This window comes from Astatotilapia calliptera, chromosome 18, assembly GCF_964374335.1.
Source record: "Astatotilapia calliptera chromosome 18, fAstCal68.1, whole genome shotgun sequence".
In the NCBI taxonomy this organism is placed as follows: Eukaryota; Metazoa; Chordata; class Actinopteri; order Cichliformes; family Cichlidae; genus Astatotilapia; species Astatotilapia calliptera.
Genome location: NC_137439.1, coordinates 21,479,217 through 21,540,164, shown reverse-complemented (window position 1 = coordinate 21,540,164; position 60,948 = coordinate 21,479,217). Strand labels below are relative to the sequence as shown.

Here is a 60,948-nt window from a genome sequence, read left to right as displayed (position 1 = left end):
TATATGTATTGTGGACACCATCAGCTTCAGGCAGCTCTATAATAAGGCTAATGGTGCAACTTGCACTTGACTTTAGGAGGAAATTACATAAATTCTTGCTTTAGCGCTAAATGTTAATAGTGCTCCAGCCAAATGGTCAGAAACAGTCAACTGTGAGCCCACAAAAATATTACAAATTTGTGTGGGCTCACATTTTCTAAGTGCCACATACTAATGTACTAACCTGCAATCCAGGCTGACTGTGGAAAAGGCACATGTAGTATGCTGCCCACTAAGATGAAGGGTCCTGCATGAGTGGAACAAAACCCACTCTGGTTAAATGTACACCTGCTCCTGCCTACATCATTTCACCATAAAGCCATAGTGGTCCCATATGTATTATATTATATATTATAACATATAATATATTATATTAAACATACTGAACAAGACTGTTAAATACTACAAATTTACCATATTCTAAAATGCAGAAACATTTATTTAAAATATAGTTTTGTAGCTTTAATTTACAAGAGATCCTGTGGGTTTTTGTATGCTTTATGTTAAATAAAAAGTGTGTAAAACACTTAAACTTACAGAAAAGTATACTGTTATTAGTCGGGTTTTATTATGTAATTCTATCTAAAACATTTTGGAAATTTAATCCATATGTAATAAAATGATATATCAACCAAAAAAAGTGCTAATACTATTGCAAAACTAGTAATTGGGTTTATAATTTATAATTTATTATTGTTTTGTGATGATAAAAAAAATACTTTTTACATTTTTAGGTGTAACTTTATAGAAACATTTCTGATATCTTTACTATTATCTTTACCTTAAAAGGATCACTCATTTAAATTTAATGGATTCCCAGAAAATGTTATTGCATTTACAGTGTCCCGTTACAAATGGTATCACCTGAACTTTGATTGTTAGGATATGTTTTCACATAAAATCGTATATTTAATGGATATGAGCCTTTGCAGAGTTATACTTGTTAAAATATGAGTTTTACTTTTAAAAATAATCTTATAGTATTTCTGTAATACAGCATTAACACACTGATACAGTACTTCAATTTGCAACATGTCAGTTAATGAACAAACAAATATGTAAAATTACACAACCTATCACTTTACAGCTTATTTTTACTCATTGTATTAATTTTTAATATGTATTTACAAATTAGAATAAAATGTATTTAATAATATTATATATTAAATAAGTGCTGTATAGTTGTGAATTTTTTCATGTTATTTTACTGGAGACGTGTTAACTCAGTCAATTTATGTCATTTTATTGATTTAATGAACAGGAAAACTTTGTGATCAAAAAATTCTGTTACATGTTTAAATTGTTAGGTTGATTGATTGATTGATTGATTGATTGATTGATTGATTGATTGATTGATTGATTCACAGTGAACTACACCTTGTTCTCCTGCAATTATATATAATTGCCAACAGAGTCATGTCATTATCACTTTAACTTGTGTGTCCCATTTATATGACCCAGTCCAGAATGTACACGCAGGCATTGTTAATGTTACGGAGTCCTTGTGTAGCTGTGAACAGAGGGGTCTCCACAGGACCCTGAAACCTCAACCGTCATTAATATTTTTGTTTTTTACCAGGAACGTGATGTTACTGATGTTACTACTGTCTTCTGTGGCCCGTTTGTCTCCTTTATATTACATTATAATGTCTGCAGGCAGCAAAGAAAAGTAAATGCTGTTTTATGTGCACTTTAAATGCATTTGAAAGTCTTATTTAGTGACTTGATTAGCTCCCCTTCAGTGGTTATGAAGCAGGTTGACGCAACACATGGTTAAACTGAACTTACTGTGAGACATTTTGAGAAACATCTGAAAAAATAGTCCATCCACTCATCCTCACATTTCCCAGCTGGGCTCGTTGGACTTGTGTATGCGTGACTTAAAATAACAACATCAAGAAATCATTGTAAACAGTGTAGTCTCACTGTGGAGCAGCGTACACCGAAGCTGCATCATTATGTAACCTCACGGTGAACAAGGTACGATTATTTTAGTGATTTGTAACGGGAGAAGCCGCAAAACAGCCAATTCTCAAGCTTTTCGCTGGAGAAGTGGAGTCGTGTGAGGAAGTGGAGACAGATAACCATGTCCAGTCCAGTCAGACCCGCGCAAACGCCGGGATCCGTCTTGTGGAGATGCGGAGAATAATTTGCCACAGATTCCTCTGCATAGTGGAGGCACTATCACAGACCACGTGAGAGGAATATTCAATGACGGTCCCCGACAGACCGGTTCATCTCTGTTGGCACTCCTCTGCTGGGTGACATGGACTCCTGGACGCTATACACTCTTAGCTTTACAGAAACGAGCGAAGAGGGAGGGCGACACTCTGAATGTAACCTCTGATCGCTTTTCTCTTCTTTTTCAGGTCTTTTTGTTTCTTTTTCTCCCCCTTTCTTCTTCTGTTCTCCTCTCCGGCAGTTAGAGGGAGTATGGCTTGGCCGTGCATCAGCAGAGTCTGCTGCCTGGCTCGTTTCTGGAATCAGTTCGACAAATCGGACCTCTCCGTCCCGCTCACCATCCAGAACTACTCGGACATCGCCGAGCAGGAGGTGCGGTCCGTCACCAAGCAGGTATCCGCTTCGGAGCGCGCACCCGGCAATAACTACACACCAACTCCGGACACGCGTGCCAAAGGCTCCCCTCATGCGCCCGCGGATGGCACTGGGACCCGAGGATCTTTCAGGTCACGGAAGGAGCCCAGCTACAAGCCCCGGGAAGACTACCACCCCCCGGGAGTACCTTTCCCCAGTGTTACGCAGTACAAGCAGGATTTCAAACCATGGCCCATCCCCAGGAAGGAGAATTTCCCGTGGATTAATAACGAGGGGAGCAGGGCAGACTGTGTGTCGGACAGCCCGGTGAATACTTACCACGTCCAGGGTCAGCCTGGGGAGAGCCGGGGGGGGAGAGAGGAGAGGGGCAAGGGGCAGAGATGGGGGGAGCAGCAGGTGATGGAGGAGAGCAAAACCAGCTCCTACAGGTCTGAGATCCTCTCTCACCTTGTTTCAGCACCGAGCGCTGTTCACAGCGGTGTGCCGCTGATGTGCTCATGCCTGCTTTGATGCTTAATTAGACTTTAATTTATTACTAGTTCAGCGACTTCCAAGGTCGAGCCAACAAGCATGCGTGGAGACGAGGGCTCATTAAATAATTCTCTCACACGTTTCATATTCGTATGTGGTACAGCGCAAGTATGGTGTAGGATTTGTGCTGGCACTGTATCCCCTGTATGTGGAGGTCTGTGTTTTTCAACCTTTTCTAGCTTTTAATCCTTTAAAATGGGATTTTTTAAAAAGGTTGATTCATGTGAATACATTTCAAAGATGAAAAAACAAACATATAACCCCCTCAGATACTTTTCATGACCTCTGGTTCATTTAGACCCCGAGGCAGAGTTAGTATATACACTTTGGGAATTGAATTCATACATTACAGCCAAGATACTGATAAACGCCCACATGTTTCATCAGGACTCTTATTCTGCAGTTTGCTGCATCAGCTGTTAAAGAATGGAATATATTAAGCCCAATTCAAGATTACTAGCACATTATTTTGTCTAATTTCTCCATTAATTTAATCTTTGTTATTACTTCATGCTCCAGACGTCCCCCTCCAGCTTTGTCACTCTACTAATACACTTCTCTACCTCCAGGCAAGAGTACAGGCCTTGGGCGGGGGTGCGACCGGCCAAAAGTGCGAGGAAACCCCCCCCAGCTCAGTACTCCAGCCCTGGGACAGAAGCCACTCACGTCCCACGTGAAACCAGCTACCAGGCTGCCTACAGGGGGGAGGTTGGCAGGTCCATGGGTCTGCATCAAGGAGAACACGTGATCCCATCCGCTGCCTCCAACATCCAACCTGCCGCTGTCCCCCAGCCTGCCCCCACTGCCCTTCAAGCCTACAGATTGCAGAGTCCATCCAGCCTCCAGCAGAGCATCCTGCCTGAGAGGACTGAGCTCAGTGGAACAATCAAAGGAGAGGTAGGCGCATAATCATTGAGTTCAAGGAGCCATGTTTTATGTCTGAAGTTTAAAGAAAACCACACACAGTTCATTGTTAGAGCTGCACGTTTAAATCCAGGCTCGCTCATCCTGAAAGTCATCTTCACTCATCTCCCCGGCGGCCTGTTGCTGTTGGGGCATCACAGAAAAGTGATACAGCATTCTGTCCCCGAGAGGCTCAAAGTGACCCAGCTGTTTAAAACAGGCCATGTACCGTGTTAGGTAACAGTGCTGGTGCTACACTCTCTACTGTGGCCTGAATAAAACTGGGTTGATGAGGACAACAAATTACATGTGTAATTCTCTGAACTGCAGTCCATTTCAGTCAGCTAACTGACTGACATCTGTCTAGAAATCAGTGCTGATCATAGCTGCAATGAAACGTGTGATCCTTTAATCTTTGCTGTTATTAAAAGAGGTTATTTCTCTTTATGACACAGCACAGTGCTTCTTTAGATAGCCAATGGAACTCCAGTGATATCATATACATTATATACATACAAGTATAACCATATGCTCTCAGATTGCAGATTTATAGGGCTTTGCCTGAGCAACAACCATACAGAATAACTCACAGCTAAATAATAAGGTGACGCTCAGCAAGGGTCATATAAGGCCTGCACAATGCAGATTTTTAGGGAGAAAATTTGATATTTATTTGTTGACTGATATTCTATATTGCTATGTATAGAAAGTATGTTTGAGTTACACTGAATATTAAACTTTTTGGGTCATACATAGTATATGAACAAAAGTACTGGGGTTACTACACATTACACATACAGGAGCTGCTTATCCGTGAAAACCAATGCAATGAATTTCCCAGTGTGCAGTTTTTTGTGCCGATGTTAATGCAAGAGAAGGTTTGGAGCTGTGCAGCTGTTGAGTCAGCAGCCCTATATGCACTTCACACGATCTGAAACTTTGTCTCTGGGTTGCTGTGGTTGCTAAATGCGTCCACTTTGCAACAATATCACTCACACCTGATGGTGGAATATCTAGTAGAGAAGTACTGATTTGTTGCAGCGGTGGTGTCCTATTACTCCACCATGCTCAAATTCAGTGCGCTCTTTAGAACGAGACATTCTTTCACAAATGTCTGCGAAGCCCAAATGCGTGCCGAGGTGCACAGGTGCGGCCATGTGACTGAAAACACCTGAATTCTAAGGTTAAGTGGTGTGGTTCAAGACTTATTCTGTGATGCTACTCTACTGCATGTGTTACAGGCAGCACTATGCTTCCATTATATAATTTCTAAAGTATCATACTTCTTCATTAGTTTCTCTAAAAATAATAATAACTATAATAAAACTGGTGCATATCTGACATAAAAGTACTGAGTCTGCTGCCTGCATGCTCTCTCAGGTCAGCTGTCAGCTGATACTTAGGGAGACAGTTTTTGGGGAATCTCCAGAAGTTTAGTGCCATCCTTCTCCTCCGCCCTCAACACTCAGTGCCATCTGCCACTGGAGATCTGGGCAGCTGTGGGCTGGACCCGGTCAGATCTTCATCTGTGTTACAACAGCTGCCCCAGTAACATCTTAAGCCGACTGGTTTTCAGGGAGATCTGGCACACGTGCTCTTCTGGTGAAACGAACACGTGGCTCTCACTTTAGCAACTGTTTGAGAGACTCGGTTAAAAAAAAAAACAATTCGTGCACGAGAGCAGAACGATACGACTTTGCAGTTATTTGCATCACTTTCTGAACAAAGCTTGGTCCGTTAAGCTGCAGCATACCTCGGTTTTGCTGTGTGATGCTAATGGAGGTTGAAGGGATGGGATGTTAATGGCAGGACACAGACTCTAATAATAACACTGGCCCAGTTGGAGTGAGAGTTCAGGGCACATTAAGAAGAGATGTGCTGCTGCCAGTGGGCCAAGCTTCAGAAAGAGTGCAGTAGATATTTCCTGTACATTCTTATTGTGCCGTCTTTCAGCGTTGCATGCACTTTGTCTGGCATACCACAATCTGTCAGTGTGACACAAGCCCAGCCTGGCGGGATTAGATAATCCACCCCGGTTACCGATGGCCCACTCATTGCCGACTCATTTATTGACTCACTAACCCCCTGCAGAGGTGTCTGACCAAGCATTACACATCCCACTCCAGTACACATTATACTGGGTCATAGTATTCAGCTGGTATTTGTCCATATCTGGTGTTTTATGATCAGCATTACCATCAACCATCTTCATTCAGCAGGCAGACCGGCAGCTCATTAAAAGATGTAACGGTTAACTTGATGGTAATCTGCTCCTGATGAAAAAGAAGGTGGGCAGCCATAAAACTCTCATTACTGTTTAAATCAATTTGTGCCCCCTCCCCTCACCTATAACAGATCAAATCCGTCTCAAAAGACAAAAGCTGGCTCAGATTTCATGACGTAAAAAAACAAAACAGCAATGCTTTTTTCTTTTTTTAAAGACGAGAGCGCTGCGTTCATCTTGAACTCACTGAACTTGCAAACCCAATTTAACGCATCCCGGGGAGAGGAGGCATCGAGGTGAGAGAATGAACCTCAGTTAAACCTGACACCCCGTTAGTTTGCAGCAGCGTGTGTATGTGTGTGTGTTTGTGGAAGCAATCATACCTGGCAACTGCATCGCAAGGCAAACAGATTTGTGAGGATGGCTTGTATAATCTGCAGTGTGTGTCAGGGATAAGCAAGACAAAACCACCAGTGCGCAGAGTGAAAACCACGGCAGGAGCGCTTGTGACAAATCCTTGGTTATTTCACATTTAGCTCACAGGCAGCGAGCAGCCTCCTGAGATTTCTCTCCCTTGCAGGTCATTGGCAATCCTTCATAACTTGCGACTACAGTGTATTAAGAGTGCTGCGTTCTTCTATGGCAGGAAGAGAGATGCACAGTCGAGTCAATGGCTTTAAAATGCATGAAGCGGATTAAATGGCCTGCTGGGAAAATCTAACCTAAAATTTCCGGTTACCTCCATTTACTCATTTGGCAGGGGGGATGGCAAATCCCTGCATTGGAATCTGATTTTTCCACCTCCTCTAACAGGCTCGGAAAGCGATCTGAAGTTGTTGTGTGTCGGAGTTGTAGATGGTTTTCTGATCAGTCAGCGTTACCCCATTCATTTCCCTGCTTCGCCCCCATAAGTCAGCCCTAAGTTTCTACAGTTCTACATGTGTTATTTTTCTCTTTCCTCCCTCATTTTTGCCAAGCTGTCTCCCCCTATTCTTTCACTTGGACGTCATCCTCGTTCCCACGCTGCTCAGGACTACAGAGGAAGTGTCTGGTGCCAACTTGGCACTGTTTATATAGAGAAGTGAGGATTGTACTAAAACCAGGGGAAAGGCAAAAAAAGGAATGAGGGGGAAGAGACTCAGACCGGGGGGTGGGGGATGATGCACTGTGTGATAGATAAGTGATGGAGATGTGGGGGGAGGGGAGCAGTGTGTGATGGATTATCTGTTAAAGTGCAATGTTGCATTGGGTTGCAGTCTCGTTTGGCACCAATCTAATTTAGGAGAGAGGCAGACCTGGCTGCTGCACAGAGCAGAGAAGACAGTGTGTGTGTGTGTGTGTGTGTGTGTGTGTAGGTGTGTGTGTGTGTGTGTGTGTGTGTGTGTGTGTGTGTGTGTGTGTGTGTGAGAGAGAGAGAGAGAGATTGTGTTGGGGGTTGAAAACAGTCACACAACAATCCAACTTGCTAAACAAAAAGTGTTGCCTTCCCTGCCACCCACAAGGCTGTATAGTCAGACTCACAGTGGAGCTGGGACCACAGTCTGAAGGACTCTCCAAAGATTTTGTGCTCTGATTGGCCGACAAAAAGCTGCCACACTTCAGCTAGATATGCAAGTAGAAACTGAAGAAGTCTGGGCCCGCTATAACGGGCAGATCTATTAATTGCTAGAGAGAACAGAGTGTGGTCAATGTCTCCATGTTTTATTCACTGAAGCCCAGATTAAAAGTCTGGCCAGATTTTATTTTCTTTTTTTGGGAGGAATGGGGGAAGCTGTCATCAGCAGAACAGATCAGCACTAAAGAGGGGAAAAAGCAACCCAGCCCACACTGCTAGCACTCTGACAGCAAGACCTGATGTTATTTGACAGCTTAGTCCGTCCAGTGTCCTCTCATTTCACGGGTGTGGCGTGAGCATCACAGCTGCTGCACTCGCTCCCATTTCCCTGACCACTTTAGAAGACTGCTGTTACACCTGTCACTCTTTATCTGTCTTGCAGGAACATCTGGTGAGGACCAAACTCCCTCCAAACCCTTCTGCTGTCTTTCAAAGCGGATCTTCGAGGGTCTTCAACATCTGACGCCTGCTGCCATTCTGCTTTGAGGAGTCGACACGGGAAATGTCCTCACTTCATTCCACAACACAAGAATCTATGCAAGGGAATGTATTGTTGGGAAGGCTGTGGAGCCACGGACTCAGCAACCCAAATGGAGATAGTTAGACAGCTCTTTCCTCCCCCCATCCCCCACACTCCTTCCTGCCCCTGTTGCAATGGAAATGAACACGCATGTAATGAAGTTGATTTTTTTTTTTTTTGGATGTTTTTGCATAAACGCACAAGAAACTGGCTGCTCTGTGTGTTGGTGTGTGAATTTGTGTGTGTGTGTGCCTGCTGATTGGTCCTTTCACTGAACATAGAAAAACAAAAAAACAAACAAACAGTGTGCACCAGTGATGAAGTGACCTTTACCCGCGTAGACTACTGTGTTGCCCTTTGGTGTTGCTAGAAATCTGCTTGAAAATAATTTATTTCCTCAGCATCTATTTGGTTTGTCAGTTTGGAAAAAGTATTAGTTGGTCTCAATTTTTTTGTAAATCTGTTGTTAAAGAAAAAGAGCAAATGAGTAATGTAAGATAAATGACAATAAAAGATCATTAGCTAGGTTGTTACTTTCAGATGCCTCCTCAGTTGTATTTCTTCCACCCATTGCCCTGTTAGTCATGTTTACCCTTTTCACTCTTGATTGCAGTTAAGAGCCAGTTAATCTCTCTGGTGAACTGAACCCAACTTCTAATTCACAGCAAGAAAGTGAGCAGTTACACTCACTGGTCACTTTATTAGGTATAGCTTTTCAACTGCTTGTTAGTTCAAATATCTAATCAGCCAATCACTTGGCAGCCACTCATTGCATATTAGTCATGCAGACATGTTCAAGGTGACCTCCTGAGAGCAGCTTCAAATCGAGCATCAGAATAAGGAAGAAAGGTACTTAAAATTAGTGATGCTGCTGGTGCCAGACAGGCTGGCAAGAGTATTTTTAGACACTGCCGATCTGAAATTTTCCCACACAACCATCTCTGGGGTTTATAGAGCCTGGACCAAAAAAGAAAAAACATGCAGTGAGCTGTAGTTCTCTGGATGAGAATACCTTCTTGATGTCAAAGGTCAGAAGAAAAACGCAAGACTGCTTGAAGCAGCCACTACAACTAGGGTATGCAGAAGAGCATCTCCTAATGTACAACTCATCCAACTCTGGAGTAGATGGGCGGCAGCAGCAGAAGACCACACCGAGTGTCACTTGTGTCAGCAAAGAATAGAAAACTGAAGTTACAGATCACGTGGGCTCAACATGGTTTGACACTCAACGAGGAAGTTCACTGTACTCAATGACCTCCACAGTCACCACATCTCAAACCAATAGAGCAGCTCTGACATGTGGTGGAACAGGAGATTCACATCATGGATGTACAGCCGACAAACCTGCAGTAACTATGTGATGTTGTCGTGTCAATATGGCCCAAAATCTCAGAGGAATGTTTCCAGCACCTCGTTGAAAAAGTTGGTAAAACCCAGAATGAACCTAATAAAGTGGCTTTTAAGAGTGTATATAAAAAGAGTCAAATCAGTCCTTTAAAATAATATTATTGTGGACAGTCCAGACAAACACTGAGCATATTTGCATTAGTCTCACTAATAACCATTTAAAAACTTGCACAGGTGTGTAATTTGAGAAACTAGCTGTTTACTTGATAAGTAGCCTGTAACAGGCACCTGTGTCACTAACCTGGGTTCAGCACACTGTTCATGTATGATTGCATTTATCAAAAACATAAAAAAGACAAGAAAAATAAATAAAGACGAGCCAGGTTTGCAAGAATTGTTTTTAAAATTCATTACAAGAATATTGATTATATTTTTGGTTTGCACTGAAATTGAAAATACAATGTTTAGGTGTCTTCTACACTAATACGATTTGGTTTAACAGGCATCAGAGTCACTCAGCCCGACACACATCCACTCATTCTCACACATGAACGTAATACAAAGCAGCACATTAAACAGAAACAACAGCACAACACGCACACAGACACACACATCAACTTCACTGACCTCTGTGGGGACTACAGCAAACACATCCAAACGCACACACTCACTACTGTCGGGGTGTAATTGATCGCAGGTGCTGAGATTTGATAGAAAAATAAACAGTGTCTGAAAACACCATACTTCATATACTGGTCATATACACTATACATTACATGATAAGATACAACACAGCTGTTACACACAATGCTTAAAAACACTTCAGTGTGCTGCCAGGGCTGGTTCGTGAACAGAAGATAAATACTAACAGCGAGTTTCTCTAAATCACAATGATTCTCACACTACACCGTCTCCTGCATCATATTAGTTCATCGGTGTCTCTGTGGCATAATCCACCTTTAATTTCAGACTATAAAAGATGAATCTATTAGCCCATCTGAAGGGCCTTAGAAAACACTTCCTGCGTGCTTGTTTGTCTTGCAAGGCTCGACGTTACCTCTGCCAGGTAACCGTGAAACACATCAAAAGCTGAATGCTGGTTGCCATGCCACTTTCAGCAGAACTGCTGTGTATGCTCTGCCCAAATGATAGAAAAATACTCAGTGTGTTTCCGAACAGCTAAATTTGTGGTTCACCTGAGCTAAAAGACTCAGCCAGTTCCAAAAATTCAGTGATTGTGATGGCGAGATGCAGTACACTGGAGATGGGACAGCTGTCTGATCTTATTATTTAACCCTGCAAGTCACTCAGGCTTCATTTTCCCAGTGACTAGCTAGCTGTCTGGCAGAAAACACTTCATCATTAAAATAATCTTTTCTTGAGGTAAGCAAGAGCATAATCGCTTCTCTAAATCCAATAACACGAGCCCCACGAAGCTTCAATGCACCGGCACTAAGATGTTACAGAGTATTAGAAACATTTGTTACTTTGCTGCTACGCAGCTGCTCGAGCAGCAAACTGAGCCCTTCAATGGTCAACTTAATGAATACAGTACATTATTACTGCTGTGCAACCTGAGCCAACGGGACCGAGTGTGATCACGAACACGGTCGATTTGTCTCATTGTCAGCAACCAGTCGATGTCAAGTAGAGGAGGCCTCAGTTGTCCTTAGCCAGGTAACCCATGTGTGTATTAGTGAGGAAGTCGCAGGTGGGGATGCTGCTGACAGCCTGGTGGATGTTCATGGCTGTGATCTCTCTTGGTGCCCTGCAAACACAAATGCAACCAAGAAATGGCTTCAAGAGGAACAGAAACACCACCCTGAGGTATCTTTCAGTTTGGGACAGCCCTTGGTTTGTGGCGTTTAGTGAGCATGCAGACATGTTTTCATTTTAAAATGTATCGCCCTCTGGTAAAAGGTGACTCACAGTTTTGTTTTTTTACTGAAAAAACAGAGCATCCATCCACTCTAGCACCATCTAACACACAGTTTTAGCTATTTTTGTGATAAAGGGTGAAAAAAAAAGATACAAGCTACCACCAGGCTTTTATATTAACATTTGTTTAGAAAACATCAAAAGAAAAAAAAAGTTGGTTTTTTTTTACTTCACTCTTTGTTTTTTATTTTAACTCAGTTGGCTGCAAAAGGCCCAAATATAAAAAATAAAGTGAAAACTGGAGCTTTAAGGCAGGTCGCATGCTAGAGAGGAAAGAGGAAAAAAAGGCTGACCTGTTTGGAGGGGATTTGGCGTAGGCCCCAGCCAGCGCTTCTCTCAGGATGTCACTTGCAAACTGTTCTGTAGCCTACAGCGCACAGGCACAGGCACAGGCACACACACACACACACACACACACACACACACACACACACACACACACACACACACACACACACACACACACACACACACACACACACACACACACACACACACACACACACACACACAGTGATTAAGTGAAACAAGCATTCAGGATTCATATTCAGACTGTTTGTCAAGTGTTTCTTGACATTTTTCATGAGTTACTGTTTTGTGTACAGTGAACAACCTTTAGAATCATGGCTTCGATTACTGGAGCGAACACATTCTTCTCCACCTCCACCGGCTGGAAGGTTACCCCGATCTGAAAGAGGCAGTGTTCATCTTATAAAAAAAGGGGGAAAGTGGTGTGCCCTCCTGTTAGCTGCTAAAAGCTGGAGAGGAATCAGAAATCACTGATTGAATTTTTTCATTTTTTCCACATTTCTTAGGGGAAAAAACAAAACCAAACCCAGAGACCAACCTGCTGAGCTGCTTCACTGACAAACTGATCGGACAGGCTGGCGCCTAGGAAGAATTTGGGCTCCGGGTCAGCCTCCTGTTCCTCCTCTTTGACCTTTAGCTTGTGGCAGGGAGGAGTCACCGTGATGATGTCGACTATTTCGTCATCCGCCTCCTCTGGCTCAGTCTTGAGCAGAGCTTGCATCTGCTCAAGACGCAGCACCAGCTCCTCGCTGCTACTCAGGGTCGACGGGCACTCTGCGGGAACATTTACACGTACCCTTCATTTAACACATCATTTCACAAGCCGCAGCATCAGCAGAAACGGCGACTGCTTCGGTGCATCTCTCAAGTTACAGATTCTTGATACGCGGCTGTGTGGTGTAAAGCAAAACTTAGACATGTGAAGGAGGGTTTTTGTGAGATCTTTGCTCATTTTAGCAGTTCAACAACGCAACAATTACAAATGAAGACGTTTGCACAGACAGAGACAAGTAGAACACAAACACCGATTATCATGTTGTTTGGCTCAGTGAGCTAAACGGCCTCATCACCCATCCTTTAGAGACAAAAAGATGGAATTAATAAGAGTTCCCAGCAAATTAAACAATGCAACTGAACAAAAGCACTGAGGCTGAACACTGGCCGCCCTCGCACACAACTGGTCTGCAGACGCATTACTGGATCCACTGGTAGGTGCAGAAACAGTACACCCACACATGCAACACTGAGGCGAAAATATTGATCCGCTTGGAGCTTTAACAAGACCGAGTGAAACGATCTTCCTGTAGAAGATGTAGACCAAGTCCACACAGGCACAAACTCACCAGGCTCATTATCGATTTGAGTGAGAATGTCCTCGATGGACTCGTCATCGTTCTTGGGTTGTGGGGGTTCGGGGTCAGGCGGCGTGTAACCCCTCTGTCGACACCACTGAACCACCTCTCTGGTCTTTGGCGGGGTGAGGGCCTGGAGACGGGGCGAGCGATCCAACACGTCCTGGACGACCCGCTTCACCGCTACGGCTCGCTGAAGCTGCACACAGGCCAAAACCAGAGAGATGATGAGAGAGAATAGAAATCAATCAATCACAAGCTGTACAGCCACAAACAGGTCATGTTGCTGCACACACACAGCTGGGGTTACTAAGAGTTTTGACTGTGTGATGGCACACATATACTTTATATTCCTTATCCTAATAAACATACAGGCAAGTGTCCTTTTGGTTCCTTTCAGCCTACTGCATCCAAAAAACGCTTATAAAGCAGTGTGAACAAATGCAATTAGCATGCTTTTTGCTCGATGCTCCGGTGGGATGAGTAATAGACATTGATCGTGCCAGCTCACTGTTCTGACGCCTTAATGAAGCAGCAGGCTAGCGGGAAGTCTAACACGGGGAAGCTTATTAATCCTTAAACTGGGCAAAGAAATGACTTTCTGAGCGTCTTTTGAAATCTGATGTTATTATTTTATTCTATTGAGGTCTTTCCCACATGTGAACGCAAGTGGCATTAACTTGGCTGCCATTCTGGGCATGTGACACTGTAGGATCAAGTGAATAAGGCACGAGTCAACGCTCCATTTGCAGGGAAAGTGACTGCTAAAACCCCGATCAGGCAGGTCTACAGACCCCTGGCAACCACCTGTTGCTAGGATGAAAAGGTATATTCCCAACCAGCTGGTTAAAAACCTCCTTGTGATTGCTTTGGTTGCCAACATATTGTTGAATAGAACATCTACCTTGACGTAGATGTTACTGAGACTCAAACTTGCCAGGGATTTTTAGTAGAGACATCAATGGTATCAATTTGAAACTTCAACATCGCTCTGTTCTCGAGTTATTGCATTCACAACGTAAGCGTCCATGTTGCCTGACTGGCTGGCAGGGTGACGGCAATACCCATCAACCGTTTAAGGGTGATGGGGTAAAAACTACAGGCAACTGTGGCAATCTGCTACCTATGAATACATATTTTCCTAGCAACAGGTGATTAGATCACAACCAATATAGTGGACGAATCTTGAGTAACGTGTGTAGATGCAGTTCGTTTTCCTCCCGTCCTGATGAACACTGAAATTAAAGTTATGGCTCTCGTTCCTTTCATTTTACCAGATGGTTAGTCATGCTGGGCCTGGAAGTCCCTTGAAGTGTTACCAGATTGTTGCTGAGGTGGGATGATGTGCATATAGGATTTTCATTTCATTAGCAAACACACAGATTTGCTGTGCAGAATCAGTTTTTCTCCAGCCCGTAGACACCACTTAATCGTTCCCTGTCCTCATAATGTGTAATGATGTGTGATGAGTCCCCTGTCCTCTGTGTAAATTAGTGACCTGTAGATATAAATAACTATGCCTTGGCTTGTCTGGGATCCTTTTTTATAGCAATAGAAAAAGAGAACAGACTGCTACAATATGGGTTGGCCTGTATGAGCTACTGATGAAGATATGACAGGAGACAAGAGGCAGCGATATATATGTGACCTAACAGAAAGACATGAGGCAAGCAGAAAACTCTCTGAGTCGGGATGCTGCATGAAGAGAGATTACACAGGCACCAAAACTGCAGACACTGCAAATTATCACTCACAGACGCCCTCAAGCTGGAACCTGGAGAGCAAACGCTAGTAAGTGAGTGCTGTCACCCCAGATGGGATTAAATAAAACTTTCATCTGAGGAAATCCATACAGAGAAAAGAAAAAAGCCTGCGTTCTTTATTTGAAAGACAGCTTGAAAGCTTAAAAAAAAGAGAGAGAGAGAAAAACTTTAACACATTTGCATAATTTCAAGAAAAAACCTGAATATACTCCAAGCCTGCACAGCTCCAAAAACAAAACATGTACATCTCTGCTGGTTCATCAGCACTTTGACTCTAATGAGGCTTTCTGATTGAAAGCCCAGATACTGCACTTCTGTGAATTTAAATTTTTATCATCAAAAGCAAACACAAAACAAAAGGTCACCTCTGATGCTCTGCGCTTGCCAATATTCCAGGAATAATACTGTTCTGACGACGAGGCACAAAACGGATGTGAGTCTTCGGCTATAGAAAGAAACAGAAATACACCAGTGTGTCAAATTTTTAGACAGCTTTTCCTTTCTTGATGTAAACTTTTCCTTTACATACATCAAATGAAAGGCGAGCTCACTTACTCTTATCTGGCACAATTAGAGGGAATTTCTTCACCACAGCTGTCAGCAGCTGCATCATGGTTTCTATATGCTCAGTGCTGAGGAGAAGACAATCACAGCTGTCAGGTGCCAAGAAGCTTTCATGTATACACTCACTGTATGTGATTGTAACAGGTCCCTGCCCTTACTTGATGAGGTCGTGCGATGAGTTTTCTGCCCCTTGTTCCTGTTTGACTGTGGTAGCTGCAGAGGCAACGTGGACAGAAGAAGCGGGGGCAGGAGTAGTCACCGGGGGTGATGGACCAGCTGTGACAGCTGTGCCAGCACCTGGCTCCGTCTTCACTGTGGAAGAAAGCAAGTGTTAGAGACGGCTGCTTTATTAGTATGCATACTATATATTTTAAATTGGGAGATAAAAGAAAATGATGAGATGAGACTACAGGGATGGGATCTGAGTTTACTAGTTACAGCCTAATGTGCTTCTAAGCAAAATAAATAAATTTATACGCAAAGAAAGAGGAGTTTGGGAGTACAGTGGAAAAGAAGAGGAGAGCAGGTGGAGTGAGGATGGACCCCTCACCTTGTACCAGAGGCAGGGCAAGGGAGGGGGAGGCCTGGCTGGCAGGACTTGGGGAGGCTCCAGCTCCAGGTGCTCCAGGGGTGGTGGAAGAGGAGGAGGAGGAGGAAGGAGTACTGGAGACTGGGCCCTTTGACACGACTACAAACAGAGTAAAACACACAGGAATGGATTGTGGGCCATTAGGTACACCGGCTTAACGAGTGGATGAAAAAATGAGAGGGTAGGATGACAGGTCTTCCAGAAGCTGCACTTAGGAAAACTGTGAAATAATGAAAATCTGTTTTCCTGCGTGTTGTAAATAAATCATTCTGCCATCTTTAAACGAAGGAACATAAACTCAGTTTAGAGCGTAAAGTAACTGTTCTCACACTGTAAATCATATGAGGAAAAACATATTTTGCATATTTTTTGTATATTTTAAGATTTACCCTCAGAAACTTATTAAAAATAAGTGAGACTCCAACAAAGCAACCTTTGTTTGTGCAGTATCTTGTGTTATCATGGAGGACCCAGTTTATTAATCTAGAATTCACTGTTTTGTTGAGGGTTTATTTCACCTTTCCCCACAGGCATGAAGATGGTCTGCAGTCCGCCGGACCCACTTCCAACTCCCAGCTGCTTGAGCTGGTTGGCAGGAATGGTTAAGACAGTCTGCTGGGAGCTGGAACCTCCAGAATGGATCTTCAGCATACCTTTACAAAACAAAAACATAGGTGCTCTGTTTATTCGAGTAATGCATTAACATTTAACCTGACAGTTAATGCAGAAACAGGCTTATTTCTGCCTACCCGAGAGAGCAGCACCAGTTTTTCCTCCGGCGGCTGCCACTCCACTGACTAACGAAGTTGCAGAAACCAGGGATGTGCCGCTGCTGCTGATTTTGGGCACACCCACAACAGTACTCACACCTTTGGACATGCTGATGACAGGCATATTGGTGATCCCCTTTGCACCTGTTACTACAGCACCAGCTGAACCTCCAGCAGTCTTTGCGATCGCAGCAGGGTTTCCAGCACCCTTCACCAAGGAGGCCACTGCTGCCTTCGACAAGCTGCTGCCCCCACCAGCGGCGCTGGTGTTCTTTGCTGCGTTGATTACTGCTGCTTGGTTGGCTGCCATCAGGAGTGAGTGATGCTGAGAAGCAGACTTCCCACCATCGAGGGCCTGCATGGACACACGGAAACACACGTGTCACGCAGGAAATAAGCAAACACAGACTCTTTTATGTCCTTTAACGTTTCTGATAATGAGCTAACCAAAGTGAGCAAAAGCTCAAGTGTCCAAGCTGTTTTCACAATGGATGGCAGACCATGGTTTCATTAAACAACACACTTATTTACAAATCCCTTCTTTCAAAATAGCTAATAAAGTGAGGTATAAAAACATATACAGCAGCATTTCACCTTATCTGGAGCTGCACGACAGCGAACGTGTTCATAAATATGAAAAATATCACAGTCCAAGTCCATTTGCAAAAACACTGTAGTGTATATGTGAGAGAAGATTGCTGTGGCTGTGCCTGGAGGAGAGTTGGTGTATTCTTTTTTCTGCTGATGTTTGTTTTCTAGTGCCACGCAGCTCTCAGAATGAGCTGTGCTGATCAGGTCACTGGTTTTATGGAATCTCAGAAACAAAAGAGTCCATTTTTCCTCACAGAGAGTCCTCAGAAAGAGAAGTTCCGCCTCTTTGGCTTGTTTGTTGGAGCTCCGAGTAAATCTTTTTATGTGTTGCAATTTCTCTGTTTTATGATGCCTAGCTACTGACTCTAAAGATGTAATCATCCTAACTCAGACCGATGCTTATGAATATACACAGCAGCGTGCCTACACATGCGAGCCACTGCACTCAGGCTGGATCATTTGTTTTCTGTGTATCTCTACTGCCTTTTTTTCCAATTCCACTTATACAAAAATGTGTTATTTCTTGCAAAATCAGGGTGCTTCTAGTATCTATAATACCAGATTTAAAGATGAGCATAAAAGCTTTAGCTCCCCTATTGAATTGAAAATTTTTAATTCCTCCATGGATTTTAATTCCATAGGGGAATTAAATTTTCCTAAATGCTTTTTGGACATAGCAAGGTTTCCTTTAGAACGCATCAATTATTTCTATTTGCTCTGAATAGCAGAAATACCAGGATCAATATTAACACCCCCCAAAAACTGATCTTTTAAATTGAGCCAAAGCACAAACCACAAATGTGCAATGATGTGCTTTAATGCTCAAAGCTTGTAAAAGCAAGTTAAAAATGAGGACTTTCTTCCAGTTTACACACAATATAAAAACTTAAGCAAGAGTTTGAGCTTCACCTGAGAAAGCATCATGCCAAAATACAACAAAAAACCCCAAAAGAAATCAGTTTAGACTTGCAAAAAAGAATTACTGGTGCTCACAAGGCAAGAGATGGAGAAGTATCATCAGTAAATTCAGAGAGCCTCACAGTACAGAACAAGCCTGGCAGAGGTAGGACACTAGTGAGAGCTGCCAGGACACTAGTGAATGACTTCGCCAAGTCGTGAATTGTGGGACAATCATCAGAACCCTGCACAGGAATGGACTGCGAGTTTGCAGACCAAGAAAAATACCAGAAGCCACCAGTGCTAACCCTCAGTCTCCCAGCAGATAAGAACTATTGCTGGTATAAGTTTGAAAATCTTAGCTGTCACCTGCCTCAAATTACTGTGTTTACAAGATTTTCAGAAACCTTGAAGTCAAGATCAACATTTTTCAAACTCGTCAGACTTTTAGCAGATGGATCAATGGTATTAATTTGAAAATCCTATGTTCCCTCATTCTCAAATTATCGTGTTCACAGAGATGGTTGTTCATGCCACCGCTCGCCTGCCCACTCCAATGCGTGGGGCTAACTGAAGACCAAGCAGACCACCAAATCTGGAGGATCTTGAGAGATTCATCAAAGAGGAATGGGCTGGGATTGCTCAGGAGGACTTGAGTTTGGATTTCAAAGCTAAAACAAGTGACTGCAGGCTGTTATCCAGTCACAACTGACCATTAGCATCAGTGTGGCTGAGAATTTTGACCCTGGTAATTTTTAATTTTCGGTGAAATAATTTTCTTTCTGTGCACAAAATAAAATAATGTAAGCATCCAAAAAATAAAACTAGGATGTTAAAAATTCCTTCCAGCTGTGTTAGAAAAATAAATACATTTTCAAAGGGAGGCTAATAATTGTGTCCTCATCTGTACGTGGGTATGAAATCCAGCGTAATTAAAAACAGCATAACTAGCTTGCAACCATAAAAGAAATGCTTACAGCTCTTTGGTTTAATGTGACTCTTACATAGGGACATCTGCCATGCAGAATAAAAGGGATGTAAATAAAAGCTGTGAAACTCGCCTGTTGTTGGCTCGCACTGCTGACAGAGCCAGGCGTGGAGCTAGCAGCGGTGATGACTCCACCTGTCATCCTTAACGTGGTGGTGCCCGGCTTGGACAAGTGGCCTGCTCCCGCTGCCGTTACTGTTTTAACTGAGCCGTCAGGCAACTTCACCTGTGCACCCTGGGAGCTGCCCACCACCTGTCAATTAGAGGACGAGCAATTACCCACTTAGAACATCAGCAGCAGCAGCCCACGTGCAGCATGCTGAAGTTGTCAAGGAGGCATGAGGTGAAAACTCACAATCTATCAAAAGAAAAAAGATTTAAACTCTGACAAACATACACACATAGACTTTTTTCTTTATTTCCACAGTAGCCATGTTGCCAGTAAATAGTAAGGAATCACTTTTACATTTGTTACCAATGATATTATTGAGTTTTGCACTGTTCAGGAGCAGCACACCAATGTAATACAACAATGTAATTATTGTATTTATAGACCATTTCATATGAAAATGAAAATGGAAGCCATTTTTTAAATCAGAAAAAAACCCTGTAAAATAACTAACACTACACCAGTCTGACTAAAACTCTGAAGTCAGTTTTCACTTGGGTAAACACTAAGAAATGAAACTGCTATGATAATGTTATATAAAGTGAGACTGATTAAAATGCATGAGGGGACTTGTCCACCTCCAGCTCAGCAGCACATGGGAGAATCAGGTGCTTGCACCAGCAGCACCCTGGACAGGTCTTTCACTGTTGCAGCTCATTTAAATTGTGAGTGGAACCAATGGAAAACTAACTACACTCATATGTAGTGTTTGAGTGCCATCTTTGAATAATATTTTTTTGTTTTCCAATCTGTGTTTCAGAGTTAAGATGTAATACCAGATCTAATAACCATGAACAGCATAAAACATGGACGTGGCTTCGCAGTTGGAAAAATTAAGCCAGTGAGGAAGTACATTCAACCTGCAGTGTATCTAAAAGCCACCAGATGGCGATAGCTGTGGTTGCAGAAACACCTCTGGAGCTACAGAAGTCTATGGGAAAGCCTTCTGTCTTGACCTCTAACCACTTTCTTGATGAGTTTATGGACTCAGTTACAGTTTACAATGAATAAAAAAAGTCTTGATCAAACTATGTTTTGAAAAAGAGCATTATTTCTTTAGGTATGTTCATTGGCTTATGACATCAATTGGACCTGCCCCTCCTCCTCATCACTTTTTTTTTTTTAAACCAAGATGAAACCAAGTGAAAATGCTGATCTTGTTTCTTCCAAACAAAACTTCAAAAACCAGAGGATGACCACTTGGTAGCTACATCCACCGTTTATACTGTTTCTTGTTGGATCTGTGTTGGATCTATGTCTGGAGATGTTATATAAACTTTAACTTAAAATTAAAATTAAGATGGCGCAATACCTTAAACAGAAAAAAGTCTGTGTCAAGCACAAATTATGTTTTCTCTTAAGCACCTTAAAATCAGCCTAGGATAATAACCACATATGTCATTGGTGATTAATTTACATTGATTAAAGAGGGCGACATGATCTGTACAGATGGTCCCTGTTGGTATTTAAGAAAATTGTAAAAAGCTTGATAACATTTTCATTTAATTAATTTTCAAAAATATAATTTAAATAAATATCAATTTTCAAAACACAGCCAACACAGACACAGATTTTAAAAAAGACGTCACATTAAAACAAACTGGCACGTGGATAAAATAGTTTAACTCTAGTCCAAACAATAAAAAAATAGTAAATAGTACAGCTGACAACAATGTTACATAAGTTGTTATTTTGAGCCTAACACTCTCACACAAGACTAAATATGGTAACAAATAGATCTGGTTGAATGGTCATTTCAAAAATTGTCTGACAGTGTTTTAAAGATTAAACTCCAATAAAACTGCAAATTTTATTGCCAGTAAGAATGTGCCATGAGCCCGGGGCCAGTGTGCATCTATCACACGTTGGTTTTACATCTTTAGACAGTTTAGAAAGTTTTACTTTGGAGAATTAAGGCGATGCAACGACTTAAACTGAGTCTAGCACAAATTAGACTAATGTAATGCTGAAGTAATACGTGGAGAGACATGATCCGCACATAGCTTGCAGCCTGTATAACGTTACTTAGGTGGTCAAATTCGTTTGTGGAGTGTGGCTAATGTTAGCAGAGCTAGCAACAACAGCCTTCTTATCCTGTACAAAGATGTGGTTATCCTCTGGCCGAGTCCTGTTATGCCAGTTTATTCTGACACAGGCTTCATATAACCGTCTATTTTATAGAACTACTGCAGTCCTGCTGGATAACACCTTGCTTGATAACTACAATTACATGGTGTTGTACATTTATAAAACTGAAAAAGAAATTTAGCTGAGTGGGCCATATTTCTGTTGCAAGGGCAGCATTGTTTAAACGCTGAGTATGCAGTGACATTTCTAGTAACAATTATACTTCTCTAATACACTATCGTGAAATGAGCATGCCCCTCTAACAATGTGCAAAATACAACTTTCAGTGTGTGGATGACAGATCGTGAACTGTGTTATGAAATTATATTCCCAGCACAACACTAATCCATATACTTCCAAATGAAAAAGAAAAGACCTCTGAAGATATTTCATTGTCAAAGAAAATACAAAAGCATTTCCACCACAAAATCTGAGATTTGGCAGGACGGTCATAATTTAGTGGTCAAATGAGGGAGGCAATCAGTGAAGTAACATACAGCAATGCGTAAAAATAAAGAAGAGAAGAAGAATGAATATTTCATTAAGAATATTAAAGAGGAAAATGACTGCAGAGCAGGAACAAAAGAGCTGGCAAACCCCACACGAGTCCTACTATCACAGAACTGGAAGACCCAAAAGACAAGCCTGTGTCAAAATCAGACTGTCAAAGAAACAACTAAGAAACACAGAAGCAGTAGTAACTACAGCAGCATTTGTGTTACACACTGAACAGCTTACAGTAAACTCTCCACACTGACCTGAGCCAAGATGGCTGCCTTCTGTCCGGCTGTCACTCTAATAGCCTGCTGGCTAGCAGTTGCAGGAGATGATGCAGCATGACCTGCCGAACCGGAACTCCCCTGCTTCCCCGAACCTTGTGCGGGCTGACCGACCAGAAACGTACCCTGAGAAAACAGAACAAGAATGACTAAAGTGCAGCTCTAATGACACACAGTCAGGTCCAAGAGTTTTTGGACAATGATTTTTGTTTAATTTTGCCTCTGTACGCCAGCACTGTGGATTTTAAATCAGTGTGTGACTGTACAGATTATCAGCTTTAATTCAAGGAGCTTAAAAGTCCCGCTTTAACTGTTTAGGATTTACAGGCATTTTTATACAAAGTGCACCACATTCAAATGCTGAAAATTAAAATATGTTCCAGTGTAACGCTTGTTTTCAATGACTGGATGACATTTTTTGCAGTCAGAAGTCTAGAACACCTGGACATTTACTGCAGCCATCTTTTTACCTTTAGTTTTAAATTAAATAACTGAAAAGCTTGTTCTATAAATAATAAATATTTATTCTTCGTTGCCTTGAGATACTCTTAGGTTGCTTTTGCAGTATTCTTTAGGTCATTATCCATTTTCTCTGTGGAGCACCGGCCATCTGTTTTGCAAATTCCTATATTTTTTGACTTACTACCCATGAGTCTGGTTCACATTGGTCTCAAGTTTTCCCCCCAGAAGTAGGCGGGCTCTTTCAGGTGTTTTCTGACACAGTCCAATACAATTTCATTGCCTGGACTCAACTCCACAAATTTTATATGTTTAATTCATCATAAAATAACTAAGGACATTAACTAGGCATCATCTGGCCATAAAACTATCTGTTAGCCTCTCTCTCTGTACCTCTGTATTTGAACCATGACACCAAGAGAAATTCCTTGTTTGTGTACAAACTTTGCAGTAAACGTGATGCTGATTCTGTCAGTCCAGTTACTTTTGAGCACCTTTTTAGTGGTGAACGGCTGTAATTCTTTGACAGTTCATGCATATACGGCAAAACATAATGCAAAAGCAACTCAAGAATTTCTCGAGGCAAAGACCAGGGATATTCTTCAGTAAACAGGCCAGTCACCTATTTCAACCAACAAAGTGTTCAGTTACTGGATACAAACAGGCACACAAAATCAGTCACTACAGTGGTGTAACTACTAAAAACAAAATTTGTCTTTATCTAAAATCTTACAGACTTATTGTATTCAAAGGCCATAAAAACTGGTTTCAGGTCAGCCTAGTAAACCCACACAGGATCAGCCAGGCTTAATATATCACCAATATTAGACTTTAAATTACATACAGTACAAGGTTACATGATGTGCACAGTATGACTATTTTAAGCAGTACAATGCTTCCATTACATTTTAATTTTTTATAACATAATAGCTACGGAAAATTCAATTAGCCCTCTAGGTCAATTGATCCTCTAGGTCCTAATTAGAATGTGGGAGTGCGCCGGCTCTTTGGCTCATAAGAGAGACTGACATGAAATTTTACAGAAAAAAAAGATGGCTCTTGAAGAATGATCATTATTAGGAAAGCAGGACCCAGTGTCTATGTGGAAATTTGAAACCTCTGCGCGTACACACACACACACACACACACACACACACACACACACACACACACACACACACACACACACACACACACACACACACACACACACACACACACACACACACTCTCTAATTAAGAACAGGTCAGTCAAATATGAACACTCTAATAAGCAAAGATGAGATACATACAGAGCCACAAATTATGTTGTGCCAGTGTGTGACTGCATTTGTCGTTAGTAAAGGAAAAAGTGGGTCTACCCACCTGTGGGGTCTGTTTAAGGATATAAGATGTGTAGGAGAGGTTGGAAGGTAGATTGCTTGAAGAGGAAGAGGAGGAGGAGTTGTGAGAGCCCCCAGAGACCGCTGATGAGCTGTTCTGGGACTGCTGACCTAAATTACAGAAATCCACATAGATCAGTCTCATTTCATATGAAAAATCCAGAGTATCAGTGCTGCCATTTCAAAGAAGGGCAAAGGCACGATTGTGAAGCAGAGCAGGGCAGTGCAATGTTGGCTTACTGCTGTGAAAATCCAAATGTCTTTAAGCAGAAAAACAGATGACTGTAACTGACTCACTGTCCAGCAGCAGCCAATATCTGTAACTGGCACTAACATGCCTCAAGTTGTAGAGTCACTTCAGAAGTGGATTTCTTTTTCCAAACTTTATGACGAGCTGGAAGCCAAAATATTTTTTAATACAGATGTCTACAACTTGGAGGCATGGATGAAAATGTCGCAGTGAAAGGTTTTTGCCTGGGATGCTGACCCCAAATACTGAGCTGCCAACAAAATCAAGCATTGTTTTCAGTTTCTATCAACACTGTTGAGTAAGCTACCCGCTCCAGGCAAATGCCTATTTCTAACACCTAGTAATTTATGACATTATACACCTGCTAGAAAATGTTGTGCAGCTTCACATGTTGCAGGTTTTCTTGCATATTAAATACCCACATACTGTAATCCACAGAGACTGTCCTGGAAACCATATTTAAGTGGTAAAGCTATACTTTGGGATATTAAACTTAGAATAATTATTCTACATTAATTCATGAAATACACTATAATCTTGCAGGTCCTTGCAATATAAAACATGACAACGCTAACCTGCATTTTCCATTTTGCTGCTACAAAGATACACTGTCACAGAGTTCTATTAAAACATGGTGACACATCCAACAAAGATTGACTACAAGCATTTTAAACAAACAAACCCTTTGCTTGGTCTTAATAAACATGAATAGGATTGAGAAAAGCATGTGACTAAAACACTGACACAAAAGGAGCAATACCATGTCAATGGAAACTGATATGGGTTTTTTAAACAGTGGCTGTATAAAAATATTATTTACGATTATTATTATATATATTTAATAATATAGGACGCAACATGTCTCACTTCCACTGGAGGCCCGGAGGATTGCTCCCTGTGGGATGAGGAGCAGCTTTCCTTTCCCCGAGGGGTTCTTGCTGTTGGTGGTCAGGTAGAGTTTGGTACCTGGTGGCAAATTGGCCAGATTGGCTAAGTTGTTGGCTGGCAGCTGAAGTGTAGCCATCACTAGGAACAAACACAGAATAAGAGAAATAATAATGATTACTCACTCAGCTCTAAAACTGCAAACATTTTAAATAAAGAAGATGATATTAATATAGGGTAGAGACACATTGTTTCTAAATGTAATTCAACTATTAAAAAAAGGAAAAAGAAAAAACACACAACCAAAAAAAACTAAACAAAAAACAAACAAACATTGATGACCCCATTGAAGTGTTCCCCCACCTCAGAGTCAAAGTTAAACCCAGAGCAGAACAGAGTGTGAATGCTTGTCTGTGTCTCTGTGTTATCCCTGTGACAGACTGCCGACCTGTCCAACTTGAATAACTCCCTTTCTCCCTATGACAGCTGAGAAAGGCTGCAGCACCCCAGTGACCCTGAACTGAATAAGCAGTTAAGAAAATGGATGAATGGATGGAGTTGGCATGTCACCAGAATCCTTTAATACCAAACTTGTCACAGTGAAAACATGACAATACTTTTCACTATTGTAGCATCATTCGTTTTTGATACAGCAGGCACTGTTATACAGAAATCAACTAGGTTACGATGTAATGTAATGTTGTGTTTGAGTGCATGGGGCAACCATTCTGTCATTCGGGGGGTATTTCATACTGTGGTTTTAAATTGGGGATCAAAGATCATGTAATTCTACTAACAGCCAGGATGGGATTTGAAATTGTAACAACAACTTGGGCTGCTATAAAATGAAACTGTTCTTTTATGTGTGTGTGCGAGTGTATTTAATCTCTGACCTCCACTCTTGCCACCTGAACCACCAGCCGCCTTGGTACCCTGGTGTCCAGAAATGCCACTGGCTCCACTGACGATGGCTTTAGCAACTCCCTGAGCCAAAACCTGCTTTCCACTCATCACCTTGGAGACAGAAGGGTTGCCCTTGGCAACCAGAATTTGTCCACTGCTGATAGCAACCTGTTTGACTGAAGACTGAAGCCCTGAGCTAACAGGAATACCCAACATCTAGAAGAAAGAGAAGAAACTATTTTTTTTAAATGACTGTGGCCACACACATACGTACTTATCATTGCAGGTTTGCGTCTGTGCAGGTTTGTCTGGGTGACAACTGACCTTGCTACTAGTGGCCCCTGTCCCTCCACCAGTCTGTTTCTGGGCCGACATGGAGATCATGTGACCCCCCTTCACTGCGACAAACTGGTGTCCTGCTGTAGCGCTAGCTTGCTGTTGCTGACTGGTTACTGTGGAAACCATCGGCTGTTGCTGTGTTGAAACTTCCCCTGGCTCTTGCTTGATAATAACCTGCACGGGAAACATGGAGAGAGGGACTCGAAACACAACTCCGCACTGCTTTGAAACCACAGCGGGTTCATAATGCAGCTGCTATATATCAGTTACCAATTACATTGTCTGGTTAAAAGAAAACATCACATAAATGATTAATACGATGCACTCTGACTGTAAAGAAAGATCTGATTATTCTTTTTTCAGCAGGCTGCAGTGCTGCAAGAAAAGATGTTACTTAAAACAGATTTCGTAAAATCAGCATCATCATTTATTCATCGGGTCCATGTTTTGATATTCCCCATATGTCCTCATCTGGGGTGCCTTTCAGTGTGAGAGCAGATGTCTGTAGTTTACAACAGAGAAAACTAAAGAATCTGAACCAATCAGAGCTCCAATGTGATAAAACAGGAATTTTAGGCCAGATCATATTTCGCTCATTGTGGACAATAAAGGGATCATTAGCATGTGCGAGTAGGATGACATTAAAGCAAGCTAATGACACATTTTGCGTGAAAAAGAACTGTGCAATTCTCTCTGCAAAGCTCCCCCTCCCCCATCCTCAGAACTATGTCCTATTTAAATAGCTGCCAAGGCACTCACAGCTGCTGAAGATAGCACCCTGGCTTACTATTAATATCACACTGCTTTGTTAATTTTGCTTTAAACACAAATAATACAAGGACTGTCTTCATAGTTAGAGGACAGGGCAGTAAAAATGGATAATGTTTGTCACGTTTAAGGTTGTAACCCAGTAAGGCTCTACCAACTCACCTTCATCCCTGAGGACAGGAAGGTGCCAGTGTGAACTTTAGGTGCTGGGGAGCGAGTGCCCTGAGTGGCAGACTGTTTAGTGGATGGGCTTCCTGTGGAATAATTAACAAACATACAAACACAATAAGTCACAGCACAGATGAGGGTGAGGATTCACCACCCTTCCTGTCAGCTTTTCGAGAGATATCGAGGCCACTGTGGTGCCAGGTGACTGTTTCCTCTCAGGGTTGACTGACTCGCAGAGCTGAGCCCCACCAGAGTTTTGTTCCTTACTCACTGCATTAAAATCTGTTTTACTGCAGGACTGGTGAATCAGCCAAAACACCCACATCTATCTCATCCACTTTGATAAAACATAATTTAAGAACACTCTAACCTTGTTGCCAAATCTGGGTGAGCAGTGCATTTGTGAAGGAAGTGTAGGAGTGGCTGAGTGGGTGTGAGACAGCAATCTACAGGAAAGAGCTCCTAAGTGGAATATGACCTGATGCTGGTGCTGAGAGGAAGTAAACACAATGACTATCATCATGCAAGATGATTGCTTGATGATGCGCAAAATGCTCAGATGGCAATAAAACTCATCTTTTTATGGGGACTTACACACACACATCACATAGAGAGGAAAAAACTGTTTGGAGTGCAGGGTCTTCTCGAATAGCCCCCTAATCTGGCCATGAAACACATTGACTCAGTTACCATGGTAACCTCTCCTTTAGCAACCACCCTGCTGGCTCACCACACGTCATAATTTAGGAGTGCAGGTAGGGAGAAAGAAAACAGCAAAGAGGGAATACATAATGTTAGAAAGTAGACTTTAAAGGGATTAAAGAGGGAAAAAAGTGCAAAGAGAGAAACAAAGAGAACAGAGAAGTCTGAAGGGCACTGTTCATCGTCTGTCCTGCTATAAAGTGGATTTTTCACAGCCATTTTTATATCCCATGTGGGCGGCTCAGACACCGCTTCTCAATTTTGCTCCAGGTCCACTTCCGATTTCAAGCAGCACTTTAACACTGAGTAGGAGAAGTGTACCTGTGGAGGCAGCGGATGAGGAAGCCATGCCGATAACCTGGCCCGGTTTGTCAACAATGATATAAGGATTGTTGAGCACAGAGGATGAGCTCTGCTTGCAATGGACAGGGGTGGAGGTCGTGGGTGTGCGGGGCAGCGGGGAGTGGCTGGGTGTGGAGATGGGTGACCCTGTGGGGGAGGAAGTAGGGCAGTTATTGTATGAGTAATTCTCTTGGACTTAATTTTTTATGAAACTTATTTTTTCTCATTTTTAAAAGGGGCTCTGAAATATGTTATCGAAAGATAAAATTCATGTCACATGACCTTTTTGCCACTGTTTCCATTCTCTGTGTTTTGTTTACAGTTGCCTTTACAGACATTCGAAACTATAATCAGCAGTTTTCCAAATCTGAATTAAAACATAATGGCGTTTTTCTATTTTTATGTACTTTGTTTGGCTAATGCAAGAAATATGCGCCTGTGGGAACACAAAAGAAGCTTTTGTCAACCCCTACTGAGCAGTACTGCATCTTCCTAACAATGAATGTATTCATACCAACTTCACTAAGCTGAGAATCAGTGTCAGTGCTGGGAAACAATATGTTGAAATTACAAGCAAATGGAAAAATAATGTCATCCAACTTCAATGTCAGTGAGGCGTTTGCTGTCAACACTTCTTAGTGATTTACAAATTTCACCTCAACAAAACCTGAAATAAAGAAGTTATAATCACAGGGCATCTTTATTGTGTAAACTTAGACCATCTTATTTATGATGAATTGGATTCTTTAGAAACAATATGACAATTTTACAAGGACAGTGGGTGGAGACACGTACCTGAAACTATTTTACAGCTCATTGTGATTGGTTGGAATGATTTCCCAGGAGACTCAGCAGGACTGGGTGGTTGTCCTTGGGGAACAATCTTGCAGCTTGCTGTGATAGGCTGGAAGGCAGAGTTGCCATGGGAACCCAGAGTGACTCTGTCACCGGCCTTGGGCCGTGTTGGAGTGTGTTCACCAGCAGCAAGGCCTGCGCTATGAACACCTGCAGGCCTCCCCGACTCTGTCTTTATGAAAACTGCAGATGGAAGAACAATTTTTATTGAACATCATCTGGTTTTGATAATAAGCTGACATAAAATGATTGTAAGGCCAAGAAACCACTGAAAACTGGTTTATTCTGGTTTAGTTTTATGGAGAGAAAATAAACAATCCTACTTTTCTGTTAAGCAGTCCAGTATATACACACCCTCAGGTACATGATCCCTATTATTTTAAATGTGCAAAAATAATCTGCTGGTGTACCTTTGTCTACACTGGAGTCATGTGACACAGGAGAACTACAGCGTCCATAAGTCTGGGCCAGAGAGGCAGTCAAAGTGGGGCTGGCTGCTCTGTGAGTCACCTTGGAGGAAGAAGGCTGAGGGATGTAGTCTTCCCCAAGAGAATCCCTGTGAAGCTCCACATCAACCACCTGGAACAAATATAAATCAACGTCAGAGTGAAGCTCTGAAGGGAAAAAAAGTCATAGCAAGAAACAAAGTGAACATTTCTAACTCACTGTTTCTACCCCGAGCGTCTGCAGTCCAGTGTATGTTCGGTCGAGCTGTAGGAAAACAGAAGAAAGGATATAGACAGCAAAGTTATGCAGCAGAGTTACTGAACTGTATAAACACATTTTAGTGCAATATACTATGATTACTTATTTGTTTAAGAAATGTCAACATCTAATTACTCTGAAATCAAACTGGACTATATCACTATGCATTTCTAAAAGCAATGAAAGTTCTTTAGTTTAAAAAGGCGAACGTGATTGTAATGCAGACTGAAAAAAAGATACTAGACAGGTGCTTTTCAGTGGGGCAAAAAAAGCAAGCCATAACAGGAGAAAACTTGCTGAAGCACTCAGCTATTAAAATGAAAAAATATTTAATAAAACTGGTAGAAGCTCAGCAAATAAAACCCGTTGACCCAGTTAACGTTTTAATTGATGTATTCAAGGGGTTTATCAAAAGACTTGATTGAACTGTTTAGGAAGTCCAAGGCCTTTACGGCACAAACCTTCAGCTGCTGCTTGTTTGTGGGTCTCTCTGCCTTCAGTTTTGTATTTAATAACTGTAAATTAAGCATCGTTGGGTTGAGATCAAGTGACCAACTTGGCCATTAAAAGTAATACGTTTTCTTTGCCTTGAGAAACTTGCGCTGCTTGCTCTTTTGGGTCATTATCTATTTACTCTGCAAAATGCTGTCTGGTGAGTTCTGCAGTATTTGTCTGAATGTGAGCAGAGAGCACAGCCCTGCACACAGAATGCATCCTGTTACTTCTATCAGCAGGTAACTTGGTATGCTTCAGATCATGAGTTGTTGCTCTCCTTCTCCATATTTTTCATTTCATCCACAGAACTGTTTACAGAACAGTGCAGGCTCTTTGAATTTTTTTCTAGCGGAGTCTACTCTGCACTTCTTTTTCCTGAGTATAACAACTGGTTTTCAGCTTGTTGTAAACCCTACATGCATGTCTTGATTTTAGATGCTGAAAATGATACACCTACCTCCTCAAGAGTTTTACTTTCTTATGTTATATTGTTATCATGTAACAATGATGTCAACATGCAAATCAGTTCACCACCTTTAAATTATAGATTTGGGAATTTTTGCCATCTTTCTGATTGGTTTGTTTTATTGTTGCTTTCTGCTGCTTGTCAGTCAGTTGTCCAGTTCTTTCAGAGTCTTCCTCTTTTTGAGGGACTGTGGACAAAAATGACTATTTCCTAAACTGCTAATGCAATATCTTTGGAAATCCCCTTGAGTTAAAGCTGATAGTCTGCACTTCAATCACACACTGACTGAATTTAAATACACTGTGGTGGTGTCCAGAGGCAAAATCTGCAAATATTGTGTATTTGTCAAAAAATAAAATACTGACGTGAATGTATGTAATCCTTTTAAGTTTCCTGCCTAAATCCTGTACACTTTACACACATGTGAAATTCAGCAGTAGAAGTCAGACCCACTGGCTTGTCTACAATAGGCTCTGAAAATTGGCACAAGGAAAGACAAAGAGTCCTCATCTAACGAGAAAAGTAAAGTGAATGATGATGTGGTCTGTAAAGTATTCTGACCTTTAGCTGGTGGATGATGTCAATACGTTTGTTGCGAGGGTCTTTAAAATGGATCTGGATCCTCACAGGAAACTCACCCCAACCGCGGCGCGTTAAATGAAAGGGAGGCTCACTGAGAACAGACACATTTGAACTGCCTTATGCAACACTGTTAAAATTCAAATATAAGTCAGGATGAAAAAAATATATAGTAAAGATGAATCACTATGCCTTTATTTAAAAACCAATCTGTTTTCTAGCCTGGACCGAGTTAAGAATCTCCTAAAAATCAATGACTTGAAAAACTCACATGTTCTCCTCCTTTGAAGCTTGACATTCTCATCCCAACATAACAGACATTGATCTGACTGCAAGGGCATGTGCATGTGCCTGCGTATCATGTGTGTATTCAAGCGCAACCTATAAGTGAAGCAGGTGTTTTTTTCCACTTCACTTCATCCCTTCATCTACAGTCAGGCTGTGCTGGGAGTCAGCAGAGAGCATCAGCGTAGGGCTCACTGGGAGTGAAGGTTTGAGTTACGTGGGGGGAGCTTGTGAGCTGCTGCAACAGCAACGTGAGCACTTTGTCAGTTCAAACAGCTGGGAAGCTACAGCTGAGGATAAGGACTGCTGACTGATGAGAGAGATCATTTATTCAGAAGCTGCAGGCAACCTTAAATCCTGAGCCATTTTTAGAGGGTAATGCCAACAATTAGACATTTGAAGTGCATATTTCAAGGCTACCTAACCTCTGTTGCTTGTGAATGATTGCTAAATTAAGTGTGTGATGCTCATCTATACACCTAACTGCTTTAGGCTAAGGCAAGTCTGGACCACTTAGGTGTGCCTGCTATTAGTCTTGTTGACGTTGAGTTCTGGCTGACTCGCTGTGCAGCAAATGATGTTGCCTAATGATGTGTGTACAATCTGCATAACAAATTTGTCATCTTTTAATTTTCTTAAAAGCTGTAAGATTTTGCTGAAGTGATTACTGCTTGGTAAGACAAATATTGATTTTCTACAAAGCGATGAGACTGATAGGGGTTGAATGCGCTGCATCATCAAACCTACACGAGGGGGCAGTGTTTGCTAAAAGTTGATCTAAAGGATTTTCACCGAGCTGAGAATTATTATGTAATATTGTTTGTATAATTCTTGCAGTTTTGGCAAGTGATGCTTGGAAAAAGGTGGATCAAAGGACTTATTTATCACGACAAAGTTAGAAGTAAATATTTTATCTAAGAGCTACGAAACACTGCAAGAACAAATCTTTCTTTTTGTCTTCCTTCTTCTCTTTAATTAAATTCTTTCTAACTTCTTTTATTCTGCAACATTAGTACATGAAACTGCATGACTGCTTAAAAAACATTTGAAAACACATTTCATTAAAACTGGCACAAACCTGACTTCCACGAGGTCGTTGGGTTTGTAGCTGGGATGCAGGAAAAACCAAACTTTCTTGACAAAGTGGTCGATGCTAGGTTCTCTCCTTGAGCCTCTGACGTACACCATCCACTTATGAGTAGACTGGTCATTCTCTTCCCGCTTATCAGGTGGAATGTACCTGAGAATAATAAACAAAGAACAAAAATCTCAGAGGTAGTGAAAACATTGGATTGAGGTAATGCATAGATGGTTTACAGAAGAGTTAAACACCACCCAAGATGAAGAGCAGGAAGGTAAAGTGAGACTGAAAATGAAGGGGTGTTTTTTTCTTTAAATCTTTACAAAGTATTTGGAAAGAGGAGACAGACAAGGAGGTGCTACATGACTAATTTCAACACCGCTTTAATAATTTTCTGTCATAAAGTTTCCGTCTTAAATCAAACACCGGTTGGAAGCCTGGAGGAACTTAAAATCTCATCTGATCAAATCCTTTCTGATTAATAAACCTGTACTAAAATATTAAGTGTGCTAAAAAAATATCTCAAAGTTTTCTAAACTTAATATGCGCTTCATTGATGATGAGTATCGCTGGCACCCTTTTCCGCTCGAGTCTGTCTGTCATGCTGGAACAAAAAAAACCTCACCTTTGACGAATGGTAGGCACCCATTTGTCAAAATAAAAGCCTCATTACTATACAAAATGCAGTCACGAAACTCTACAGGTGTGTGGCTAACATGAAAATGAAGGCCAAGTTCAACAGCAGGTGTGGTCTGACCCATAAGAGCTAAAACGTTACGTAATGTACAATTAAAAAGTGAGTATCTATTTATATGGGGTCTGGGGTCAACATGCTCATGAGTATCATGGCAGGTGGGATCCCAACGTATTATTAACTGAGTGTAATTTTACCTGTGCAGTCTTGAGGAACGGAAAACTGTCCACCCAGGGGCAAAATAAATTAGGTAAAATGTATTCTCAATCTTCTTCAAGACCACACTTGCAGGAAAACTGATTTGTGGCTCATCTCTTCAGTGCACAATCATGCATGAGAAAAATTCAGCTGACTAAATAAAATAAGAAAAACCAACCCCGACTGCCACAGTTCTTCTAATGTTTAGCCAATAATGAATAAAATCAGCTCTCTTTCTACTTAATTTCTGATCCTGCACATGAACCCTAAACCAGCTGCGGTTCAAGATGGCCGATTTGTGGTATAACTGAGTGATATATGAATGATAACTGAACTTTCAAAATAAGAGACATGCAGTAGTTTATAAGCAAGTCCATCGCAGTTTGTGTTTTCCTCCAAGACTGATTAAAAATAAAAAAAATAGACAACACTGAATGCAGGTAGGCAGCCTTTTCTATAATACCTGCCCGAAGCTTAAGTGACTTTCTTATTAAAAATTTTTACATTTCATTTATTCTCAAAATTAGGGCTGAACGATATATCGCATTTGCGATAATATCGCGACATGATCAAGTGCAATTTTCTAACCGCAAAGGCTGCGATTATACTCTGGACATGTCCAAATTCATGGGCTGCATCCTCCTGAGGCCGCATTTGTAGACCGATTACGTCACAGCGACGTGCCGAAGGCTGTCCAAATTACTACCATATCCCAGAATTCATAGCGCGGCCCAGCCAAACTCCAGTTTCCAGCAATGGCGGCCGCTACTAAGTTTTAAAATTACTCATACTAATCTTTCTGGGTCACAAAATAAACTTTTAACATATTTTCAGGCGAGAAAGTAGTTGTGTAAACATCAAATATCTGCTCGGTTTATCAAGATATCCCATATTTGCAAAAGTGCTTCGACGTTTTCAGAGGCGTCTGCTACCCACCAGCTCGACAGCTAGCCGGGAGCTCGAGGGTTACTGATGCGGCCGAGAACGGCACAACTCCCGGCACATCATTTTCAGATCACCGCGGAGTTTCGCTGCTCGGGTTAAACGTAATATATAAGTCACTTAGACAACCTAAAAATGTTATTGTTGGGCTTTTTTCAGTGTTTTGTTTGTTCGTGAGTAAATCGGTTTGGCTGAGATTAAAGTTATTAGATTAGATAAAATAAAACTTTATTAATCCCCCGGGTGGGTTCCTCCTTGGTTTTCACACAGCTGACTAAACGTCAAACAGAAAACTTATTAAACAGAAGTATGAGACAGTCGAGAATTTACGCCAGTGTCTGGTTATATTTTAGATAGCAAGAAGCAGACGGCCGAGTTTATTAAACTCCACCGAGACAGCGGTGACGCTAATCAGAACTAGCCTTCTGATTAGCTAATCAGAAGGCTAGACCGTCCAATTTCACGCCTTTAAATTTTAAAGGCGTGTTTGTGTGTGTGTTTATACAATTGCTATTATGTTTGCACTTTATGTGTAATGTTACTGACTGCAGAGATCAGTAAGATGTGTGTATTTTTTATGTATTAGTTTTATTTATTTAATATTATTTTTTAATTGAATGACTGTCTAGTAGTTCACAGATGTCGAAAAACTGAGTGTGGTAAAGCCACTGATTTTTTTTATGTATATTTCTGCAATCTGCACATTGTACTGACTTTCATTTTAATGTTTACACCAGGGTTCCTTGTCAGCACTTTATGCTCAGATGTTTGTAAGCTAAAAATAAACTATTGTGTATGTTCAAATATACTGTTGTGATTGAAGAAGTTAAATAAAAATGTCAGTCATCAATTCATGCATCACCTCATGTCATCATAACAGAGGTCTGTCTTCCAGGAAAGAACAGTTTAAAATTAATGTAATATAGTATTGGCCATACTATATGATGTATTGCTTGTCTTTGTTTAATAATACAGAAGACAAAGACCTTAAAAAATAATCGCATATCGCATCGCAATCGCAATATTGGGGCAAAAAATCGCAATTAGATTATTTTCCATAATCGTTCAGCCCTACTCAAAATTGTGTGTTTCTGAAATTCTAAGACAAAACACCAGGCTTCCCACGTGAAGAGTATCTATTTCAACAACACTTTCTTTTCAATTCTGAGTTCTAATCTGAAAAGTGTGTTACAATGTAATTAGTCACCAAAGAAATGACAGACATTTTTTAATTTGGTTACGTACTTGGATACATTTCCTACTACGATTGTCTTCTTCACATAAAGTCTAGATGCATCGTCCCCAGTAGAGTGGTAGGTCACTCTCTGCTCTGCGCCTGCAGACGATGGTACACCGAATGTGTCCTACGGCAACAACAACGGCAATGCTTTTATTAACCGATCATCAAACAGTCAAGAACTCCACAATTTCTGCCAGGTGAACTTACTTTGCCTGTGTTGCGTCCGGGTCTGCGCTCCTGCCTGCTGCTGTCCTCTCTCCAAGATCCTTCTCCATTCCTCTCAGCACCATCTCCTTGCTGTGAGAGAGACTCGGACTCTGATTGAAGCAACGATTGAGTCTCAGAGCCCTGGTTGAGAGGGGAAGAAGAACGGGAAGGAGACTCCAGGAAGCGTCGGATGGCTGGATGGTTCAGCACAGCAGGGTCGCTCTTGGAGGTATGCTATGGGACATAGAAGAAAATTTAGGTCAATGTTTCTATATTGTACCACCACATAGAGTAGCAGACAGCTGGCTATTACCGTCTGCAATAACACCACTATAAAGTTTTATGCCCTGTGTTTATAATCCATAGTGCATGTAACAGTTCAGGAGCCAATTTAGTACCTAAAAATGGAGCTACTTCAACAACCTTGAACAAAAAGACAATATTTTGCAAAATATGCAAGGAAACTGTTCCAGCTGAAGATGGAAGCCACAAATGTGTTTCACCACTTGAGGCAAATAAACACCATAAAGTACAACCAGGCTACACAGGAGGCGATACTAAGAGCTGGTGACGTGCAACCTAAATGTCAACAAAAGACTCCACCAAGCATCACTGATTCACACAGGAGGTGCACTCCAGATGACAGGAAGAGGGGGGGAGAAAGCTCTACCTAAGAAACAACATCTTAAGTGGAAAAGATTTTTCAGATTTACATAGTTAAGTGTAACAATTGTTCAGTTAAAGTGTTATTTTATATTTTTACTTCCCAGGGGAAACAATACCTAGGCTACTTGTGTGCCTACATTTGACTTACCGTGTACTACTACTATTGCACTACAATTTTGAGGCTGTATCATCCAACTCTGTGTGCAAATGAATGGGAATTTACCTCTGAGAGCTTTGTCAGTCCAGCACTGGCATAGTAATTAGCTACTATGCATGCCCTGAGCTTGTCCATCATCCTCCTGGCTTCATTAAGACGCTGCAAAGCAAAGAACAGTTAGCCGGCATGCTGTGTATTACACTTAAACGTAAAGAAGACCTGTAAGTTATTGTCCATGTTAAGTTTTTATGCAGTAACAAGTAAAGTAGAGTAAAACAGATTTAAAAGAAAGTATCACCGGATACCTGACTTATCACATCTATCTCATGCTCTTTGTTCTTCATCTCCAAAGAAAATTGCTCCTTGATGATGGTTTCAATCTTCTGAACTGTTGCTTCTCGAGCTGGATAAAATAGGGAATAGGGAATGAACTTATCTCCAAGACCAGGACAAAGCTGATAGCTAATTTTGACCACAACAAGCAAAGCAGGTGTACTGGCTCAGGGTTCAGAGCATGAACTTACCACTATGTTCAGCCGCCTTGTTTCTCTTACTGTTTTGGACCAGAGAAACGTCCTCATAGTCGGGATCATTGCCCTCTATCTTCCTTTTAATTCCCGACATGGCTTCCTGTAAAGAAGGGTATAATTAGAAAACGTGTAGCTAATCACTTATATGCTGTGATGTACATGATTTGCTCTGCACTTAGCACAGGATTAGCTGCATAGCAGGGAAGCTATAGATAATTGACAGCAATGCCCACAGCTAACCTCAGTACTGATTAGCCAAACAGGTATGCCAACATGGGTTAGCAGGATGTCCACTGCCTACCACGCTATTTCAAGCGTCGACCGATTGTCTAAGATTCATTTAGCACGAATGCACATCGCATTTTAGTGTGTCTCACCACCGCTATCATAAATAAACATATACATATCGTCCATACAGCCAGCAGCACTCTGACGTTAGCAACCGCTAACCTTGCTAATTTAGCTAACGTTAGCACACAGTTGTACATACATACCGGTTCAGGCTGTACAAAATGCAAATTTTCTGGAGTACTCTGTGATGTGGAGCAACGTTTCTTTGAAAGGCGTGTGTTTTTTTAATTCAACGTGAGCATATCCGTTGCGTTTTTAGTATATTCAGACCACACTCGTGTTTAGGGAATTGCTAAATCTCGAGCTCTACAAGTAAGCTAACTAAATAGTGGATAGTTAGCCTTGCAGTTTAGCCAAACAGCCACAAGGGACCGCTGTTCTACCAAATGGATTGAAAACGAGGCGTGGAATGATAGGTATTGTCACCTTTCAGAAGACTGCTTCCCTGGAAAGGATGTTTTATTGTCATGATCAAAAGCGTAACCCGTCTTACAAGCCCTTAGTAAACTAACTACTCTGACAAGATGTTGGTGAAGATGGCATGCATGCCACCCTGTCAAACCTCATTACAACTAGCCATCATGGTCTATTCTAAAGAACTTTATGGGGATTTTACTCCAGTGTTATCATTGCAGGAAGTTTTTTTTGTTTTGTTTTTTAGTGTCTGATTCAGTGGAACTCTTTGGAGGTATTGCATTACAGGGTTGAGTAACCCTTTGTATGAGCAAGCTATATTTGAACTATCATAGGCACTATTAGTCTAACATGTTTAAGCTTGTAACTGCTGTCAGGCTGCATGCCACTAATTAGAAGGCAAATAACACCAGACAAGAAGGGGATCAGTTCATCTTATTTAGCTTTAGCGGAGCTTCACACTTCATCAGACATCAGTTCCACAGTAAACATGTGATCATAAAGGCAATTAAACAGATAACCTTGTCAGGGTTATACAACATTATTTTGCTGTGCTCTTGCAATGAATTGTCCTATCACGTACACATTTCCTTTTAATGAAGCAGAGAAGAAGATCAAACAACATCCTGTTAAATTTTCTGTGGATCCGATACCAAGTAAAAACAGCACTAGTATTGTCAATACCGACATGATACTCGATACTGATACTTTAACCTTATGTTATGTGGCAGCGGAGTGTCATGATTTATAGATTAACCCCCATCAGATCATCAATTTACATATTCTAAGTACATTAATTAACAGTACAAAACACACCTTTCAGCTTTTAATGTATTTTGAAATTGGGGTTTTTTGGAGACCTGGAATTTTTTTTATTAGTCCTTTATTGATCCAGGTAAAAATCTCATTGAGATTAAAAATCTCATTTCCAAGAGAGACCTTGAGATGTGCACATGTGAATGTGTAAATGTGCCTCTAGTTGCAGTATTTTCCAGTCAACATTCAATTAATATGGGTGTCACTTTAGCTCAGTGGGTGAGCAGGTGGGCTGTGAGCGGTTCCAGCTTCATTGTTGTATCCCTTCATCCCTTCGTATGGTCTCACTTTCAGGTAGGTCTGTGTTGCTCACGTTGGTACATGGAGTTAAACCAAGCATTTTACTCAAACCAGATCAGACCTGCAACTATACCACAGAGTTGGCATCCTCAGTAATTTATGTTAGCTGCCACTCAGCTGGATAACTGACGTGACAACATGCTGCCAGAGCCAAAAATCTTATAATCACAGCTGATTAATGAACTGTATAGTATTATCCCGTCTGAGAATGCATGTCCCTGATGAGCTCTTTGCATATATCAGAACACAGATGTATGGGTAAGGCATGTCTTCAATTTTTCCCATAATGTTTGGGGTAAATGTAGCGAGACGGTAACAATCTCTGAGAGGATTCTTTGTGGTTTTCATTAAACCAAAGCATAATATGGAGAATATAAATCACATGAGACTTAAATAAAAAGGGCCTGATAATGAAGCATGGGTTGCTCAATCCTACTTTAAAAAGTGCGGCTGCTTTTAAACACTGTCCCCTTGTTCACCACAATGACTCATTAAAACTTCACCAGCATGATTGACTCATCCCTTGGTGAATACAGTGTCCACAGCTCTGTGGAGCAGATTGTTACAACTTGCAACAAAACCCACATGGCGCATCTCTTCTTTTGTGACATCTTCATGGATATTTGTGGGACAATAGTTGTGGTTTCGATGAAATACATAAATCACTTTGTTTCCATTCTTTTTATGGCCAGTCTGTTGTGAAAACGGATGTGCTCACGATCGCTTGATTGAGAAAATACACAACTTCTCGGGGCACATTGACTGCATGCTGCACTGACCACAAGAATCGCTTTTCATTTCAGCCTTCTGATTTCAGTGAAAACTTTACATTTTGTTTGAGAAGGGAACATAAATATCAGGACATCTTCTCTTGGAGGAGTTTTACCTCCATTGCTGGCATGAAAATGATCCACAATGAACATGTGTGAGAATTTACTTAGTGGCCACTTTCTCGGGTACGCCTGTTCAGCTGCTCATTACGTAACACAAATATCTAATCAGCCTAACATGGCAGCAAGTCACTGTGTTTTGCCATGAATGATCCGCTGAAGTTCAAGAAAGGAATAAGTAGTTCAGAAACTGCTGATCTACTGAGATTCTCCCACACAGCCATCTCTGGTGCTTACAGAGAAAGCTCCAAAAAACAAAAATATCCAGTGAGCGGCATCTCTCTGAGCAAAAAGGCCTTGTTGATGTCAGAGGGCAATGGCCATAAAGCTTGAAGATGCTGGGAAGGTAACAGTAAGTCAAAACAACACCTGTGCAGAAGAGCATCTCTGAATGAACACGCCCAACCTGGAAGTAGATGGGCTACAGCAGCAGAAGACCACACCAGGTGCCACTCCTGTCAGCTAAGAGCAGGACACTGAGGCTATCACAGCGGGAATTTGCATTAATGAGCATCTGAACAGGTGCATCGTTGTTTTCTTGTAGACTTTCACTTGTTAACAATGAGTGAGAGCAAAGCGTTGATACATTAAGAAAAACTTTATTGATGTTTCTCATAAACAACTCAACCATTACATTTCAACATACTGCAGTTTACAAAAATTGAAAGATTTTTTTTTAAAACGAAGAGCACAAGAAAAGTGTTGTTAAAGTATCACACATCATGCACACAATAATAGCAGTGTATATCACAATTATCTGATGTAATTGCTCACTCATTAATCTTTCGCTAAGGCACCTAGGGCAGCACTTAAGAGGTTACATCTCTTGATATCAAGGCAAGGCACAGGTGGTGCTTTTCCAACAAGACTGACTTCAGGATCTCAAATGTGGCTCTTATCTGTGTTAACATTTAACTCTGGTGAGCAAGTTGTAACCCTCAGTTTTTTGGGGTGTAATCTGCTGCACGTCCTTTTTATGTTCTCAGCATCACGCAATCCCACAACTCACCACAACAAGCAAAAGATTAAAAAAAAAACCCAAAACAGTACACACACACAAAAAACAAAATGATGGATATTCTTATCAAAAGTCAATAATACATGAAAGACATTAATGAAAATCAATAAATCAGCACAACATGACAGTTTGTGCCCTACTTAAGAGTAAATACTCAGTGAAATCACAGACGCACACACACTCAGATTCTCACTTTATCACTCCCATGCTTCAGCCTTTCCGCTTTCCTGCCCCTCAACTGAACCCGTCACTCCTCCTGACTTCTGCAAGCAGGTGAATCAGGAGGTGCTTCATTTTTCCACCTGTATTGCTCCTTAACCTGACCTCCATTTGGAGGAATGTGAAGAATGTTTATGTAAAAAAACCAACAACTTCCCCCTACATATTTTTGTTATCATACCTGACAGGTGAAGCATGACCAGAGCTGTTCTTAAAGGATATTAGGTAATGGTGCTGAGTGCCAAATTCACAAATCTCTAAAATTTGACAACTGAAATTGTCATGACGACGCTGCTTCCTTTGCAGCAATATTTGCTGTTTTTTTCAGCGTAGGAGGCAGTGGTCAACAGGAGGAGCTGACAGGCCCTTTTCAATCTCTTTTCTATACGTCACATGAAAGCAAAGAACATTTACTGATACAGTAAAAAAGGAAATCATTGTCATAAAGTTCTACATTTAACAGGATTCTGTCAAAGTGCACAATCGGGGCTCTCAAGAGAACATATTATGCAAACAAGAATACAAAGATACATTTAAATATAGGTTAAACAAAGAAAACAAAGTTAACTGTATATTCACAGCAATCTATCAACACCAATTGTATTAAAAGGTGACTTTTACTGACCAAGAGCCACACCATCCAAAATCCTCATCATTCAAGACTCTTAAACCCGCCAACTGTGTGAGGGCCAGCACTGCTGCACCCGCCACCTTAGCTGACCATTCAACACACATACGCGCATACACACCTGGAGGTATCTATGGTTACCCCGAGTTACATCTTTACATGTAAGTGTACAGGTGAGATGTGGCAGCATTGCACGACAACTCTGTGATAAACCTGCGTGGCTCCCAAAGCATCCAGACCAAGCAGTAAAAGTCACACAATAACCTTACACACACAGACACGTGCACGCACATACACACACACGCACACACACATACACACCAGACATGCACACCATTTATTCAGAGCAGTCTATGAGTTTGATCCACAAAAGGCTTCTCACATCTACAAAACCACCCCACAAGCCCAGTACACCGATGGACTAACGTCGACATAACTACTTATCATACAATAAACATCCAATTATAAAAAAATAGGCACGGGCAAATATAACTTACCAAAAAAAGGCAATAATGAGTGAAATAATAATAATTAAAAAGGAGCAAAAAATACAGCTTAGAAGGCAATAGCATGGCTGACTGTAAAAAGTGAGGTGATGACACAGCTGGAGCGCAGGAAGAGAAACACACATATGGGAAGTGGAACTTAATGGTGAGTGGTGATGAGATGGGAAAAAAAGGAAACACAAGGGAAGAGCCAACAGTGGCTAGAGTCCAATGTTTTCACAGCTTCTGCTCTTTACCTCTTCTCTTAACTCGGCTCTGGGTTGAGGAGTGAAAGAGCTTCGTATTTATGACAGATGATACTGTGGGAGAGCAGCTGGCTGACTGCCTACCACATTTCTATCAGGTCATTTTCAGTATTGGAGAAGTGGTAAAAAAAAAAACAACAGAGCACAGTTCGTTATTATGTTCTTTGCCAGAGCTTGGCATAACTTTACTGTATGAGACAAACTGCATGAGTGCAGGGGGGCGAGGTGAGTAATCTGACCTGATCACTCAGATCAGTATTTTTGGATATATTTTTTTTTCTCCAGAGACAACTGTTGGCTCTCGGCGGATATTTTCAGTGTTGTTTTTTTGCTCATCAGAACTCTCATTAATCATCAGCGACCTAAATCTTGAGGTTATACTTTGCACAGGAATGAAAGCAGAGTGCTGGGAAGTTACATTTTTTATATTGATGGTCTGTAGGTATGATAAATGAGTGCTAGCAAAAACTCAATAATGTAATTGGGAGCACCACCCTTTGTTTTCACTTAATGACTTTTTTGAGCACGCCTCAAAATCAAATATTTTAACACGTGTCAATCTATTCATAGAACGCTATGTGAAAAGGTGAGTAAGTGAGCTTGTAGTTTAATCTCATCTCAAGGTCAAGAATGAATCTCGAAGCTCATATTTCAATTGAAACTCTTCGGTAAATGAAAAAGCAACCACGCTTTTGTTTCGCTTTGTTTTCAGAGATCTACAGTGTAATTTAAGACTGATTTTCACCAAAGCACATCTCTCATGCTGATCTGGTTCCACTTTATCTCTGGTTGCAGAGAAGCCATTAGTGTTATCAGCTTCTAAGGATTTCCACAGAAAGGCTATTAAGACAACAAAAGATTCACAGCACCGCAACGAGTCTTGCTACATGATGCTGTGAGGAAATAAATTAGCTCACTGATGCTGTGGTTAGAACTATTAAATGTGCCTCTTATTAAAAAAACAAAAAAAACGGGGTGTGGTTAGTTTTTGTCTTTGTACGTGTATAAGTACTTGGAGAGTTCTTTAATGTTTGCTCTCATGTTGAGAGAGTGTCTGTGTGTGCGATCCTGTTCCTGGTCATGACTTGAAGTATTTGTCATTGTAACGATGGATGGTTACGCAGCCGTGGTAGGAGATGGCTCGAGGCATAGAGGATGCTCCCGTCATGATGCCTGTTGCTGGGTCGTAACACAGGACGGTGTCTGTGGCTTCGCCATTTTCCCCCCTGCCGCCGAGGATGTAGATCTTTCCGTTACACACTGACATGCCACAGCTCTCCTACAGTTAAAGAAAGACAGAAATTAAAGGGTACATCGTCAAAGTATAGAACTCTTCATATTCTTATGGCTAAAGTCAGTTTGTGGATTCGGGCACTCAGCGTCTGTGTTTGATAGTAACCTGTTTGTTGAAGGTCTGAGCCACATGCATCCAGTAGTCCTCTCCAGGGTCGTAGCAGTAAATGGACTTCGTGAGACCGCCGCACACATAGATCAGATTGTTGAGAGATACTGCTGAGATACACCGCTTGGCAATGGGGATGCTGGCACGTAGCAACCAGGAGTCTGTCTCTGGATCATAGCACTGAACCTGTAACATACGTTTGAACATAGTGGTGTTTTACAAAGATGAAAGAAACTTTATCTTTCTTTATCTTAGAAAAATCTATACCATGCAGTGGAAAAACAGCTGTCAAAAGCAGTAACAACAAAAATATGTAAAGCCCATTCGGTGGTTACTGACTCTTCTGTGGGCTGACATTAAGTGCATCTCTGTGTGGTTTTGCATACAATCCAAACATTCTCTCACCCACTTATCTTTAAAATAGCCTCCCCCCAAAAGTTTGGTCTCTAAGGACTTCCATTGAGCACAGAGTCTCGCTGAGACAGATTAGGACCTTTGGGACCAATCTAAATGACCCTGTTAGCAGACCCAAGAGATGAGCAGATCAAAAATCTGGAGTCAGCATGGGCTCTTAGTCTTATCAGGCTGCCCCTCTGCACATGAATGTGTTTTTTCTACTCTGCATAGACATAAACAAATATGCCAGCTATTTCACGGACGTAAAAAAACTGCTTCGTTGGAACTTTGGATTCCTAAGAAAGCCAGTGTCTTCCTGTTTACTACCAACAATGTGGCCTGTCATTCAAAACATACTGAAACTATTCCAAGGTACTTGTTAAGTCCAAATTCTGAGGCGATCTGTTTTACATGGTAGCGTGACAGATGACAAATGACCTAATCCTTAAGTAAGTTATCGCTATTGTTACCTAGCATTCATTTCACAGAAAGTTTATCATGGTAAAATGGTCCGTCATCACGTGCCACTGTATTTTTCTCCTACTGTAACATTTCTGAATATGTCAGCATGTTAAGCTGTTATAGCTTTACTCCTATGAGTAAATGCTATGAAATAAAACCTGAAATACAGTACAATTAATGCATTCCATGGAGAACAAAGCCTGGATACAATTAACAAAGTGAAACAAGGTAAATCAGGACCAACCTGAATAAACAGGATGTACCTGTTACTACTATGCAAAACCATCAGTGAGTGTTTGTACTCCAGCTTTACGAAAGCTAAAATACTTGGTAAGAAATGATTGTTATTTAAGCCTTCCCTTTAACTCAATTCAGGAAAAAGGGGAAATCTGATCTTTATACAAATCATGCAGCGACCGAGAACTATGAGGCCTTTACATATTATGTTTTATGTTGTGTGACGTAAAGGAGCTTGAAAAAAAGCAAAACAAAGCAGAATTTTAAACTTCCATTGCACACCTGTAATTATGAAAACAAGTTATCTGAGAGCAGCTTAGTCTGTTTGTTTTGTTGGTTTTTGCCCTTTATCACCGTCCCTCTTACCCGCTCTTTTTCTTTCCCTCTGTCTTTCTCCCTTTTCTTTTCCCCAGTCAAGTCTGTCCCATGTTCAGCAAATGAAAATAAAATAAACAATAAAAGCAAAGGTGAATCAAATAGACCAATACAGCAAGGCTGGGATGGTCCATTTGGTAAAGTAAATCCGTTGGGCATCTTTCTTTGCCTTTAGACAACAATTCTGATGGCAAAAGAACCAAACGGGACAGGCAAAAAAAGAAAAAGAAAAAAAAAGAGCACTATGTGCTTGAGTGTGTGGGTGCTGAAAAACCATTTATCACCTTGTCTGAACAGGTTTCATCGTCAGGCCCTCCTCCGATAACAAAGAGCTTTCCAGCACAGCTGGCCACAGCTGGAGAGCTGACCGCTTCTTTCATGGGAGCCACTTCTGTCCAGCGGTTAGAGAAGGAGTCATAACACTCCACACTGCTCAGGCGGCTCTGTCCATCATAACCACCCACAACATAAACCTGCGGACAGACACACAAATGTATGAGGGTCAGATGAGGGGCCAAAATTAAAAGTAAGAGAAATTTCAAGCATAGAGAAACAAAATTATTCACAGCAAAAAGATGTTTGCATTCAAATTCACTACTTTATGAACATGAACAACAGCCTCTATGTCAGCTTTAGAAAACCAGTTCATCAGGAGCAGAGTGTTGCTGACGTACTTCTTCTGAATAGGCACAATGATCAGTTCCTTACTGCAAAGCCCAGTTCATCTGTTAACCTTTAAACATAAATCTTCATAACTACGAACGTCTGAACTTGACAGCATACTTGTTACAGCCTGAATTTCCACACTCTCATTCTGCCTGATGAAGCAAATCTGGCAATCACTATGCATAAACTATATTCCAAACTACAGCAACAGAATTGGGGATACTGTGTTGACATGAGACAGACCCTACAAATGCTACAGCAACTTTGTGAAAGACACAGATGTATTTTTCAGTTATGCTAATAACATCCTCTGTAAAGGGCTCACGTGTCAAGAAAACAGTGAGGAGCATTGCTGGTTACAAGTGCGGTGTTATGCAAGAGAAAACCTTCAGGCTGTTCCTGCCTCTCTGCAAAATAGGAAACATAAATAAGTACAGACAAGAAAAAGAGGAAAACAGGAGAGACAGGAACAAAGAAAGATGGAGGAAAAGAAGAGGAACAAAAAGACGGAAGCTGATGGGACACATGGTTATTAGCATTAAACGCCTAGCTAATGCTGAATAGCACTATTGTTTTTCCAACTGAAAAACTGACAATCCCTATTCTTGTTTATAAGTCGTGCGGTTACAGAGTAGTATTGTCTCTGCATTCGTGTATTTTCAGTGACAGAAATCACATAACTGAGCTGCCACATTGTAACTCACTGAATAAGACCGTGGGCATGCACGCCAACTGCAATTTGTTTATTTTTAATAATTAATGTTGATACAGCTGATAAACTGTAAATGTGGGTTGTTTTTTCCTAAAAGTGAGAGACGCGAGAGAAGCAAAGAGCGATAAAGAAGAAAACAGGCTACTGAGAGATACATATAATCAAGTGCAAGGAGTTGTTTACAAAGGATTTTGTTAAACTACTGGTTTTGTTGAGCTGTTTTTTTCCTCCTTTCTATTTGTATTAACAACAATTTCAATCCAGTCACATGTAAAGCTAGATACACACCTTTAAGGCGCCCACAGTAATAGCAACAACAAATGTAAAGCATCTTGTTCTTCCTTATGTAATTCTGGTGGGCTGGCGCTTTAAAGAGCCATTGAAGATATCCAGACACAAGATTGTTTAAAGAAGGTGGTGGAAAGGAGTGGGGGTGGGGCACTGGATCACTGTATTTGCACTCTTTTAATAAGACATCAGCTTTTGATACACCATGAAAGTCTGTCAATACTAGGACATAATGGCAGCGCAGACAGCCAATGAATACTGACCTAAAGTATGCAGCTGTCATAAAAATATGCTGAGCTAAACAAAATCCATAAATCTGCAGACACAATTGTAATTCACTGAACATGCATGCTAGTTTTATGACCATATTTAAGTGCTGAGCCACTGGTTAAATGATTAACAGCTTCCTTAACATGTGCTAAGGTAAGATGTAGTTAAAGCAAGAGAAACACAGAACAACTGCAGCAGGGGGACAAAAACACGAGCGTATTAATAGAAAGAGCGAAAGAGTGTGAGTGTGTCTGAGAGAGAGACTGACAGAGAGAGCGTGAAACATATAATAGATGTGAACAGCCGTCACCATGTGCCACCATAACAGGGACAGGAAAACAAGTGGTGACCTATTTTAGATTATATCTATGGAAACTAGACCAGTCCAACAGGACGTATCAGACTGCAGGACACTGAGAAGTGTACACGTGTGTGTCTGTGTGATCTTATACCGCCATCCCCGTGATAATCAGCTATCCTCTAGATGTTTACACTTCAGCAAACCTTACATTCATTTATCAACTTTAAGTGTAGTAGGATTATACCTGGTCCTGCATTATAGACGCTTGTACTTTGTTATTCTAAACTTGCAACTGCCACATCAGTGCTTTTTCACCAAAAGGGGAAATTACAAGCTGAATGAGGAAATGAGAGGGTATAAACTCAGGGGGAGGGGAACTGAATTCTGAGGAAATCAACAAACAGAAAGATACATTGTCAAGGGGCAAAATGTCTCAGAGATAAAAAGCCAGATAAGAACCTGGAATGAGACCAAAACAAAAAAGGCACAAACTGGAAAAACCTTCCAGATCTACATGCCAAACGATTCTGAGGTAAAATGATAATATAAATAGTACTATAAATATACATTCAGGTAATTTGAAAAATGATAAATAGAGGTCTTATCTCTGACAGACGTTTATTTACCTTCAGTTAGGAGGACGGCTACTAAAGCGATCAAAAGGATAAAAACTTTTAAAGCTTTAAGAAGCATTTTTCTATAATTACTTGACAGACCATCGACAAGCAGAGGATAAAAGAGAATACATCACAGAGTAATTCGTGTGTCTATGGTTTTAGATACGCTTACATTTTTTTGTCCAGTTTTGAGTTGCAAAACTTGTACTTTGGTATAAAAGTTGATCTTTTTTCATTCAACAGGTTTTGCATGGGAGTGCCCAGCCAGCTACAGACTCTTACCATTAACCGTGGTTTCCTTTAATGTACCAATATCAGTCATGTTTTCACCACACATGTGTGCATGGTTCACTTTGTAGTTAATTACTGACTCTTAAAGCCACACCATGACCACCAACTAAATACCACACTGTTGTAGAACAGCAGCACGTACACCAAATGCACATATGTGGTTTGCTGTGGCAAGGCAACAAAATATTTTGAGTGTCGTGTAAAATCCAGTGTAGATCAAAGAAACGTCCCAAAAATAAGAAAAGGATGTTTGCACTACAGACCTACCAACGATAAGAAGTCCCTGAGTCACATCCCCTGTGAAAGAGTAAATACAGCGCTATTTCAAAGCTTTCCAAGAATACTTGTAGTCGTGTCCATTAACTTGATGTTTGTAATAGTGAGTAATCATTTGTCACTAAAGTGCATATGAGTGATGTATTGGCCTGAACATGAACTTATGTGCATGCATGAACCAAAACAACTGTCCTTCTTTAGACGACATCAACAACAAATGTCTACAGTTCAGAAATTTCGTCCAACTAGAGGTTCAATTCTTTTTCGATTCTCTTAGTGATCAATTCTCTGTGTGGAAAACAGTCCGCCTACACAAGTCTGAATTTGAACACAATGCACAGAGCTAAGGCATGCGTGCGACTCCTGGGTCCACTGCGGTAATTCCTATTTTGGAATGTGCAGCTGTCAGGAGAACATGCCAACGCTGATAAAAGACACTGAATAAATTTGGAGACATACAAGTTTAATGGACTGGTAACGGCTCTAAAGCAGAAGCACTTATCAAGTTCCGTCTGTAATGAAGACAGACTGTACAGTATATTTGTGTGATGAAGATTATAGTATGGACCCAATGCGTCTTTACAAACTCATTTGGAGCTCTTGAATCTATGTATAGCTGTACTAAAAAGAAAATATCTGTAAAAGATCATTCAAAATATTTTTTGACAGTTGAGTTACTTTCAGCGTGGAAGGTATTAACAGGATTGTATACGAAGATTTGTGAGATGACACCAAACCTTCAGTTAACACAGATATGTGACAGCAGAAAGCAGCCTATCGCCAAAAAAACCAAAAACAGATGACTTAGTGTGTGTGACTTCATCAGGTTTAAAGATAGATATCTAATGCCAAACACCCTTACGACTTCTTAACTATTTCCTTCAAGCCTCGATGGAAAACCATAGCCGCAAAACTAAAATGAGACATATGACTGAACCACGTCATTTTAAAGTAGTCAAAAAGCTCCATGGAACAGATTCCAGAAATTCCTAAATATGTAGGTGTTTGCTCTTTTGTACTTTATCTCAAATATATTAAAAATCCTTTGGAACAAGGAAATAAGAAACGGTAAATACACTGAGCGAGTGACACATTGTTTTTTACAGCGCTCAAATCTTTGCAATCACACGTCATCACATGCACACAAACTTTACTGAACTTCAACTTTCAAAGTACACATGCTGGATTGACACCGATGTAATGGAGCGTTATGCTGTAGCACATTGTGCAGCACTGATTGCTTGACTGTAAGCTACACTTTTCTCTATAAATATTCCTATGTGGCCAGGCTGTGCTAGCTATGAAAAACCTCTCTGAGACAAAGAAATCTTACATTTCAAGACATTTTGATTATGAATGTCTATAACATCTTCAAAATAGAGCTGGGCGATATGAGATTTTTTCATATCACGATATGTTTTTTTCATTTCAGGCGATAACGATATCTATCACGATATAAGCCAAATAACTATATTTGTAAGATTTAAATGTGCCGTTGCTCACAAGTAAAATGTGAAATAATCAGCAGCTTGTTTTTATTTAAATATTTATTTCCCATAATAAGTTCAACAGGGTAGATGTACTTAAGGAACATGAGACTTTTTCAGATAAATAAAGGCAAATATTGCAAACTACACAAAAGGCAGCCACTAAAGCGTTTAAGTTTCAAAATAGAACAAACGAAACAGGCTACTAAATTGTCAATTCCACTTAGAAACAAAATATTAATTCTAAAAATAAATCTTAGTTTGTTTTACAGAAGAACAGACAAAACTGACTAACTTTTGTCAATATCAAATAAACTGAGAACTAAAAGGAAATTCTCAATCTCTCCTTGTTGTATAGCTTAGCTTTTCAAACAGTTTTAACAGTTACTTTAGTCTGACAAAAGCCGAATGACGAATTAGCGCTTCCAGTCAGAGACTGAGGCTACGTCCACACGTACACGGGTATTTTTGAAAACGGAGATTTTCCGTTTTCGTTTTAAAAAATAATCCCGTCCACACATAAAGGCAGAAATGAAGGAAAACGCTGCTATGAACATGCCAAAGCAGCAGGTGGCGCTAGATTCCTAACCGTGCAGAAATGTTGGCCAATCAGAAGTCTAGAAGCCTCGGTGGGAAAAAGTAAACAAAGCTGGGGCATAGAAGCAGAACCGAGTCGTATGTGTGGACGGACAGTAACTGTGTGTATATGTAAGCATTTAAACACTGCAGAGAGTACAATTAACAGTAACAGTATTGTAGAAATTCATTTCACCGAAACAATAACGTGGTGCACAGTGTGACGCATGCACCAGTTTATTGTATTTCCAGACTTGCTTTCGGCACAATTTACAGTGCACGCTACTCTGTTTTTTGTCAGACTTGAAATAGCCGAAATACCGTCACACTACGGAACTTCTATGGCTCTTCCGTTCGACAATCTCTCCGGCATTGGAACCATCATCGGTTTTCTCTTCGGTCACGCTCGGTTGATTTTTCTAGTCGGCACACTCATTTCCTCCATTACCCGCTGCCTGCTTCCCAAACAAACACACTGCGGCTTGGCACTTGTGCTGTACGTAACAAGTCACGCGACGTGACGCTGCGGCTGTGATTGGTTCGGCTCTGCGCTACTTAATTTGGATTGGCTGACCTTTTTTTTTTTTTTTTTTTTTTTTTGAGGACAAGAGCGGCGAGGTCTATCGCGATAGCTTAATTTCTCTATCAGTAAAAGTTATATCGCGATACATATCGTTATCGTTCTATCGCCCAGCTCTACTTCAAAATAACATGTGTAAAGTATATGAAATGACTGAATCAGCTACAGACTTTCAGTAGCTGAAGCTACTGTTTAGTCAGCTCTAAACAGTAGCTTGTGGTTCTTTTAAAAATGAAAACAAACTTTTGTCTGTTGAATAGGCTCCTGCGTATCAGGGTTTGTGAGACAAGTTGGCAACAGCTGTTTACAAACCCTCAGGCAACACATGGATGTGTGACAGCAAAAATCAGGCTATAATCAAATGGAACTGCAATAACAATTATTGTAATTTTTTCTTAGAATTATTGACTGAATCAGGTTTAAGGCCAGATGCTTAATGTCAATCATCCCTAAGTATACAATGCCTTTAGGAATTTCTAAAACTATCACTTGACCCGGAATAGTGTGGAATGAGACCTACGTTGAATATGCAAATTCGACAGCAATTGAAAACTTCCGCGGAAAAGATTCCACAGATTCGTGTAGACATGTAAATGTCAGCCCCTATCTAAGACTTGATCTTAGAAACTATGTGAGGAAGTAAGGAAGATAATGATGATGCTACGCATTCTCTTTATTCTTCTCGGATGAACCCATTACTCAAGTTTCTGTAAACACACATCGCATTTTTCCTGTGAAGCATAGTTGCTGGTTAGTTCCTATGTAGCCAAGATTCAATAGCTATGAAATGTTGGAGACAGACAGATACGACATCCTGGAAAAAAACAACAACAACAGCTGTTCTGTCACCTGTTATAGAAAAAGTTACGAAAATGTCATTAAGAGAGCGTTCACAATTTCTACAAGACATTTAAAAAACAAAAGGAAATTGATATGAAAAATTGCAAGTAGCAGACACGTCACACTCTATCATGAACTAACTTGCGGTGTTGCTGTGGTGCTGTCACTGGGTAAAACCTGATGCTGAAACTTAAGTCGAGTCAGACATCAAGAGGCATTATGTCCCTCCTTACCTTGCCCAGTAGCACACCCATCTTGTGCCTCCAGCGACCTTTGTTAAGAGAAGCCACTCTGATCCACAGGTTGAGCTGGGAGTTATACATCCACACATCCCTGCTGTTTATACGACCACCTAAAAAAAACAACAAAATGAAAACAGCTCTCATGAATACAGTTAAGACAGCTCTGAGTTCAGCTTTGAGTGCTCTACATTTTATAACTCTATTCACTATTAGTCTAACAATGTGGTTGATCCTATATAAAAACTTTAAAACGCTACTCTTGATGAGCAGCACACTTTGGGTGTTAAGTAATAACTTATCGCCTAACTAGGTCAGTGTTGTAAGTCTTATCTGACTCTGACACACACGCACACATACCCATGCAATTATGTTCCAGAGATTTTTTTGTTTGTATTTACCTTCAAAGCAAACACGCATGAAAGGATCTTTGTCTGCTAACAATCTACTACTACTGCAGCGTATCCTCTATCTGTCATCTGTGACATTGTGGAGAAGAAGGCGTCATTTGACCATGTAATGACATGACCCAGCCACATTTCAAGCAAGCCCAAACTTGTGCCCCTTCTTGCCTCCCCGCTGCCAAACATAGACAGCAGGAAAAAAGAAAGAATCTCCCCTAAATATTTAATAAACTACCAAAATATATATATATATATATATGTGTCAACAGTAAAGTTGGAAGAGAAAAAGGTAATGTTATCAATTCTGGAAAAAAAGCAGGTCTAGGAAACAGGTTGCTGGCTTTTATCCAACAATCTGTTATGTATCGCGTGTCAGCAGTGCTCAGAAGGTTGTTTACTTTGTACAGCACACAGATCAGTGGTTGTGTGGAGCAACGATAAAGTGGAACAAAGGTGGAAAGGGGTCTTCTGCAGGTCTGGCTGTAATTAATGTTCAATCATTCAAGAAGAAGCCAAAGAAGCTAGTTGCAGCATGTATCAGCTCAATCAGTCTGCAGGAAGAAAAAAATCCAGACAGTGTGCTGCTCCTGAAGACCTGCTGTTGAAAGATTTGCAATGATGGAGACTTTATCCCTTCAAAGACAGACATGTACATTTGAAAAGCTAGTCATAAAAGCAGTGTTTCTTTGGAATAGGGTCTTTCCTCTTTAAAAATGCCGGTAGGTAATGTCTTCCCGGTGCAGATGGGGAGGGCCACTGCTAATCACTGTTTTTAAAGCACAAGAATCCATGACTTTGGGAGGTCCCAGACATGATTTGTGTGACATTTGCATGTCTTTGAAATACCAATAAGCATTTCTTAGAGTATGTCTTAGAATACCAGTCATGAAAAAGCAACTTGTGACAATGAGATACAATCCATGTATGCCACATGTATGTGGCATGAACATGTGTTGCTGCTCACTAGCTGATAATACAGTAGGAGGCTTATTGGAGTGTTATTGACCTAAGTAGGTCAGTACTGGCCAGAGTTCAAGTCCAAGGACGGAGAAGCCAGGGACACTTTCTATACCCATATCCTATTTAAGACCAGAAATAACTGCAGCTGTGCTACATACTGGAGGCCCTGGAAGGTATTGCGACAGTGCATGAAAAAGGGCAGGCAGAATGGTGGTATGTGCAGGAATGTGACTGAGACAAATAAAAGTTGAGGAGGAGGGATTTAATGTATCAACACACACAAAAGACAGAAAGTATGTCAATAAAGATCGCAACAGGCTATAAAGCAGTGTTGTGCATGTACTTCTGTGGGACAGGCACGGGGGAGGGAGGGCTATGTTGACGTTTTCATGCTGTTTGGAGGCTGAGTGATAGCACACACGTGAGGACTTGGCGTGGGACAGCACTGCACTCTTTGCTAAAGGGGAGAGCTTTCTTTTTTTCTCTCTCTGTGTCTTTCTTTCTATATTTCCCCCTCTTCTCTAGCAATGTTTTTATCCATTACTGCAGTGCAGCTCATATAAAGCATGTTTGAGCATGAGAAGGCCTAGCAGGCACATCAGAGCTCTTGTTAATACTTTTTCTTAGGAAGAAAAAAAACACAAAAAAGAAAAAAACATGTTAACCTCCAGGCTCTCAAGTAAACTATACAGATATAAGTCTAGCACACAGCATAAATGTAAAGTAATGTTTTGACATTGGCAAATACCTTTACTCTGACCTCACCAGTTAAAATAAATGAGAAAAACATCTTATTTAATGTAGGATGTATTTTCACCAAAGGAGACTTGCAACACACTTGGCAGCAGTTTGAAAAATGCAGCAGTCTTGCCAAGCGCCCATGAAGGCTATACCTCAGATTAACATTTACTGTAAAGCTTCTTGCAGAAAAAACTATGGAAACAGACTTTTTCATCCTTATATGAAGAAGATTCAGAGAAACCTGGAGAGTTAGTGTCAATTTGGTGACCTTGGGAAGTGGTCAGTAGGAAGAGAAAGAAGGACAGAAACAGCCAGTGAGGGTGTCTCATAGCACTGAGCCTGCAGAGTGCCTCCAGATGTTGCGCTCATATTTTCCTTCAACTCGAATGGGCTGAGGCCTTAAAAATAACACAGGGCAAACAGTCACCGTGGCCTTTCCTGCCTCTCCGCTGAGAGATTAGATGGCAAGTCAAGCACAAACCGACTGTATCTGATGTGTACCCAGCACTAAAATATTACTTACCTGAATTCTAAATGTCCACTAGCAAAAATAATACATTGAAAAGTAATAAAAAAGAGAAAACAACACATTCAACAATTAGTTCCTGAGTAGTTTAAGGTCAAGAAAGCAGTAACTTAAACTTGGATAGATGGTATTTAAAATTTGTCTGTGTTCAGGCTTCGATAAAGCCATGCAAATAAAGTGTAGCATGTGGGCTGGATCTTACCTGACACCAGGATGTCGTTGCGAAGTGCGCAGACGGCGTACTCTGACTTGGTGAACTCGGGCAGTTTTGCCAGTGATTTCCACTCTCCTGTGACTGGATCATAGCATTCGTTGTAGGGCAGGTTGAAGCCCCCTACCCGCTCACAGCCACCCACCACCACAATCACCTCTGAGTACCCAGTGGACCTTTAAAATAAAGAGCAGAGGGAGGGGGAGAGCCATAGAAATGACAGATTAAGTACAAATGAAAGTGCAGAAATGATAAAAACAAACAAAAAAAGAAGTTTAAATAAAAAGGCCAGCAAGGAGGAATGAACATTGCAGACATGGTGTCTAATTAAAAGGGTATGAATATATATATATAAACACACATGTCAACACCTGGAGGGCAGGGACATAAAAGGTTTCAACAGGATTTACCTTCATTTATCTTCAAGGCAAAGTTCAGCTTACAATGAATGCATCAATCTCGGGCACAACAAAAACACACTCGAGGCTAAGCTTAAGCTGAATTTCCATGATCACAAAGCTTTCCTCTTTGGCTGTTCAACACATGCCCTGGACATGACTACATTTCCTATGGGAGAGCTAATTAACTACAGCCTCTTTTCTTGTTCTACCATTCTACCATTCATATGTCAGATATTGGGCTGTACCGTGTTGAGAAGTAGGCGTATTTGCAGTTTCTTTCATGGCTTGTTTACACGTTGTCAGAAAAATGCACAGTTCCAGGGCTGGTTCAAGTACTAAGAGAAAGTCTGGCCCCGGAGCACTTTAGCTTTGTGTCTAAGCTGTGTGGATGTGATCAGTTTCTTTCTGGAGGCTTCCCGGGGGAGGAGAAGTCCAGATGCGTCTAACAACTAACAATACACTTGAAATACACAACGCCTTATAACCGACAACTACAATTGCTCCCTCTTTTTTTTTTAGGCAGGTCTAACAACAAAGGAGACAGTACAGTCTACCATATGGCCTGCTTTTTTAGTCAGCACCTGCTTTTGCCCTTTATCAGAGACTTTAACATGCAGGTGTACAAAAGTAAACACATACGGCATACGGGCTGCTTGGTAAATAGGTACAAAGTTAACAGGTGAGGACAAAGAGAACCCAAACACACTGGTGAGGTGAGTTAGACTGGTGATACGACAACAAGACTCAACATTTCATGATTACCATGTCTTGCATCACATAATTTTTTCTTTCCTTTACATCAAGTCTGTACAGGAACATGCTCGGCCTCCCTCATTATCATTTCCATTTTAAAATAGGACTACAAAACCCAGCTGACTCAGTGACACACTTGTCTTTTCAACACACTAGCACTCCCTGTGTTTTTCACACTGAAACACACACAACAACAACACGGGCAGGAGCACTGAGTTCACGTGCATATCGTAAAATCTAGTTATGCAATGTGGGATAAAAGATTGGCTAACTGCTTAAAAAGATGTGTTTTCTATCACGGTGACATCTTTCATCGTTGTTTGAAACATAATTCAAAAAGGCTGGCAGAAAAGACAGTTCATTTATCACTCATGCAACTGTCACACACACAAGTCACCTTCCTCATACCTGGGAATCAACATTTTAGTTACCTTCGTGGACGAGTTCTGGGTGACATCATTTCATTTCCGAGCACGTGGTAACGCCTGGCCTCGTGGAGAAGGTGGTAGCACTCTGGGGCAGTTTGGATGAGCTGGTCTCCCTCCACGGTCTGAACAAAGTAGCTGGGGTGCAGAAGGGGCAGGCGGACATGGTGGAGGAGAGCCTTCAGAATGGGCTTCCTGGCCTCCACGCTGTGGTACACCCAGCGCATCACTGCCTCAAACACAAACTCTTCCTTACAGACAGAAAGTTCATCACTGTTAATGTACTCTTCCAACTCTTCTTTACGCAGGTCGAGGAACTCCTCGTGCAGAGCCACCTCTGAGAAGTTGGCCAAGGCGTAACTGTGACAGCGGCTGGCCAGCTGCTTCAGAGAATGCGCCTCTGCAAAGCGCTGGATGCCCAGACAGTTGCACGGGTCCAGCTGATCCTCTAGGAACTTAGCGCAGGCATCACGGAGTGTGGTGATCTGGAAAAGGCTGGCGGTTTCAAAGAGAAACTGGACATTTTCAGTGGTGATTTTGGCACGGCCGGTGTAAACGTAGTTGAGAAATGAGTCCATCGCCTCGGCTAGGATGCCGTTAATTTCAACAAGCATCTCACGGCTCTCGCGGTGATCATTGCAGAACATGGCTCTGAAGTAGGAAGAGCAGGCAGATAGCACAGCGCGGTGGCAGGGAAACTCACGGCCCTGCACACTGATGACCACGTCGGTGAAAAGGCGGCAGTCGCGAAACTCATTGAACACCTGCAGAATGCCCTCTGAGTGTGAGGATCCGGAGCAGAAGTCCAGAACATCCTGGTTGGCTATATTTTTAGATTCAACCTCAAACACCTTGGGAGACAAAAAGACGTGTGGTTTGATAAGATGCCACAAAAGATTTGGGAACAAATGTTAGTTATTTGTGTATCTTTTCTTTGACTGCACCTTGCGTTTGACAGCTGGCGAGTCTCTGATCCCAGAGTCCTCCCTGTTCAACCTCCTGCCCAGCATCAATACCATGGCTGCCACCTTCAATATAGGTCTGTTTTATACTTTAAAAGATATCTGAGGATGGAGAGCAAGTAATGTAAAAATATTATTATTATCATGTTATTCTTTAGGAAATCGCAGCAGGGGATACTCGAAAAAGGGTGGTGAATATATAACAAGAAGCCCAATTAGATTACTACAGTATGAACTGAGATCAGTCACCAAACAAACAAAGCCCTCACAGAGTAAAACCACAAAGCATGTGTTTGGAAGTAGGGGAGATCACGCAAGTCCCTCACAAGCACAGTTCTTAAGCCAGTGGGGCAAAAACAAAGTCTTACGTCACACTTTAAGAAAAGAATTTCCAAGGAAGTCAATGTCAGCAGAACGCAAATCAGTATTGCACCTTGTCTGCGAAGCAGTTGTGCCCTGGAGCGCGGAGTGCATGACACGGAAGATGGGAAACAAAGAGACACAGGCGGGAAAGAGGCTGAGCAACGGTTGGAACGGTCTACACGTCAGTCAGGTTTGAAGGCGTGGGGGCAGGGATGCTTTTCTTTGAACAAGTGCAAAGTCAAGGATACTAGTTTCTTTTTTAAAATTATTTTTGGCAGTAACCTCTTTGAGAAGAAAAGACAAAGCAACCAAGTGAGTCCCAGTAATTATGTTTTGTTACACACTGAAAGGTAGACGGCATCTTTAGGTCACGGTATAAATAAAGTTCATAAAGTTCTTGAGAATATCTGATCAAGAAAGGATTTATTTTTATTTTAAATCTATTGCCGTGCTGTATTTTTAAAAGCCGGGAGCATGCCTGGCTTTTGCTCCGGTGAGGTAATTTATCTCTGGCTATTTTTAACAACAACTCAACCCATTCACGTGCGTTAGCTTGTTCCCCACAGGCAGCTGCGGCAGCACCTCGTCATCCAGATTAAAGGACAGGTTTAGCCAGAGGTATCTGACGCAGATATCCTTTGTGATCAATACATAATAAGATGCATAATACGATGCAGATATTAAAAAACAACAACAACACCACAGTTTTTACAATATGCACTCATACATCGTTTGTTAGTACTGAAATTAAGCTAAATTTACATAGAAAAATGGCTGCAACAATACTCAGTTTGTTTTTTGATATTTAAAATAGTAACAGATGCTGAATTATGTGTTTATTTTATGTTAATTTAATATTAATAAGGTTCAACTCGGTAAGAAATATATCTACTTGTATATTTAGGTGTGTGGTTAAATAGCTAAACAGGTAGAAAATACTTTATGTGCTTCGATTAGTAAGACAAAAGAAACTTGCCTCGTGCCCACCGTTACCTACTTAATTTTGTTTTTTTTTATGTTGGGCTGTTATTTTACTCTATATAGCACAACAGACTCAAGCAAAAATAAATCAAGTAATAACAATAGAAATAAGTCTAAAGTTAACAACCACAAATGTTTACTTAGTAAAATGTAGAAATTAATACCTTATGCAGAAAGTTCCAGATGAAGCTTCCTCCTCTCTCTCCAGTGGGTAAACAAATTTGTAGAACAGTAAATCTGTATCCTAAAAAAAGTTTGACTATGTATTTCCGAGTAGTTATGGTCGAATGGTTATAAAAAATAAAGCAGGCTGATATCCAGCCGGGACATGTTGAATCGCGACGATGACAAAAACAAAGACTTTCTAACTAGCTAACTGTAAACACAGACCCTTATATATTTGCCAGGGGAAAAAATAGCCATCCCTCTGCCGCGGAGCATTATGGGTTGTGTAGTTCGGATTATTGTTTGTTATTGGGCGTTGAAGAAGGAGAAAACTACAATTACCAAATGCTTCGAGTCCTCCACGTGGCCTCCCTTTGTTTGCAAACAAACTTTTACCGAGGAAAAAAAGTTGCTGTCAAGACGTGATGGCGATCGAAAAAAACACGGAAAATAACAGCAGTTTTTAAGCGCTGTTTATACGGACATGTAGAGGGCGCGCGAGTGTGTAGGACGCTAACGTCATTAAATAAATGTTTGCTATGTAAAACACACCTATATGAAAGCGGATTTACACAGTTATATAATGCACAGTGATACCCATAAAGGACATGCAGAAAACCCGTATAAACAACATGAACACGTGAAAAAACACGAAAAGCAGCATAACAGACTTTTTTTTTAGGTGAGGAAGGAGGAGCTTGGCCGGAATTAAGAATGTCACAACTTCCTTTTGCCTGCTGCAAAATATTTCCCAGAGCTTCCAGCCGGTTTCCTTGAAGAACCAA

At 41.1% G+C, this 60,948-nt stretch overlaps 3 protein-coding genes across 5 annotated transcripts; 1 reads left to right on the top strand and 2 right to left on the bottom strand.

Moving 5' to 3' along the window:
- Nucleotides 1–2,271: 2,271 nt before the first annotated feature.
- Nucleotides 2,272–8,927, top strand: map6d1 (MAP6 domain containing 1). The gene is made up of 3 exons (XM_026149081.2): nucleotides 2,272–3,023; nucleotides 3,696–4,023; nucleotides 8,251–8,927. The coding sequence occupies exons 1-3, from the start codon at nucleotides 2,473–2,475 to the stop codon at nucleotides 8,329–8,331; spliced, it is 960 nt and encodes a 319-aa protein (XP_026004866.2). The 5' UTR covers nucleotides 2,272–2,472; the 3' UTR covers nucleotides 8,332–8,927.
- Nucleotides 8,928–10,119: 1,192 nt separating this feature from the next.
- On the bottom strand, nucleotides 10,120–38,578 carry yeats2 (YEATS domain containing 2). Of its 3 annotated transcripts, none has more exons than XM_026149080.2 (30): nucleotides 38,364–38,578; nucleotides 37,864–37,969; nucleotides 37,645–37,742; nucleotides 37,406–37,498; nucleotides 36,517–36,750; nucleotides 36,315–36,433; nucleotides 33,233–33,394; nucleotides 31,852–31,963; nucleotides 30,291–30,335; nucleotides 30,035–30,203; nucleotides 29,565–29,807; nucleotides 28,749–28,916; nucleotides 27,720–27,811; nucleotides 26,775–26,963; nucleotides 26,441–26,666; nucleotides 25,530–25,688; nucleotides 24,396–24,523; nucleotides 22,551–22,697; nucleotides 19,570–19,749; nucleotides 17,000–17,375; nucleotides 16,769–16,903; nucleotides 16,212–16,349; nucleotides 15,820–15,973; nucleotides 15,653–15,729; nucleotides 15,463–15,542; nucleotides 13,326–13,533; nucleotides 12,521–12,756; nucleotides 12,287–12,361; nucleotides 11,967–12,040; nucleotides 10,120–11,503 (listed from the first exon to the last, which is right to left on the bottom strand). In XM_026149080.2, the coding sequence occupies exons 2-30, from the start codon at nucleotides 37,961–37,963 to the stop codon at nucleotides 11,395–11,397; spliced, it is 4,326 nt and encodes a 1,441-aa protein (XP_026004865.2). In that variant the 5' UTR covers nucleotides 37,964–37,969; nucleotides 38,364–38,578; the 3' UTR covers nucleotides 10,120–11,394. The 3 variants fall into 3 exon arrangements, with proteins under 3 accessions (XP_026004865.2, XP_080148389.1, XP_080148390.1); XM_080292263.1 differs by lacking the exon at nucleotides 38,364–38,578 and adding an exon at nucleotides 38,110–38,128; XM_080292264.1 differs by lacking the exon at nucleotides 16,212–16,349.
- A 5,655-nt stretch (nucleotides 38,579–44,233) lies between these two features.
- klhl24a (kelch-like family member 24a) lies at nucleotides 44,234–60,364 on the bottom strand. The gene is made up of 8 exons (XM_026149032.2): nucleotides 60,163–60,364; nucleotides 58,637–58,756; nucleotides 57,699–58,543; nucleotides 56,105–56,289; nucleotides 53,266–53,384; nucleotides 46,413–46,601; nucleotides 44,656–44,844; nucleotides 44,234–44,535 (listed from the first exon to the last, which is right to left on the bottom strand). Exons 2-8 carry the CDS (start codon nucleotides 58,709–58,711, stop codon nucleotides 44,335–44,337), a joined length of 1,803 nt encoding a protein of 600 aa, XP_026004817.1. The 5' UTR covers nucleotides 58,712–58,756; nucleotides 60,163–60,364; the 3' UTR covers nucleotides 44,234–44,334.
- Between the last annotated feature and the right edge of the window lie 584 nt (nucleotides 60,365–60,948).

Coding starts and splice junctions, on each gene's coding strand:
- map6d1 (XM_026149081.2), top strand. CDS start 2,473: ATGGCTTGGCCGTGCATCAGCAGAGTCTGCTGCCTGGCTCGTTTCTGG. Junction 3,024..3,695: donor AGCAAAACCAGCTCCTACAG/GTCTGAGATCCT, acceptor CTCTACCTCCAG/GCAAGAGTACAGGCCTTGGG. Junction 4,024..8,250: donor GTGGAACAATCAAAGGAGAG/GTAGGCGCATAA, acceptor TCTGTCTTGCAG/GAACATCTGGTGAGGACCAA.
- yeats2 (XM_026149080.2), bottom strand. CDS start 37,963: ATGTCGGGAATTAAAAGGAAGATAGAGGGCAATGATCCCGACTATGAG. Junction 15,974..16,211: donor TGCCCTGCCTCTGGTACAAG/GTGAGGGGTCCA, acceptor TTTCTTCCACAG/TGAAGACGGAGCCAGGTGCT. Junction 12,362..12,520: donor TCAGTGAAGCAGCTCAGCAG/GTTGGTCTCTGG, acceptor TGCCTCTTTCAG/ATCGGGGTAACCTTCCAGCC.
- klhl24a (XM_026149032.2), bottom strand. CDS start 58,711: ATGGTATTGATGCTGGGCAGGAGGTTGAACAGGGAGGACTCTGGGATC. Junction 58,544..58,636: donor CGCCAGCTGTCAAACGCAAG/GTGCAGTCAAAG, acceptor TTGTCTCCCAAG/GTGTTTGAGGTTGAATCTAA. Junction 44,536..44,655: donor CTCAGACCTTCAACAAACAG/GTTACTATCAAA, acceptor CTTTAACTGTAG/GAGAGCTGTGGCATGTCAGT.